This window comes from Mytilus galloprovincialis, chromosome 13, assembly GCF_965363235.1.
Source record: "Mytilus galloprovincialis chromosome 13, xbMytGall1.hap1.1, whole genome shotgun sequence".
Lineage (NCBI taxonomy): Eukaryota > Metazoa > Mollusca > Bivalvia > Mytilida > Mytilidae > Mytilus > Mytilus galloprovincialis.
In genome coordinates, this window is record NC_134850.1 from 3,109,147 (window position 1) to 3,181,235 (window position 72,089).

Sequence of the window (72,089 nt, forward strand, 5' to 3'; positions counted from 1 at the left end):
CTGCATGAAAATCTGGCAAGAATTTCACACATGACAGCGCTAACAAGACCGTACGGATGGACGCCCGGTATTTCCATATCCCCTCGCGGCAATGAGTTAAGAGATGTAATCAAAAACTCCAATTGGGAAGCTCAAATTCCAGGAAAGGAGAGGGGGCACTTCGGTTCCTATATTCCGAAGTTCTATATACAGAAGAGCAGCTTTTTTTGAGATGTCAAATATAAGATTTGATGTGAAACATTTACATCAAATATTTTTGCATTTAATGATGATAGTCAAGTTCGAGAAAACAATAAAATTTTGTTGGAAATATAATGTATACTGGTGGGTATTTTGAAATTAAACAAAAATCTAACCAGTGTCGGATTTTAGGGGAGTTCACATGCATACAGGGACAACGTTCGAAAAATATAATTTTCTGCATAAAAAAGTCCCATAAATTTTTCGCCTCGCTACGCTCGGCGACAGTTCTGCATCCACATCATTTCAACCCTGGCTACGCCACCACTGGCTACGCTCGGCGACAGTTCTGCATCCACATCATTTCAACCCTGGCTACGCCACTGAATACCTAAGTGTCAAAAGAGAGTTTTTCCCGACCTATTCACATATTTTTAAGGTTCCTATTTACAAGGTGATAGGACGTTCGGTTCCGTTGGAATAGGTTACCTTTTCACGCTATGCCTTAAAACTTTTCCTGATGCACAGGTAACCTATTCCAACGGAACGTCCTATCACCTTGTACATAGGAACTTGAGAGGATTCCCGAGATTATCATTTATGCAATGATTGCTCACAAAATGCTAGGGGAGGCCAACCCCGGATTCCATCTCCTTCGACCCGCCACAGAATACAGATATAATTGATAATTGTTATTTAAAAGTCATATACTATAGCCACTATAGTACTAGAACCGAACACCTGTTTTCGGATATATATATATACATACACCACATCTTCCTATGTCTATATATATAGCTGATTTACCGTAAATAACTGCGTGAAAATGAATAATACACAAGTTGATAATTGTCTCTTCTCTGCTTATTTTAATGTGCATGCAATATTCACTCTGATTTACTTGTGAGACCACCGACACTAATAATAATTACCTACAAAATAATAGGTGCTCCTTTACTGGGAAGAACATTTCGGATCCGATCAATTTATTGGTTCCATTCCCCCATTCTACACTTCTCCTTAGAAAAAATGCCTTGCAATGCGTCATAATTATCTGGACTACTAACTTACTTCCATATAACTTCGAAAACAGACTATAATCTATTTCACTGGATGAGATTGGGCTCACGGATTTTTTAATGGATTGGTAATTTTTATTTAGAGCAAAAGTTTACAAAGCAAGATTAATCACATTTTTCACCCGGCCTACAAATCAAATGCCGAAATGGTTGCCTCCTTACTGACTTACACCTACACAAGCTAAAAAACATATTCATGGGGGGGGGGGTTCAGATGGGGGATGCTTGCCTCAGTCATGTTTCTGTGATTCCCTATATAATCAACAAAATTTTTCACACAAAAAGGGGGGCAGGGATTTTTCCTTAATAAGAAATCTCTATTTTCAGCATAAGCTCATATAAATTTGCCTTTTGAAGAACTGAAATAAATATGAGACGGCTAATGATTTTTCAGATGCTTTACATTAAAATACATCCATGTGACATTCACAATTATATATAGATCCAAATTTGAAAAGCTATTTTTTTCAATATTTAAATAATGTAGGATCAAATCTTGATACATGTATGTAGTTGAAATTGTTAGCTTTAAACATGTTAAACATTAAAAAATGAACACCCAAAGTTTAAACCACGTTTAAACATAAGAATGACCATGTAGTCTTTATTAATGTATGCTATTGCTATGAAACTAGGTCATTGTAGGTAAACTGTCATCTATTCCCTTAAATCTTTATTCCCAGTCACCCCAAGTTTGATTTAAATTAGTCAAGTATATCTACTCTATTAGGTCTCTAGTTTGGATAGTTAATAACTTGCAAATTACAAATGAATTAAAATCATACTCCTCCCAAATTTATTTCTTTAAATATTATGGATGAAATACATGTAGCAAGTAAGGGATGAAATTAAATTGGATGAAATGTGGCATTTTTTTTTTGATAAAGTAGTATGTCGTCTGATGTTGTCAAACTTAATTATAGACCCTTAAGGGGCGGATCCAGTCATTTTAAAAAGGGGTGGGGGTGGGATTCTAACCCAGGACAAAAGGGGAAGGGGGGGGGTCCAATTACATGTCCCTATTCAAATGCATTGATTATCCAAAAAAAGGGGGGTTCCAATCCCTTGAACCCCCCTCTGGATCTGTGCCTGCCCTTTAAAAATAAAATTATCCTTATTTTGAGTTAAAGCTTATAGATTTTTCTATAATGCTTCTCAGGGGCGGATCCAGCCATTTTAAAAGGGGGGTCCCAACCAAGAGCAAAGAGGGGTTCCAACTATATCTCCCATTCAAATGCATTGCTCGGTAAAAGAAAAGGATTCCAACCCTCAAATCTATGGTCAGGTTGTTGTCTCTTTGACACATTCCCTTTTTCCATTGTCAATTTTATCATGTAGTCGTCGTTGTCCCAGGACATTTAGTTTTCGCTTAATAACTTTAGTACAAGTAATAGAAATCTATGAAATTCAAACACAAGGTTTGTGACCAGAGTTTTGTTCAGAGTTTAGGAATTACATGAATTAGGGGCCAATAGGGGCCAATATTAAGGTAAGGTTTGCGTACACAGGGAGATAACTCGAAGTCAAATAATTGAAAAAAGGAGGGATCCGCCATTTTGAATTGCTTTGATTAACCAATGTTCGATAACTACAATATTATCGAAAATAAAACAACACCTACCTCAAAATCGCCGTTTTGATGTAATTTTATCAAAATTTAAATCGTACAAGTAACGTTATGACCTTCAGTTTGTTAGTTTTCATTTATATGACGTCACGTTAAGCCGTAACGTCTTTGCAAAAACCATTCATAAAGTTTCGCGGAATTTTATTTTATTTCATTTTATAAATGTACATTTTCATGCCCCCGCCGTAGCAAGGGGGTATTGAGTTTTATCCTTGTCTGTTTGTACGTCCATCCGAATGTACGTCCGTTTTTACAAAATTGGTTTCCGTTCTCTAACTTTAGTTTGCCTCAACCAACTGATATATAAAACTTATGCATAATGCTTTTTACCACAAAAACACAGAATAAATTTGAATTTTGATGTCGTCACTTTTACAGTTCTAGATTTATGAGGGGTCGGACAGGGTACACATTTCCCCTTTCTCCCGTCCTTTTTCTCTTGTCACCCGTCGTAAAACCTTTAAAAAAAACTAATGTATGGGAAGCTCATTTCAACAGAAATCGATCTAATATCTTGTGTTTTGATGGCTTGTCCCCGTCCTGTCCTTTCACAAGATAGAAGTGTTGTTTATTCTGCTTCAGGAACCCCGATAATTTTTTCACTGACTGTTAAGCTGTCTCTTTCATTGAATTTGTAAGTCTGATGCACGCCGTTTCCGATTTTTTATAAAGTATAAATACAAATTATAGAAACACAGGATTGAGTGAAAAACGGCACATTTTTTGTGACACTTTTAGTCAATTTCGTTTAAAATGGTTGGAATTTACATAATGCGCCACTGATGTGTTTTACTTATAGAGGATGCATATATATATTCTCAGATATTTTTATTGCATAATTTTTACGAATGACAGAATGTTGACTTGGTCTTTCAAATGTACAGTTTGCAAGGTTTATCCGCAAATACGCACACAACCCACACGTTTACATCATTCTAAATATATGTTATTTTATCAATCACTTTTACAACTGACGGAATGTTTCTAATCGTAATTTTTTTTATGGATGCATTAAAAATGTGTCTTTCAGACACAACTATTGTATTGTGTCGTCCTGAACATACCTGAAGTATTTGCCACCGGACATTTTACAAACCCTAATCAACAAACTTCTATGCATATCAGTCAACTTTGAATTAATTTATCTAAAAACAAGGATGGTAACATGTGTCTCTACACATGCACAGACTCACTATAAAATCCGGGAAATTGTTAGTTTTTAGTCTTTCTCCGTATATATATAAGAGATCATAATGAAGTAGTGACGACGCTCGGAGTATTTTTATGAGGTCGTTTTCTGAATTTTTCGTTTGTGTTCTCTACCTTTAGTTTGCTTCAACCAAATGTTATAAAATGTATACGTAATGCTTTATAATGGTTTATATTTATGCAAGAGGGGTCATCATCAATGACCATGGACACATTTCTTCAAACTCAGAGTCTTGTACATGTATAATAAATAGTACACAAGTATGACCAAATTTAAACACCTAACCTTCCAACTGATAGTTGTGGGCATACAAGTTAAGGGATGACATCAAAAGTTCAATGTAGGATAAAAAAAACAATTTAATTCACATAGTTTTTTCACTGACCCCCTCCCCCCTCTTAACTTAATTTGGGAAAAATTTGATTGACCAATATGGATATATGTAAAATCAATGTCAAATTAATAAAAACTTGCAGCAACTTTTATCCCCCCCCCCCCCCAAAAAAAAAAAAAATATTTGAATTCAGTTTTTTTTTTATCCTACATTGATCTTTTGATGTCATCCCTAAGTTAATCACTGTTTTCTCTCATTGACTATGGTCAGTCCCAAAGTGTTACAAGACAAAATGATTTTTTTGTAAAAAGATGCTATTAAAGATGACTCTCTTCTTTGGAGATCAACAAACAAAATATTTTTGTGTTTTACAGAAATGACAAGATAAACACATAACGCCCATTTCCGTAAAAACGAGTTCGGGGACATACCAATTTTATTAGCTCATTATAATGCAAATAGTTAAATCCTAAAGTTCACAGTTTTTTACAAAAACGGTGGACCCGGAAAAAGGATATTTTTGGCTTTTTGTTGCCATGGCAACGGGTTTTTTTAAACCCAACAATTAAAAAATCTTGTTTTTAGGAACTTTTTATGATTTTTTTTATTAAAATTTATTTTAATGAATGGGCCACAATTATTTATACATGTTTTGTTCAATTTTATTTTTTTATAGTCACTCGCATACATTATTATTTCAGAAGAATTCAAATACAATTTTCCCTAAAAATCGTCAAAAATCGGAATTTTGAGCTTTTCACATGAAAAAACTGGACGGGCGATGTCTGATTTTTTTTCATTAAATGATTGGGTACTCCTCCCTGAACAAAATGATGTATCATATTGGTGTAATATCACTAAGAAAAAATTCCAGGTTTCATGCAAACCTTACCTTAAACTTTGTTTGATTTTATAGAAAATTGAATTATTGGAGTTCTTTGATATGCCAAATCTAACTGTGTATTTAGATTCCTAGTTTTTTGGTCTGTTTAAATTGGTCTACCTTAAGGTCCAAAGGGTCCAAAATTAAACTTATTTTGATTTTAACAATATTTAAATCCTTGGTGTTCAGATTAATATGCTGAATCTGAATATTTACTTAGATTTTTTAATTATGGGCCCAAATTCAAGTTGATCCAAATCGGGGTCCAAAATTTTACTTTGTTTGATTTCAACAAAAATTGATTATATGGGCTCTTTGATATGCTGAATCTAACCATTCATTAAGATTTTTGATATTTTGACCCATTATCAAATTGGTCCACATTGAGTTCTAAAAGGTCCAAAATTTAACTTTATTTGATTTCACCAAAAAATGAATTATTGGGGTTCTTTGATCATGTTGATATGCTGCATCTAACCATGTATTGAGATTTTGAATATTGGACCATTTTAGAGGTTAATTGTCAATTTAAAATTTTTAAGTACTTGGACCGCATTCATTCTGTGTCAGAAACCTATGCTGCATCAACTATTGAATCACAATCCAAATTTAAAATTCAGAGTTGTATTGAGCTTGAATGTTGTGTCCATACTTGCCCCAACTGTTCTGGGTTCAACCTGTACGTTTGTATCAAGCTGAGCCATGCATAGCATTTTTATCTGATTTATATATTAATTTGAAATTTTGACAAGTGAGACACATACAGATTATACTGTTAACAATATTTCAGAGTTTAACGTAGTCAAGCGAAACAAATTTTAGAAGAATAGTTGAATCATGTCTTTGTTGTCAAATGAAAAATTAGTACGAACACAAAGAAAAAGTATGGGAATGTTTGTTTTTTAAACTATTGACCAGGGTGAAAGTCTTTGAAAGTCATGACTGGCAAAAAGTTTGTGAAATGAAATAGCACAAATATTCCATTCTTTTTAAATATAACTGAATATAAAGAAAAACACAAACTGATGTTTTATAATAGTTTTTACCCTTTTTATGTTTTATAGGACAAGAAATATAGAAAAATGATGAAAAATATAAACAGTTACAATAGAAATGAGCGCAAAACAAGATAAACAGAATACAACAAGGCCTAAATGGTAAGACCACTTCTATATACTGTAAATTCAGATTTTTCAGGGAAGGGACAACTTATTGTGATTACAAAAAAAATCTGCATAAAGATCTATATAGTTACATGATATATATATATATATATATATATATATGTTTCTGTTATCAAAATATGATTTCTTATTTTTGCGATACTCACCCAGTCACATTATTCGCATTACTAAAAAGTTTCGATAATTTCTGAATTACAGTAATAAAAGAAATTGCCTTTGAATGATGACTCATATAAAAATAAGAAAATGTGGTATGGTAAATGAGTGACTTATCCACCAGAGTTCAATGAAGCGGATGCAAGAAATTAAAGGCCAATCATGGGCCTGCCTTCAATAATGAGAAAACACTTCCTTTATAGGTCATCCATTAAAGATCTCAACATATAAAGATTTAAACAATCCAATTTAGTTCAACATGTTCAAAGTCAATAACAATTAATAAAAAAAAATCATGCCTAACATAAAATATTGTTTGTTTCTTCAATCCTGACCGACCCTGCAAAAATGGCCCTACTCATAAAATTTTATTGTCAAAACTAAGCCAAATATTATTTTATTCATTTCTGATTTTCGGGCTTGCCGGATCATCTGATAATATTCAGGCTTTTGGGAAAAATAAAATTCTTTACCTACCTACCTACCCACACCTGGCTTGTCAGAATAGGGATTAGGAAAACAAACAATATATTAATTTAGGCCTCATGTCTGTGAGCACTCAACCTGACCATAATATAGGACAGTGGTTCAAATATTAACACAACATATGAACATTCTAATACAACTATTGCAAGTGGCTCAACTTTAAATATCACTGCAAGGCACTAAACAACGAATATTAAATCTTGGACACAAAGCACTGAAATAAGAGAACTCATAAGCATGACAAGTAAGAATATCAAATGAAAGTTTCTCAAAATGTTCATTAAAACATGATAAAATAAGCTTATTTATATTGCTGTTTTTTTCTCCATTTATAACATTTTTTTTTTATTTTGTGTATTTATAGGTCAGATATCTTGGTTTTTATGATCATCAACAGGTCCTGCAGGTCTATACTGAAGAGGAAACTTAATTGTTAATACTTTTCTACATAATGTGCTAATTGGATTATTAATGTGAAATGAACTCAACTGTGTGTTTTTCTGGAAAAAGAAATAGAAAAAATCCTACAAAATTGCTATAAACAAAATGGAGTACTATCAAAGAACACAATTGTGTAAAATGTAACAACCTACATTCATATTAACTGATGGATTATGGAGAAATTAAGAAAAAAAATAGTATCTTTGTCATGTTTGTTGTCGAAATAAACACCTGCTTTATCAATTCATGTACATGGCTCCATCATATCAAATATACAAAGAAGATGTTTGAAGAACATACGTTGCCAAAATTTATTCAACCAATTGAAGGAAGATGTCTTGTGGATTGAATTATTTATGCACTGAACTGTTATGTAGGGGGTCGAATACACAGCAGCTGAAACAGAAGACAAGTTAATTTGACATGAAAAGTGTTTATTTTATTTAATATGCAAATATGAGCACAATATTGATAACATCACAAATGGTATGATATTCATAGCATTTTGCTTATTATTGTATTGTCTTAAACATGCTAAACAGTCAGCCTTTTGTTTTTGTATGTTTAATACTCACCATGAAAATTTGTATTACAGTATTAAAGTTTTAATTATCTTTTGTATCAATAATTCAGTCTAGGAGAAAATATATTAATACTGTTTGTACTGTTATGAAATTTCCATAGAGAAAAAACATTTCCTTAAGGGAAATTTGATGTTCAGAAATTTCCCTAGAGGAAATTTGAAGATCAATGATTTCCTTAGAGGAAATTTGTTGTCTTGAATTTTCCTCCAAGGAAAAGTTTTTGTCAAAAATTTCCTCACAGGAAAAAGTATTTCCTCCAAGGAAAATTTGAAGCTACAAATTTCCTCACAGGAAAAAGTATTTCCTCCAAGGAAAATTTGAAGCTGCAAATTTCCTCAAAGGAAAAAGAATTTCCTCTAAGGAAATAGAATTTCCTCAAAGGAAATAGAATTTCCTCAAAGGAAATAATTATGCAGCAAATTCCCTAAGGGAAATCTTTTTCCCTTGAGGAAAAAACAATTTCCCTTGAGGAAAAATCTTTTTCCTTCAGGGAAATTTGATTTCCCTTGAGGAAAAGTACTTTTCCTCTGAGGAAATTGTTGAAAAAAGGGGCATAACTTTTTCAACAGTGGTGCTATATCCAAAAAATTTTAGGACAAATATCAGGGAACCAATACCAACCAAGTTATCAACTTTGTTTTGACTTAACTCCAAAAATTAAGGTGACAACTTTTGCACTCAGCGGAATTGCAAACTTGTCCCGGAGACTGTTAAATACCTGCTTTATGACACTTTTGTCATCTTTTTTCATCCATAATTCCAAAAATTAACCCCAGAAGTTGATTGAGGATATAAAAAAAACGACAGCAGGTAGACTCATACAGGATCACTATAAACTATTTCCGTTAATCATTATCTTATTGCAAGGGATACGGAATAATACTTTAATTAGTAATGTGCGTTGAACAGCCCGTATACTACCGGTAAATAACGGATCATAAACATTTGAGCCTATTGCTTATCTCCGGTTATCTCCAATACTGACGCATATAAGATACAAAATATGTATGGATACTAGAAAAAAAAACATGTTTTAACCGCGTTTTCTGTATCGGACATTTATAAACAACATATCATACGCATGAAGTTGTATTTAGTGGACTATGTATTATGTGTTTTAAGTCATTTGTTAATGATAATACATAAAAGTCAAATATTAAGTACTTAACCAAGCAGAAACTAAAGCTTAAATTTATTATCTGAAATAATGAAGCGTTCATTGAGGTTGTAACATTCTGTTGTATTTTATAAAGATAACTCTTATCAATATACAAGGTCCCCATTTTCCTTCGTTTATTTCTTAAGATGATTTAATCTTTTTTCATCAAATTAAAGCTGTCAGTAATCATCAGAGGTCATGCATGACTTACCATTTCTAACAGATGTAGTAAAATATTTTGCTAGCTAGAGACTTAAATGATATAAAATCAATGATCAGAGGAAATTTGCCAAGTCAAATCGTCTTGTATATAAATAATAACGATGCAAGCTAGTCATGTTAAAAAAAAGTGACAGAAAAACATTGTATTCTGACATGGCAATAACTTCTTCTCAACAATCCAAATCACATGTTTTATCCGCCAAAATATTTTTTTCAGGCTTGTCACAAAATTCCTACAGAGTTCATACTACTTAGTTAACTCGACCACCGTTTTTAATCGCAAAATTGTCTGCACCCGTGCTATATAGTGCAGAAAACTTTCTTTTACATTTAGTTTAACAATTATGAGGGTATTTATAAGGGTCCTTTTTATTTTTATCCTTTGTTTGTTTTACCATTTTACTCTATTCTTTATTTATTTTGTCCATTATTCTCTATTCTACATATGTTACCACCCTATTTATTCTCTATTCTACATATGTTACTACCCTATTTATTCTCTATTCTACATATGTTACTACCCTATTTATTCTCTATTCTACATATGTTACTACCCTATTTATTCTCTATTCTACATATGTTACTACCCTATTTATTCTCTATTCTACATATGTTACTACCCTATTTATTCTCTATTCTACATATGTTACTACCCTATTTATTCTCTATTCTACATATGTTACCACCCTATTTATTCTTTATTCTCTATTCTACATATGTTACTACCCTATTTATTCTCTATTCTACATATGTTACTACCCTATTTATACTCTATTCTACATATGTTACTACCCTATTTATTCTCTATTCTACATATGTTACTACCCTATTTATTCTCTATTCTACATATGTTACTACCCTATTTATTCTCTATTCTACATATGTTACTACCCTATTTATTCTCTATTCTACATATGTTACTACCCTATTTATTCTCTATTCTACATATGTTACTACCCTATTTATTCTCTATTCTACATATGTTACTACCCTATTTATTCTCTATTCTACATATGTTACTACCCTATTTATTCTCTATTCTACATATGTTACTACCCTATTTATTCTCTATTCTACATATGTTACTACCCTATTTATTCTCTATTCTACATATGTTACTACCCTATTTATTCTCTATTCTATATCTTGAAGCACCCATTATTTTCTATTTTTTTTTATTAATTTTGCCTATTTTGTTTTATTCTTTTATACCCCCCCCTCCATTTACCCCACACATTTTGTCCATTGTTCTGTACTCGAAAAACCCTACCCAGATCCTCAATTACCTCGTTGTACACAAAATCCATCTGCAACAAATAGTTAAATCTCGATATTGTGTTAAAAGTGTCATGTATCTATGTATACATGACTGGCTATAATGTGTAAATACCCAACGTGATATTTTTAATGATGTAAGTTTTACATTTATTAGTCAGTGATATGTGAATTTTGACCAAAAAATCCTGCAAAATGTTGTCCTTTTTATTGTTTCTTTGTGTTAATTGTTGTTGTTCCTTTGTTTATTCCAGACATTGTGAAATCAGAATCAGTAAGAGGAATATTAAATGTGATTGTAGTTCAAGGAATTTAACATTCATACCAACAGATTGTCCATCAAACACAACGGATTTATATGTATTTAACAATAATCTAAACATACTAGGTAAGGCCTCATTTACTGGATATGCACAGCTACAGTATTTGGATATAAGTCACTGTAATGTTTATTCAATCGAAAAATTAGCTTTCGAAAATTTGACAAATTTAAAAGTATTGAATTTATCCAATAACCCAATGAACATTTTTCTTTCAAACGTATTTCTACCACTTGACAAGCTTCGAAATCTCTATCTTTCGCAATATTTGTTGTCAACATAACCAAGAAAGTCATGGTCAGATTTGTTCAATTTGACAAATGTTGTGAGTTATGGTGGACCATCAAATGAAACATTTGCGAATATTTTTTCTGCCATACAAAATTTAAAGTACTTCCATTGTGAAATTGAAATTACTGTTTTACGTAACTATACGTTTCGAGCCTTTAAGAGTGCACCATTAACATATTTAAGAATTACAGGCAGATTACGTGTCATAGAAATACATTCTTTTTTACCTTTAAGATTTCTTTCTAGTCTTGTTATTGCAGATCAATTTTTTCTGAAACTCTCAAATACATTGCCAGCTTTACACGTATTTGACCAACAATTTCCGAAGATATGGCGAATACATTATAACAGCTGATTTATTTAAATATATTGATAATGTTTGCGTCAAAAAAATATCATTGAAGCATAATGGTATACAGATGATAGATGCATCCGCTTTTCAGAAAATGAGATACAAGAATTGTCTGGAGGATTTAAGTTTACATAAAAATGACTTTTCATATCACCAGGAATTCATTATATGGTATTTCAATTACTTTATAAATATAAAGAAAATTGATATATCTTCTATGAAAACACATTTTATTCAAAATACTCGTGCACAAATAAGTCATAGTATAGAAAACTATGGCGATTCAACTAATTACCAAAACATTTTCACCAATCTCACAAGGGATCAAAACGATGCATTAATTAGACTTCCATCTTCTCTTGAATTCTTAAACGCATCCTGTATTTCAAACCCTACCAAATCACCGAAGAAAATTACTGTGAAAGGCATAAACCGACTGCAAATACTGGACCTAACATACTCTTCGTTTCTCGACTGAAACTACACTCTAAACGGATTTCAGAACGTTAACATACTAAATATATCACACTTCAAATGCAGTATTTTAAATCATAATATTATCCATTCTTTTGTCCATTTGGAACAGCTGACAATGCAAAGTTCTTCATTACACATTGGTCTTAAAAATGACCATCGCAGTGCTTTCCTTCAAGGTCTAACACATTTAGAATATATAGATTTAGCAAGAAATGCATTCAAATATCCATTCACAATTTCATCTTTTAAAAGTCAACACGATAGTTTGCAATCTTTGATACTTGAAGGAAATTTGTTCACACGTCTTCCTGTGAATATCGATGATTTTAGCAGGCTCAGTTTGCTTGACATCCGAAACAACAAGAGAGCATACTTGACAAAGATAGAAATTTACACCATTGAACAGTTATTTAAGAAATCCAATAGAAGTCTAAAAATCTTCTTAGACGGAAACCGGTTTGTTTGCAATTGCAATTCGTTAGATTTTGTGGAATGGTTATTCACTACAAATGTAGATCTTGACAGAAGCGGTAATTATTCGTGTGCCAACAAAGATGGAAATTTAACAACAAATGCCGTGTACAAAGACTTGAGAGATATACGTATAAATTGTATTTCAACAATATGGTTATGTTTTTCCGCTTCATTATTTTGCCTTCTGGTTGTATTCTCACTAGTTGGATATTGCTATAAACGGCATATTCAATACTTTTGTTTGTTTATCAAAATCACCAATCCACCATACAGGAAATTTAAAGGAAATACTCTAGAATATGATGCTTATGTTTCTTACTGTGACAGCGACTATGATTGGATAAAAAACCATCTGTGCGAATTTCTTGAAAAGAGTTCCGTGATATTTGTGTTACCCGGAAAAGATTTCAGAGCAACAAACAATGTATCATACTGTGGATTCATTATTATTATTCATTATTATTCGTTGGATAACAATTTTCGTGGGTTTCGTGGGTATATGATGAACAACGAAATTAAATGTTCAACGAATGACAAATTGTCTAAAGGATTGTATTTAGACTTGGGCAGAACCACGAAATCATCCACGAAAATTTGAGCCCAAGAAAGTAAATGAATCCACAGAATTATATATATTTCTTGGTACAAATTACTTATTTTATTTACTCTGATATAAGATGTTGATCAATTAAAACAATACTAATGTTATACTTTGTATTTCCTATTGTCACTATACCTCTATATTATGCTTGATATGTTTTTATTATTTTGTTCAGAGAAAGAGAGAGAGAGAGAGAGAGAGAGAGAGAGAGAGAGAGAGAGAGGCAGACAGACAGAGACAGAGACAGAGACAGAGAGAGAGAGAGAGTCACTAAGCGTGTTAGTGAAAAAGATGACGAAGAGGGCATTGCTAGTCAGATGAATGGATTGCAGCAGCTGAAGAAGCCATGAGAGATACCAAGAAGACCAAAACTCATAAGTCAAAGGGAAACTGGCAAAAATTAATTGTCCTTCAATTTTTATTTTCAAATTTTTCGCAATTGCATTGACATTTGTTTTTCAACTTATGAGTTTAATTGTCCCTTTGTTGATTTCTGCCCTTTTACTCTACACAAGAGACTATTGGTAACCATACGGCCTTCAACAGTGTGCGAAACCCTTAGTTGATTCATTTCGTATAATCTATTCTATGATAATATCCTAATTATCACATTGTGAAATGTTTTCATAATCTATAAGAATAGATGAGTTTATATTGACCAAAATAAACAAGATATACATCATATTGTAACAGAAAAGTAGCTACTGATTGGTCAACCATGATCCTTGAGAATATTAAGTTTCTGTCAAACAATTCTTTTATTTCTATCTAAATATCGTTTTTTAATGTTCACCCAATACCTAAGTTTATATTTCTCCAGACTAAAATGATAAACATCAATTTGAATTTAATTACTCCTATTAAAGTTATGTAATAGTATGAATAGACACTTTTGTTGTTGATAACCCGAACTTAAATGTATATCATTGTACAAACGTTATATATCTTATATGTTTAAATAGGTTTAACTTTTCAAGTATACAATGTAAAAAGGCTTGCTTTTATTCAACAAGATGTTAAAAGATTTATTTAAGAAATAGTTGATGCGAATTTTATAGTTTGTTTGTTATGTATTTATTGTTATTTTAAAGATCGCATTTTCGTCTACAAAATGGAAATTGATGTTAGAATTTAAACTTTAAACTGCTTTAAATTTTTGCAATTACATGGTATTTTCTCACTTTCCAATTTGGTAACATTATTTCAATCGTGTGCATTTGCTTTTGCAATTAAATGTTTTTCATTTACATCATTTACTTATCAATTTATTTATCTTTATTATCTTTTTTTTATTTTAATTATTGGTATGAATGTAATCTATTTCGTTACTAGGGGGTTTAAGTTTTTGTTGATGTAATGTATATATCGTTTTATTTACTTCTTTATATAGAAATGATTGATATCTGACCACTTAATTGTCATTTTTTGCACTTGAGAATATTTTTTTATTAAAAAAAAAAAAAATTTGTGTTTGTTCATTTTGGTTGCTAAGCACATTTTTTGGTTGCTATCAAATACTTTCCGGGCAAAATAATGTAACAATTGATAACATTTGAATGTGACTAGAATAAATAAATCATATGTATTCCTTGTTTATGCATTTAGACTAAAATGTTAAATACATCTGTTACAATTAGTTTTTTAGCCTCTGTTGATATAGTTACTTAATATTTGGAAAAACGCAACCGAGCTTTTATAAAATAATGATAGTATGAATAATACTTGTTCCATATTCAGTGACACCATGTTTGTGCTGTTCTGGTAATAGAAAATATTTGAACTGGATTTCTGGTCTTTTTTCTCTTTTTTAGACATGGAAACTCTTCTGTACCTCAAAATTTCTAGAATAAAATAGAATTTTATCAAAACAGCTGTTTTCAAGAATATTTGATAGTTGAAAAAGTTACAGTACAATGGATAAATACTACGCTTTATAGGAACATAAGTTTTTATGAGACTGAAATAGTGAAAAGCTGTGAGTTTTATGCTAATCTCAACAGCTCATTGCTTTGTAAAAATCAGATGGCTCTGTTTCCATAGCAACCATATGTCATTGGTCAGAACTTTTTTTTTGTCTTTATAACTTGTTATTAAAATGAGTTGTCCAAGTTTCCGTCAAAATCTGAGACTATCATGTTTTGATCCTGAAGCCGTCTGGCACTTAATAGTTTAACAGTTTTTCATATTTATTATAATATATGGACAATTAAAGACCAAATTTGTGTATTGTTTTTTTTTGTTAACTAGTGTATCCCACTGTTGAGTTGTTCATCAGTAGTCGTTTATTTTGTGTTCTTTTCTTTGGTGCTTTGTCTACGTGCCATTTTTTGTTTTTTTGTTTTTTTGTTTGTTTGTTTTTATGTTGATTAAAATTGTACACATAGGACCTATAAAACATACATGCAAGAGGTCAAAATGTGCCTTAGCTATTTTCAGTGTAACAATGAGTTATAACCTTCATCACTATTTTAACATATATACTCTATAAACAAAGTATAAAAGCAAAAAAGAAAGACATAAAACGTGCCTTAGTTATTTTCAGTGTAACCAATATATTTTCGATTTGAACAAGATCATGACATTTTTTTATTCCAGGAAAAGAGTTACTGTAAACTAACTTATTTTCGCGGATACTTTATTTCGCGTTTATACCCAGCTAGTAAAATTCGCGGCAATTTAATTATGCACTGTACTGATACAGCGGCAGACATAATTAAGAAGGACATTAACATTGGTTTTCCCGTTTGAATGGTTTTACACTAGTAATTTTTTTGGTCCTTTATAGATTGTTGTCCGGTCTGAGCCAAGACTCCGAGATTAAGCACGTACTTTAACCTATCTTGGTTTACGTGTAAAAATGTTACTTGGATGGAGAGTTGTCTCATTGGCACTCATATCACATCTTCTTATATCTATTTGATTATTTTTATCGATCGCAAGTGGGCTATCTGCTGTATAAGCTATTTTGATATGGTCCTAGAACCGAAAGTATCAGTTTTTAATATAAAAATAAAAAGACATAATATGACTTTAAATGTGATAACTCTCCACCAGAGATCAAATGAAATAGAAAGTAACAACTAAAGGTCAACGTAAGGCCTTAAATAATGAGCAAAACCAATACTGCATGGTCAACTGTAAAAGGTCCTGAAATAATAAATGTGAAACAATTCAAACGAGACAATTAACGGCCTGCTTTATTTTCAAAACATTGAACGAAAAGCAAAAATGTTACACAACAAATGACTAGCACTGCATTACAAACTAATATAGAATGTGGTAGAGGTGAACATCTTTGTAGGCTTCAAACCATCGCCTGAACCCGGGACAGTTGTGCAACAGAACAACATGTGAACAAACTATAAAAAAGATGAAAAGGTAATAACCCTTCAATACATAATAAACAGAAAACGAGTAACAAATTCACAGCCTAAACGTGGTAGGGAACTAGTATTCATACATCCCCACAACTAAGAGATTCTAAGTACACATTTGAGAGCACTCACAGCTACTGACAGCTAGTGCTAAGCAAATAACTTCTAATAGAAAAAAAATGACATGTCTACGGGAATCTTTAATAGTCAAAATATCGTGTTATGAAGCATACGTGTAATCTTTCTGTGTGTGCTATTGCTGTAAGTTGTGAATTAAAAGGTGGCGAAAGTATCCAAGGAGACATTCAAACTTATAAGTCGAATAGATAAAGACAACAGGAGAAAACCGATGTTAAACAGTCATAAATCGATTAAGCAAAAACAAATCGGGGTGACAAATTTATATCGAGGGAAACACATCAACTATAAGAGTAAAATATCGGAACAAAAGAAACACCGAACTGCAACAAAATCAAAAAGCTTACATATGTTGAAACGATCTATTTGATAACGTATGCCATAAAAACTGACAATGCCATGAATTAACACAAAAACTGTCAAAAGTGTTTACAAAACTTAAAAGGAAAACTAAAAATAAAAAAACATGAACCCTACCAATATAAAAACAGGGTTGATCTGAGGTGCATCGAAGTAATAAGTAGAACTTGCCGTCACGTTGATCACTATGAGTGTAAGTACCGTGATAAATATCTTTTGGTGATGTAACAATCATTGAAAGAGGACAGGATTGTGGAAAAGATATATCAGCTATCCGGAAGTAGATTCTACTTCACCTATGGTAGTTGACTAATGTTGTTCTTTGTAAATAAAAGTTCGGTAATGTGTCTTCTTCGGTGATAACACATTCGAAAAAAGACTGTATTAACGACAATCAAAACATATCCGTAATTATTCTTGTATTTATTAACTTTGTTTGATTGTCCATGTGCAAAACCCCCCAAATGTGACTAAGGGATGCGACATATGGTCAGCTGGTCTTATTCCGACCCACAGTAAAACGCTTGCCAAAGTCGGGCGTCTGTTTGGTTGTGCGGAAAGAATGAAGTGTGCAGCAATGTCCGGTCAGAATGGGGACGTAAATCCGATGCCTCGTGTAAAGAAATTGCCAAGCTCTTTGCACGTGAAGGACCATTGCAACAACTCTTTGAGGGTTCCGTAGGTGGCCTGTTGCAAGGCAAAATGTCTGTCCCTATCTAATATACCCTCATTTTTTACTGGCGGTCCAAAATTTCCCGACCCCCACCCCGGATGGCCTCTATGACAAGACCTACCTATTGTATTAATTGTTAACTTGTTCTCGCTCTGAACATGTATGAAATATTTACCACTGGACGTTCATCAACCAACAATCAATCAACAATCCATCCATGTGCAAATATATAATATTTTTTATCACACCACAATCTAAATAAATTGAAAGTGAAGTTGTTTACCTGACAACCTTTAAGTATGTTATAGTGTTGGGTCAGAAACGGGGTTTCCCGTAATGTCTTTCGTTTCCATTAAAATTACACGTACATACCACACCTACGCAATATCTTGTAATTTGTACCTAAAACCACGTTGAAGGTACCTAAAGTTAAAAGTTTGGAAATGTAAACTGAGATACTATTTAATTGTGTATAGTTACCAAAAATGTACGTAAACCATTCACATGGACGTATTATTCGATTTATTTCACTTGACTGGGCGGAGTTGAAAATGTTCGCTCATAATAAACCAGTCCATCTAATGATAGGTGTTTAAGGATAAACACATCAATGAAGTGTCCAGTAATTCTTTTGTAAACTCCTTTGATGACACTGATAGGTGATGAGAAATAAGTAATTAAAACGGCAATCATCCTTATCATACACATCTTCAAATAGACTGTCCTAATGCAAATTGAAACGTAAGCTCATGTATCTCCCTCATGCAAAGCTCTGATTCCTTTTACGAGTTTGGCTATACTTTTTGGACCTTTTGGATTATAGCTCTTCATCTTTTATATAAGCTTTGGATTTCAAATATTTTGGCCACGAGCATCACTGAAGAGACATGTATTGTCGAAATGCGCATCTGGTGCAACAAAATTGGTACCGTTGATTTTATTACTACCACTGGGTCGATGCCTCTGCTGGTGGACTATTAGTCCCCGAGGGTATCACCAGCCCAGTAGCCAGTACTTCGGTACTGGCATGAAAATACGGATTTTTTTTGTGTTATTAAAATTTGCTGTTACTAAATATTAAAAATTATTATAAATTAAGGAATGTATCTCCCTCATGCAAAGCTCTGATTCCTTTTACGAGTTTGGCTATACTTTTTGGACCTTTTGGATTATAGCTCTTCATCTTTTATATAAGCTTTGGATTTCAAATATTTTGGCCACGAGCATCACTGAAGAGACATGTATTGTCGAAATGCGCATCTGGTGCAACAAAATTGGTACCGTTGATTTTATTACTACCACTGGGTCGATGCCTCTGCTGGTGGACTATTAGTCCCCGAGGGTATCACCAGCCCAGTAGCCAGTACTTCGGTACTGGCATGAAAATACGGATTTTTTTTGTGTTATTAAAATTTGCTGTTACTAAATATTAAAAATTATTATAAATTAAGGAATGTATCTCCCTCATGCAAAGCTCTGATTCCTTTTACGAGTTTGGCTATACTTTTTGGACCTTTTGGATTATAGCTCTTCATCTTTGATATAAGCTTTGGATTTCAAATATTTTGGCCACGAGCATCACTGAAGAGACATGTATTGTCGAAATGCGCATCTGGTGCAACAAAATTGGTACCGTTGATTTTATTACTACCACTGGGTCGATGCCTCTGCTGGTGGACTATTAGTCCCCGAGGGTATCACCAGCCCAGTAGCCAGTACTTCGGTACTGGCATGAAAATACGGATTTTTTTTGTGTTATTAAAATTTGCTGTTACTAAATATTAAAAATTATTATAAATTAAGGAATGTATCTCCCTCATTCAAAGCTCTGATTCCTTTTACGAGTTTGGCTATACTTTTTGGACCTTTTGGATTATAGCTCTTCATCTTTTATATAAGCTTTGGATTTCAAATATTTTGGCCACGAGCATCACTGAAGAGACATGTATTGTCGAAATGCGCATCTGGTGCAACAAAATTGGTACCGTTGATTTTATTACTCCGCCCGATCAGTTAAAATAACATTGGTAATAAATTTGAATAAAATGTTCAGCACCCTCTAATAAAAGTAATAACTGAACAGCACAAACCCATTCATAACCAGTTTGATATCACGGGCTTCGGAAGTAGATTTTGCAACACCCTTGACACTGGTTAAGTTGCTTTGAGCAAAAACATGTTCGGGAATAAAACATATGAAAAACGAAGACATGATATTATTAACGACAATCAAACCATATATTCCGTGATCATTTATAAACTTTGTTTAATTGTCCATCTGATTAAAAAAAAACGTTGTAATAAAATGACGTTATGTTTTTTTTATCCCTTTACATATATAAGTTATTTAATATAAATTAAAGTTATATTGTTTACCCGCCATTTTCGTAGCTTGGTTTAGGGTGCAGTCTGAAACGGGGTTGGTATTGACTTTTGTTTTCATTCAAATTATACGTACCTGTAACACCTACGCAATATTTTGTAATGCGTATTTAAAAGTCAAAGTAATTTACAGAGGATGAAAATAAAAATGTAGATACAATAGAAAATTTTGTAAACACAGTGCGAATAAGTTATTTTGTTTTCTTACTTAAATTTAATACTATAAAAAAGTTTCAAATTGAGAAACAGTGCATAACTGGTTTTAGTTTAATCTAGATCGAAATGAATTAAAATTACCGGTGATTTAAATAAATATTGGTTTCACATTCGCCATAGTTTGCTACTAACAACATCGTACTTTGTAAATATTTTACTCAATTTCAACTTGACAAGCCAAAATATTCTTTGACATAATATTAATTACAAAGAATAAATAATTAGTTTAAACCAGACAGGGCAAAAACATATAACCAAAGCTAAATGTTGTACATGCCACTAAACAAAAATTACCTATCTTGACATTGTCATTTTTTAAGGTCAATAGAGCATCAAAAGTTCAAAATACACATGTGAATACATGTAATATATGACCGGTGTGACTGCGTGTTTATAAAATGTGTCGAAAAAACATTAATGATAAGGATATTGGACTTTGCATACGGTTCTTAGTGATTTGATTCACACTGCATGTAACTATTTAACCGTACAACATATATATATATATCAATTATAAATACACACTATATAGACAACAAACAACAGCATCCAACATAACGTAAATAAATCAAATTTATTCCGATCATCATTGCTAAATCCTGTTTTGATTATTATGTGTTATAAAGTAAAACAATAAAATATAATCCTTACGGATCTTAATGTCAGTGTTCCGAAATATTCCTACAAATGCAAAACAATGCAGTTTCTAGTAAAATTTTACATAAACACACTAAAAATGTACAAAATTCATGACAATCACTAACTACACAATATAACGCATTCCTTATCATAAGTCATTCAAATAACAAGGTAGCAATATAATGTCTACTGGGATTCTGTGTAAAATAGACATTAGATACATAAGTCCACTGATTTGGATATTACTCTTACAAAAATCAAAACACGATATGTTCAATAAAATTACTATCGGTTTCAGATCTTTGTACTAATGTACTTTTCAATATATGGTGAATGATATTTTGCATATACTGTTTTATATGAATTATACTATCTGACGATTACCAACTATGTATCACTAATAAGGTTTATATTACAATATACTTGTTATTAAATTTAATCACTTCCTCTGCATACTCTCATTCAACTCATTATTTCCTATTTTTTTAATATGTTAAAACATCAGCAGATTAAATCGTATACTTTCATTGTCAAATATTGTCAAAATGTCACCAAAACTAAATGATACGACAGTGAATTCCTCTCAGGACTCAAACGTTTGCAGTAACATAGACTTTTCAAGAAATGCATATACAGACCGATTCAGAATTTCTACATTTAAAAGTCAATTAGACAGTTATCAAACTTTGATAAATGAAGGAAATTTATTCACAAGTATCCCATTACGTCTGGATAAACTTTGAATATCTAAGTGTCCTTAACATCAGAAACAACAAGATAGCGTACTTGACAACTAAAGAAATTGACACCATTGAAGTGCTATTTAGAAAATCAAATAGGACAATTACAATCTTATTATAGTAAGCCCTCTAGTTTGTACTTGTGCTTCATTAGATTTTGAAGAATGGTTATTTACTGCAAAAGTGTGTCGGAAACGATGGAAATATTACAACAACAAATGTTGTCTACAATCAATTGCGAATTATGAGAATAAGATGTATGACGACAGTATGGGTTATCTTTTCTACAACTTTATTCGGTGTGCTTCTTTTATTTATTCTAGTTGGATACCGTTACAAATTGCACCTACAATACTTTTGTTTATTTATCGGAATGGCCAATCCACTTTTTCGGAAGTCAAAAGAAGAAGCACTTGAATATGATGCATATGTAGCTTATTGCGATGGAGACTAGATGGGTATATTGACCTTTGCGCATATTTCTCGAAGAAAGACAGAATTATAAACTCCTTTTACCAGATATAGGAGATGTCATTGCTGGAGAACATAGACATTTTGCTATAAACATTTCTATTCCAAAATGCAAAAAGATAACTTTAGTGATTTCAAAAGAGTTTGTGAACAATGATTGTGCATACTACATGTGTATTAAGCAACTGTTGGAATTGAACATTTCAATGGATTACAAGCAAGAATAATTGTTATAAAAATGGAAAATATAACCAAAAACAGAAATACCGCAATGTGTTCTTCAAATGATGTTTCTGGATGCCAACGATCACATTCGCAAAACAGACACATTGAATGAGAATAACATTTTCTGGAATTGTCTAGATCAAGCAATGAAAGTTAATGAAGGACAGTGTCAATATGGTTTTTTCAATTGATGCTATTCAACAATTTCATTTTTCAAATGCATTGCCAGGCTAAACCATATGCAGTTATAGTAAAATTTAAAAACCTGCACGGTCGAACTGTAAATATGATGACCACTATATTTATCAGAGGAATACACGAAACTGATACTATTCGAATCAGACTACATATGCTCGCAGGAATAGCAAAATATGTATTTTCACAAAGATGTATAAAATGTGTAAAATGTCCTTGTCGGTAAATCGCTTATATACAATTTAACCAGAAAATATTCATGAAATGGCATTGACGGTCAAATACGTGAATTTCAATATTAATAAGATGACATCACCCTGATCACACATTACTTTCTGTTCAAAGATGTCGAGATTATATTAACCAGTTCAATAAAATTATCATTATTTTGAAAACCTTGAGTAAACTTAATATTGATGCAATATCCATTTGTTTGCTCAGAGAAATACTTCGGACGCAACCTATTTAAAAATTTACTTTCATTAATAAATCTTTTAATTAACAAAATGTTACTGTTTATATTTTGGAAAAATGTATCAGATAATTTTGTCAAACAGAAATGTTTGATTCAGTTTCATCATGTGTGTCTATTATATAGTCATTTTATAAAAAAAAATAATGTTTGCCAAAGTAAGAATTATTCTAAATAGTAAGGATGTTCTTATCCCAGGCAGAAAACCCTAGCCGTAAAAGGAACAACTTTTTGGAACTTTTGGTCCTCAATGCATTTCAACTTTATACTTGTTTTGGCTTTCGAACTTTTTATATCTTAGCGTCACTGGTTAGTCTTGTGTTGACGAAACGCGCGTCTGGCGTATCAAATTTTAAACCTGAGTTATTTTGTTAGCTATTATTAGCATGTTTCTCTGTCTTATATGTTCTCCAATGTATTTGTATTGTAGTCCTTTAATGTAATGTTATATCTAACATTGCCATAAAAGCGGGGGGATTGGCACAAAACAAGGTTCAACCCAACATTTTAAACGTCCTGTTCCAAGTCAGGAACATGAGCATCGTTATATTATAGTTCGTGTCTGTGTGTCTTAAATTTCAATGTTGTATTTTTGTTGTGTCGTAGATGTCCTCTTATATTTGATGTGTTTCCCTCAGTTTTAGTTTCAAAAGTTTGTAATTTGTCTCAATCGATTTATGAATTTTGAATAGCGGTATATTACTGTTGCCTTTAAGTGTGCTCGTTTTTTTGTTTGACAAAATACAAAACATATGCGTCTGTTTATATATCATATATAGATTAACACATTTAGACAGGACGTAACTACATTGCATACAATATAAGTTCAAGAGAATATGTGAAGCTTAACGCGTTTCTTTGTATTTAACCAATTTAATTACTACTTCCCTATATACATATCTAACTTGTAAATCATTACTTTATAAATGAGGTAAGAAAAAGTACAAAAAACTCTAAATATAGGTTAAAATTAATGCCACCATTTTTATACACGCATCAATGGAATTTCTTCCATTTTAAGGGCTTAACTTTTCTGTATTAGCAAAGTGTATCTTCATTATCTTTCAATATATTCCAATTGTTTCTGTCCAGTTTAATTTAATAAAAGATATAATTTACCACCCGAATAGCATTTTATTGTTTTAAATCAATATTTCCATAGCCCTCGTTGTTGTTTTTGCCCAGACGCACATAAACAGTGGAGCCATTTCTGAGGAGCCAAACATTTCTAAAATTAAACTTTTTTTCTAAACCTGATTTTTGGGTTTATGAGACTGTAAACAAATAATTGGTGAAGAAAAAACCATGTGGTGGTGCACTTCTTTTTCTGCTACGACCCTTTAATAGTATACAATTTTGATGATTTTCCTATTTTTCATCAATTTAACTCATTTTTGGGCTATTATCGTGAAAAAAAATCACAGTTTCACAATTAAACTTTTTTCATACTCTCAATAAAGATGAAGTGGACCAATCTGAATAAATTCAACTAAAACAAAGTAAAAGTAGGTGTTAATATAAAAAAGTTTTATCATATTTTGATGCTTTTTCGTGTCAAATTAACCATGTTGCCAATTTTGTAAAGGAGTAGGTCCAGTAAGACCCCTTTTTGGCCCCAAAATATAGCAGTTTTACACAATTGTTAAAATGTAAACCTTTATTATTTATTGGACAGTAGAATGCTTCTGCTACATAAATATGGGCTGTTTTTGACAATACAATGCACATATATCCGGTACTAGCACCATTAAGTCATGCTAAATTACTGAAATCCTCATAATTCTAGCATTTTAGTTAAATTTTAGACGGTTTTCGTGTAAAACGAAAGTGGCCGCATTCGTGTTCATCCTTAATATTGAAATTTAAGTTGTATTTTATGATAATACATAACATATATAAAGGTTGAGGATGAACACGGATGCGGCCACTTTCATTTTTACCAAAAACCATCTGAAAAGTGACATTTTTCGGCATATTAGGTAGATTTTTCATATTTGAGCTTGAATCGGGTCGTTTTTAATGACTAAATCTGTCAAAATCTTTCACATAAACTAATTGATTCAAATAAAATAGACACTTAAGTGTTTAAAAAATGGTCAAAATCTTTCGTCAGATGAACCTGAAATTTGAGGCCAAAATCGGTCCTTACCGGACCTACTCCTTTGTGATTTTTCTCAGTTTAAAGAACAAAATGCATATTCTTTTAACTTCTTTGTTATAAATGATTGAAAAAAATACATATCTAAGAAATTTGAAAAGAAAATGTTACATGGGATGTACATGTTTCTTGCAAATCATTTTTCTTAAAATTTTGACAAAAAGCACTGACTAGATTAGGGATAAAATTTGAAATTTTTATTTCTCAAAAACTACTATTGGAAATACCCAATTTTATCACAGAGTTAAGTAATATTATGATATTTGTCAAATTCATTGCTATTTTTCCACTTTTGACCCATGTTTTGGAAATAATTTCCGAACGAGATTTCAACGAGACTGAATGAGACTGAAACGTCAAAATAATACATCCTTAACTATATTGCCTTAAATATGCTCTAACAATAACTTTAAACAGATATGGTTAACAGACGTTTATAAACAAATCTAAGCTCGATTTACCAACAGCTACCAGAAGAAACTAAGCAGAATGACTAAGATCATATAAATTGACATGGGACGACTAGCAATTACTAAACTGTCCTGTCAATTAAACTGATCGAAAGAAAAAGATCATACATGGAGTAGCTCGCTAGAAATAAGTCCGATATTACAGACATGATCAAATGTTTAACAATTTCAAACCATAAAGTATATTGCCTTAACTATGAATAAACAGCAAGCAAAAATTAGAAATGCGCCTTTAATTGAGGAACTCAAAATTGTGCGTAAAACAAAATATCTGTGTAGTGGTATTGGACATGTTTTAATTCTTAACAAGTGCTTGAACTTAACCATTTGTGTTAATTTGGAAAGAAAATGACCGCATAATAAATGTGTAAAAATTATGGAGATATTCAAAGTATTCAATGCATTAAATTTTCAACAAAATTTTCAAAGAACTTATTGTGTGATGAAAGGATTTTTTTCAACTAGGAGCTGCGTCACAAGAGGATTTCGGGGTATGCTAATTTACGGAAAAAGTCATCAACTTCGTACCCCGGAAATTTAAACACATATGTGTGAATTTCACAGCTTCGAAACGAGTCATCATACATACAAGTTTATGATATGGACAGAGCTACATAAAAAAACGTAACCCTTAGAAAGAATGTCGAATATTGACCCTAATGTACACGCATTATCAAAAAGAATTAATTGAAAACATCGCATTTAATAATTTCATTCGTCCGAAGCGCTTTTCTGGATTTAAATTCATCAGGAACGCTCAAAGCCAAACATTTGGAATCCGAGGATGAATAAGTACCGAAAATGTTGAAGAGCTATATGTTAAAAACACCTAACATAAATATCCAAATTCATCTAAAGTAAACTTTGCCAGAGAGAGTTGAAACCTTAGTTTCTTAATAATTTCAAAGTGTATAAACGGACAATTTTAGAAAGGTTTGCTAAATCATATCAGTACCGAATTACTACTACTGAGCTGATGCTACCCTCGGGGACTTATAGTCCACCAGCAGAGGTATCAACCCAGTGATGTGAAAATTGAAAAACAACAAGTTTAATAATTTTATGAGTCAGAAGCGCTTTTCTGGATTTACATGCATCAGGAACGCTCGAAGCAAAACATTTAAAATCCGAGGATGTATAAGTATCGAAACCGTTGAAGAGCTATTTGTCAAAAATGGTAAAATTTTGTGAAATACTTAAGTGTAGTTTTGCCCTCAGATTGTTTGAAAGTACTTCGCAATTGATTATTTGTGAAGGTTTTTTTTATTTCTTTATTTGATGTCACGTATGAAGCAGGATCTACATACTCTCCCAGAACATCTGAGAGCATCCCCGGGTTTTGGTGGGGCTCGTTCTGTTGTATATTTTATTTGGCCATTGGTTGCTTTACTCTGTCCTCGCATTATTAAAATTGAGAATGGAAATAAAGAATGTGACAAAGCGACAACAACCCGATCATAATGCAGATAACAGCCGAAGGCAAGCAGTGGGTCTTCAATGTAACGAAAAACTCCCGGAGGCGTCCTTCAACTGGCCCCTAAACAAATATGTATACTAGCTCAGTGGGAATGGTTGTTTTACACTTATACGTCTAACTATCCTCTTGGTTTTTCGCCTGTCTTGTAAGTTGAATTTATTGCATTATGTTTTCTTTCCTTTTTCATTTTTACCTCTAAAAAGGAAATTAAACCTGATGTTGATCAATTAATACATAGGAATAGCTTACATCTTGAAAGAGTTATATATAACCCTTCCGGAGCACCTGATTTAACCCCTTGTTTTTGGTGGGGATCGTGTTGTTTATTCTTTAGTTTTCTATGTTGTGTCATTTGTACTATTGCTTGTCTGTTTGTCTTTTTCATTTTTAGCCATGGCGTTGTCATTTTATTTTCGATTTATGAGTTTGACTGTCCCTTCGGTATCTTTCGTTTCTCTTTTATTAACAAAATAATAATCCTTTAATTTTAAATCGGATTGCAACAGTACGAGTGAAATACATATGGTAAAGACTATGGCTTTCGACAAACAAAACATTGAGACAACATCTGTATCGTTTCTTTCCTTTTTCATCTTTACTTCTAGAGTAAAATCTGATGTTGATATTTTAATAACTTGAAATAACCTACATCTTGAAAGAGTTATCATCGATGAAGCCCTTTAATATCGAATACCATTACTTGGAGGATTACATATAAATATGTGTTTTTATCAAAGTAACTGCCATACTGACAAATTGGAGATTTAAAGTGCAAGAACATTTAAATCCTTGCGAAATGGGATAAAACATTTAAATGAATGAAACAGAAAAAAAATATCTGCCATGTAGTTTAGACAAAAATTAAGAAACTGAAGAAGTCAAAGGCCGAAACATCTTGCAAATTGGTTTAATACTACGATCATGAAATGGAATATGTTAATTGATTCAAGTATGTTGCATATACATTAGCTTTGTGTCTGTTCACCGGATAATGTACATCTAAATTTGTTTTATACATGCATTTTCTCAGAATCAAAATCACTCATTAACAGGGCAGCATCGTTGATTGTATGTTTTAATTCCAAAACTTCAGCATTGAGTAGACTCGTAAACATCCCTCAATTTACTGAAGAAGTCCCATTTAATTTTCAGTTCTTTTTTTGTTACTTTAAAATTATTGTAATATTTAGGTACCTGTATTTTACAGTACTTGATTTGTACTTGAAATTTAAGTACTTCAAATGTTAGGTTACAGAGTTTCATTTTTAGCATTTTTAGACAAAAGTTTGTCTATTTCAAATCTCTCTCAGTTATGATGTTCAAACATGAAATATTGTAATCACTATTGGTCTTATCTCTGTACCAAAAATATGTTGTACAAATCAAGTACTGTAAATTACAGGTCCCTAAATATTACAATTATGTAAAGTAATGAAATAGAACTAAAAATCGAAAGTCAATTACCAGTACTACATATTTTTAGTACAGACATAGTACCTATGCAAAAGTAGCAGTGTAGAAATGTTCCTATATTTTGATAAATTTTGTATCAAGATCTATTTACAAAACAGATTCATTTCTTGAATACAATTGAACGGACTATTGAATTCCGTCGATGAATACGATTTGCTTTAATTTTGTTTTATCTAGAAAAAGATTACTATACAATTGAAACATGAAATATGAAATAAGAGAGAATGATAGATAGAGATATCGATTTTTTTCTTTTCATATTACATGTATTAAAATGACTGAGACAGGAATAATTGTACAATTAAACCTTTGTGTTAATGTATTTTAATTTTAGAACAGCTATTTCATGTTCCATTAGATAAAGGAGCTAGGCATTTGAATAGATTTATCAGCAAGATGAATATCTTTTGCATATTCTTACTCATGTGGTTTTGTCTAGTATATTGTAGGTATAAAACTACACAAACATCAGCTTGACAGATCAACAAATGCAAAAATGATTTATTCAATTCAAAGACAGAAGTCTCCATGTGGCAAAACTATGAGATTCATCCTCGGATAATTCTACAGATTGTAAAAATGCTTGCCGTGCAGATTCATTGTCGCCATATAATTCTAAAGCAATCCCTAATAAAATGTAGGCATCTTCTGTATTCCAATTTGGTATCAAATAACTTTCTGCTATAACAAGTTCTAGACCTTCTAAGGAATCCTGACACTGTCTAACATTATTGAGGTAATGATGACAAAGATAACTAAGGAAGTATGCATACGCTGTGGATGGAAATACATAAGTTATATTCCTTCCCCCATTGAAAGTTCATCTGGTGTTACAGATGAATTTACCGGTAATCGTATAGAATCGACGAACATTAATTTCAGCAGATAAGCAACACTCTTCTTGTCAATTGTTTGCAGTTTTAGTGATTGGTAATGGATATCTAACATGGTCATTCCTTGGTACAGTTTATTGGGAGTACATTTCGATATAGAATACCTAATGATGTGTAAAGCTTTCCTGTATTGCTTTGTTTTGTAAAACAATGAAGCTATCATAAGCCATCCAGATACAGCGTCATGATAGACATTTGTTAGCAAAGTACTTAAACATGATTTGTACTGTTTGTATTGGTATTTATTTTTGATAATTGCACCATCAAGTGGTAAACGTTGAGCTTGATATTTGCACCTATGTGATTTGTAGTATGCATATAATTGCTTTAGTGAAAAATTGTGAAACCATGTGTTGTGGAATAATTCTTTGTTGAATATATCTAACTCAGAATAAGTTTCTAAGAAAGCATTTGAAGAATACAAAATTCTGGATTGCACTTTTTTCTTAACGTCATTCATATATAATGTAAATGGTTCAATTGGAAAACTCCACATCGATACATCAAAGTTAGATATTTGATCAGAAAATAAAATGCATCGCAAACCATAGCTGTGTAACGTGTTTAATTTTTTTTAAAAGTACATCACGAGCACGGCCCTCTATTTTGTTCTCGAACATGTTGCTTTCTGGAATGAAGTAATGTGAACAAACTGAAAGCTCGACACAATAGACTAACCGACTGAAACATCGCATAAAACAAGTTATAAGATTATCAGGCTTCCATACAGATGATGGTAGTTCTTCAGATATCCAGAAAATAATTGTTTTCAGGAAATAAGAACAGAGTAAATCTTTACATTCAGAATCATTTTCTATAACATCTTTCAAAATTATTTTTAAGAGAGCATAGCACATTAATTGGGTGTGAGTAAAGGTATTAATTAGAAGCTTTTCAGCCACTGAAAAAGATACTCGCCATTCTAGATTTTCTTTTGGTGATCCGTGAACTCCGATCGGTACAAAAAGTACTCCGTGTTTTATAATACTTTGTATGACGTTATGACTAGGCCATGAGCTACCTGATCTTGTTATCCAATTTACAGCAGAAGATACCCACGTTTTACAATGTAAAGATACGGCAAAATCTAAATCTCCTGTTTTGCCAGATATACACGGTCCATGAATTGTTTTGTCTTTATCCGTAAACAACAAAATATTTCCCTTACATAATGCACTCGAAAAATAATGTTTACCATTATGTTCTTCACAACATTCCAAATCACACTGACGTCTGCTATATTCCAGCCTTAATTGAGTAAAACCAGGTTTTACATCGTCTGTATCCGTGGACAGATAAGTTATACTTGGATTAAAGTCGGGTTGCTTATCCGCATTCACCTTAATATATTTTTTTACTTGCATTATATCTAAATCACTTCCTCGCATTTCAAGTCCTTCTCCATAGCTTCCACTTGTTATACATGTAAATGACTTGTCACTGACAAATTATCCCTCATCGCGTTCATTAATCTGATTGTGTTAACATGATCTTCTGTTCCTACGATGTTATGACACAGATAGTTATACAGAGCTAGTGATATGTTTGGTGTTATAATGTCTGTAATTAGGAAAATAAAACAAACATAGTAAAAACATTGTTCAAGGTATATATTCAAAACTGTACATTTATGATGCCTTCACTAATTTTGTTGACAGTTAAGTTCTCCACAGTACATTTGTTTTGAACATTAAACTTAAATCAAACGAGATTTGAATATTTAGATGATGTGTTATATAACACTTATTAGTAAAGTAAAGTTCAAAATAAGTGAAATTGATCAGAGAAAAACTCTTAAATACATAAGAGGGCTAATAAATTGACATGAATTAATTGGAGACATAAATAAAACGGAATGTTTAAAAATTTATTTATTCTTTCGTACAGTAAAAAACGTTTTTGATTCATCCTTTTCTCTTATATTGATTAACCATACTTTTTTTCAAAACTGCTATAATAGTAGTTATGACCCTTTTATTTTTCATACTTAAATATAAAAAAGAAGATGTGGTATAATTGCCAATGAGACAACTGTCCACAACAGACCAACATGACACAGACATTAACATGTATAGGTCACCGTACGGCCTTCAACAATGAGCAAAAACCAAACCGCATAGTCAGCTATAAAAGGCCCCGATAAGACAATGTAAAACAATTCAAATGAGAAATCTAACGGACTTATTTATATAAATAAAGGCAACAGTAGTATACCGCTGTTCAAACTCATAAATCCATGGACAAAAAACAAAATCGGGGTAACAAACTAGAATTGAGGGAAACGCACTAAACATAAGAGGAGAACAACGACACAACACTACAATGTAACACACACAGAAACGGACCAAGCATCAGACAAAATCCCACGAGAATAACAAATATAACATCAAAACCAAATACATGAATTTGGGATAGACAAGTACCGTGACACGTCTTATCGCAATGTGAATTTACACTCAAAAATAAGAGAAAACAAACGACGCAACGTTAAAATGTAACACACACAGATACGAACTATAATATAACAATGGCCATATTCCTGACTTTGTACAGGACATTTTTAAAGGAAAAACTAGTGGGTTGAACCTGGTTTTGTGGCATGCCAAACCTCGCATTTAATGGCAATGTTAAATATAACATTGAAATGACAACATTGAAATGACAACATAATATTACAGGACTACAATACAAATAAATAGGAAAACGTGTTAGACAAAGAAACACATGATTAATGGATAACAAAAAGCATCAGGTTTAAAATTCAATACGCCAAAAACGCGCCTCGTCCACACAAGACTCACCAGTGACGCCCAGATATAAACAATTAACGAAAAACAACTATGTAACACATAAACAAACAACAACCACTGAATTACAGACCCCTGACTTTGGACAGGCACATACATATATAATATGGCGGGATTAAACATGTAAGCGGGATCCCAACCCTCCCTTAACCTGGGTACTTTGTATATAGATGTCTCATGTTACGAAGTTTCTGTCAGTAACATGTGCAATGTCCTTGACCTTATTTCAATAATTCAGTGACTACTTGAAAAAAAATTAACCTGGGACAGTGGTATAACAGTACACTATAAGAACGAACTATACAAATCAGTTGAAAAAGGCTTAACTCATCAGATGGACAAAAATGCAAATGGACGTGGCTGGGTACTTATACATCCCGACACAAAGAGACACAATGAACAGATCTGAGATTACTCACTCTTATCTGACAGCTAGTTCACAGCCGCTAATAACTCATAAAAAATCATGCATCTAAGACTAACCTATCAATCCGTACACATCCAACATCCAATGGAATTAATGTAAAGACGTCATAAACAGCCAGAGAAAAACATGACTTTGTGCAATGCTTAAAAGTTATAGGTATCGACATATTGTAGATCCATGAATATGTATATGTATATAACATACTAGTAATATTTAGTTAGCTTTTAATTTACTGATCAATATCAATATCAATTATCAATATATGTATACCAATAAAAACAATATGCAATGATCTTATTACAGTGTTGAACATGTTAAATAGGTAACCTTTTAGAATAAGTTTATTTAAAGGAGCGACAAGTTTACATGGATCTTTTCTAAATTACCGGTCACGGTTAACAACTTTTCCGTAAAAATGAGGATGTGCTATCCCGTTTGAAACAAGTACAGATACAACCAAACTCCAAAACCAAACCTTTTTATCTAAGGAAAAATTTAGGAAAGGTTTTAAGTAATTTATGGTAACGATATCCCTGGTTTAATAGTTTACCAGTAAAACATAGATTGTGTTCGTTAAAATCAAAAACGTCACAACAGACACGGGCATAGCGAACGAGCTGTGAAATATAAACATCGTAAGATGGTGCCAATGGAACATCGCCAATCAAAAATGGAAAATTAACAATAGTCGTAAATTCTAGTGTGGAGTTTGCCGTTTAAAACCGAAATATCTAAATCCAGGAAAGGAAGTTATTACCGAATAAATTGAATTGTTTAAAATAAGTTCCTTGGGGTAAATTTCAGCAGTATATTGAGATGTTTTATTTATTATTTAACGAAAAAATATCATCAAGATAACGGTGTTGTTGAATTTATCAACTGAATGCAATTTCGACGGGTCTTATACACTGTGATTCGTAACAGTACAAAAACAAGTCTGCTATTAAAGGGACACAATTAGTGCACATTGGGATACCTACAACCTGTCGATAAACTTTGTTGCCGAAACGTACATAAATATTATCAAGAAGAAAATTAACAGCTTCAATCCTCTCATCACACCACCAGTAAGTATATCTAGCATATTTACCTTTCTCACTAGAAAAGAAGGCTTTAAATGAGTTGTAGCAAATAAATTTTCATTCAGCTTTACCAAACAACCATTTAATTAAATAGGAAAACTTTTCTTTAATAAGGTAGTGTGGAAGTGTAATGTAAAGAGTAGAAATATCAAAACTGTCAACAGAATCAAAAGGACCATCGAATGCACGTAACTTATCTAAAAAATCCAAAGAATTTCTTACGCTCCAAAAATGGTTTATACCACTATGTTCATATATTTTACTACAATAGTTTATGATAAGCTCTTTAATAGAAGTTAATGAACTAGTTAAGAGCACTAAACGATTAGTTGTAGAACACTTACTAGAGGCCTAGATGAAACGATATTTAAATGTTTTTTTTGTTTAGTTCAGGTAGCCAATACATGGTAGGAACCTTCACATGTTCAGAAGAAGCCTTAAGCTTTGATGTGGTTGTGATATGTTTGTTTACTATATGACTCTCTGTTGAGCGGATGGACTTGAATGTAGATGAATTTAAAATTTCATTCTTAAGAACGTCCGTGTAACATTTACGGCATACCAGATTTTTTATCAGATTTTTCCAGTTTACACCATTTTTTACAAAACGAAGAAAAAGAGCATCTTTGGTGACTTGACGACACTCTTTTCGACCTATTTTATATGGAGAACGATATTTAAGTCCTTTTTTTTTTTAAAGTTTTTAATCTCTATCCTGGACGATATTAAGATCCCCTTTCATAACATTTCCATTGGGAACATTTCTAAACTTCGACGATTCACAGTTTCAAGTTACGGGAGTATTAATATCTATATTCACGTCTGATGTAACCGACGTATAATTAAAAACATAATAAATTATGCCTACCATTGTTTTTAAATATAGATAGGAGGTTACCAAGTGTATGATTTATACGATGTTTAACTCGTTGATTTCGATTGATATTTTTCCCATGAGACCTATTATTTCGTTGTTTTTCATCAATAATATTAATGATATCAATAAAAAAAGTGGTAGATATGTTCCCTTGTCCAAGTATATTGTCATTTAGACCCAGGGTATAAGCTGTTTGAAGTCGTTTAATCCAAGACAGTTTGATAATTTTACGGGAATCTTCAAATTGTTTATGCGACTGCCCTTGTGGTTTCTGGACCATTTCGAGCGGTTGAAATCTAATTAATTTAATATTGTGGTTGTTTTTACCTTAATGTTGATAAATTATACTTTTGAATTTCTTAGGTTTTCGGAAGCGGTGTAGATGTTCCTGTGTTCGTTTAAAAAAACTCACGTCCTGTTTGTCCTACATATTGTATACCACACTTTGGCATTGTTCATGTAACCAGATAGATGATGTTTTTGGTTTTTCATGTTATGTCACAGGAAAAGGAAAACAAAAAAGCTCTCCCGTTCACTGTTGACCTTATAGTATTATCAGAACAGGGTAATCTAGAACAGGTTTGTCATTTTCTGGTATTGCACGGAAATATTTGTGGATATCCACGTGCATTTTTATTAAATAATCTGGCTGCAGCAGCATTGCCACAATGATAAAAACTGCTAAATATAGATGGGGAATTTCGATTGACGGCGGTTGAATTAATATTTGGAATAAGGTTTTCTGTAAAGTCGTGCAAAGTTGACCTACCTTGATTGAATTTTTCCTTTTATAGGACCAATATTGAAGGTAGAAATATTTAATGACCATGGCAATACAAATCTGTTTAAAACATTTTTTTTTTTGCTTTCATGACGTCACTTGACAATTTTAAATTTTTTGATAAAATTTTCATAAAACGACAATTTTAAAAACAGAAGTTCCAAGTAATGATGTCATTCTCTCGTTGAAAGGTAAAGCCAATGTTTGCCATCTATTCTTTTTTAAATATTATACAGTTTCTTCGTTTCTTTGTAAGGCAAAGTTCGGCCCAATGAGAAATCGTTAAAATGCATACATTATCAAATGGTTTGCCATAAACAGCATGTGTAAAGTGAAATTAAAAAAACGGTAACAATCTTAAAAATGATCCGATTTGTTCCAAATTTACAGTGTTTTGTTTTCATATTAAATAATATACTACGAATAGTAATAAAAAGTGCTGCCTATGATATAAAACAAATAAGAATGTGAAAAAAAGAAACAAAAACAAAATCAATTTACAACCAAATTCATTACGTGTGTACACTTTTTGTATGGTACTTTTTGACTTTCACTACGTACTTGTGTTTTCAAAGGCAAATTATAAAATAGTGTGTAGATGATATAAGAATGTGTAATTTAATTGAAAAAGAAAGTTATTATTCCGGAATACAAGTTTCATATCAAAGGCAAAGAGGATGACCTTTAATTGATTTATAAAATCTTCAATATAGAGTGATGTAATAATAGTAGTTAAACAAATTAATGGGAGGAAACACACCCTAGATCGATTCACTATTTACATGATCTAATATCAAATCCTATCACAGGATGATGGTAGGTAAACAATTTAACTTTAATAAACATAGAAACAGTCCCGTTATTAATTATAAATTCGTCAATGATACCCACGTCAGAGTCCCGACAATTACAGAATACAATACGACTGAGACCAGACAAAGCCGTTTGCAATGCGATAGAGCGGACCGTGATAGGATTACGTTCCGACAGTATATGATCATCCCGAGTATGACGATAGTTTTCGAACGGATAATTTCCGTCAGCGTCGGTTCACTGTCTTGTCACTATCTGATCTCTGTCGGATTACATTCGGTAGAATCGGGACGCAGTCGTGACAGACTCTGTCGAATTTTACCTGGCGAAAGATACAAATCGGATTAGAAGCGGTTTAGAACGGGATTATCGAGATACATTCGCTTGGACACGGTTGAATATCGACGCTTCCTGAACAATGTCTGATTGTTGTCGTGATTAAAAAAAATGTTTTACAAATTTCTATTAAAGTTTGAATTTCCATCCACGATTCATAGGATCTTGATCAGACTTTTAATAAATTTTAATCGGGAATGGTCCTGTCAGGGACGGCAGTAAAAATCGTGAATGTGTGACCCCAGCTTTACATAATGAACATGACTTGAATAGCATATTGAATATTTTTAAACAAATTTGAAAATTCATTTAGTACTTAGAAAATTGTGTGTATAATTTGCACCCTATGATAATTTAAACGGATTTTAGTTACTTTCCGACAGGTTTTAATGTTCATTATCTTATGTGCATACATTGCAAATTAAAGCTTTTATAAAGGTGTATCTCAATTTGTTTCATATTTTATACTTTTTGATAAATGTTATTCCAAAGTCGTGTGTCTTTTCTTATGTTGATTAGTATAGTTTAAATATTGCATAAAACACTTGTGTTTCCTTGTTTATAAAACTGTGTCAATCATTGTTTGCCAATCTGTCAAAATATTTACAGATTTAGGCAAAGAACTAAACCTTATTATGTAATGCTACTAAACAACCAAACATCGTGAATTATAGTTAATATATCTCAAAACCTGTTATTTTTTTGTTTACAGTACAAATAAGTCATTTGGTGATGTAATTTCCTTTAAATTATATTTTCTATGTAAACACAGAATAGTATAAATAAAATGTTGCTCATACTCATTTGAAAGTTTGAAAGAAAATACAAATGTAAGTTGTTGCTTAACTACAATCTCAATATATTGTCAACGAAGTGTGTACAAAACAAAGAGATATATAAGCTGAAAATGTCAGAAATAGGGGTACATCAGTCAACATTATGTTATAATCTGTATTACTGTAAGAACAAACAAACATGTCATCAAAGAAACACAAAAAAACATATAGATAAAGCACATCAGCAACAATGAAAAACAAGAATACAAAAATTTACCGTAGCACAACGACATCGAATAACACAATGACGGGATATATCAGTACCAAACCACCTTACATGGATATTTCTCAACATAAATAAACAGTTGAAGTGATATGCACAAAGACAAATAAGAGGTGATAACAATGTCAGTATCTAGAATGTATAATTCGAAACCAGCGTGTATTATTACATAAATTCAACATGTTCAAAACTCATGAATTTGAAAGAAACAACAATGCAATGACAAAACTGGAAAATCGACACGAACCCTTCCAAAACTTAGTTTTTCTCAGAATAAGGGTGTGTTCACATTGACCTACACTCGGTGTTGTGTTAGTGTAACTCACACGTAAACAAAACATAATTACGCCCCCATTGATAACACTCAATGTTTACATGTAGTGTAAATCATGTTTTGTCTACACAAAACTAGGCATTAAAAATACTTATTTCACCATGTATATTTGCATGACATAAATGCATGACTAAAAAAGTGAGGTAAATTGTTTTGTTTGTCTTGTATCTCAGATCCGTTAAAATACACTTAATGAATGGCTGTTATTTATTTTGAATTTATTGAACCATAAAATTCATTTTTGACTCTTCACATTGAATAATCCGCGAACCTTCTTCAATCTGCCGTCCATTTGCAACAGTTGATAATGCAAAGTTCTTTACTAAGTATCGGCATAAACGATGATCACCACAGTAAATTCCTCCATGGGTTCAAACATTTGCTGTATATAGACTTTTCAGGAAATGCATTTGAAGACCGATTCAGAATTTCTACATTAAAAGTCAATTAGACAGTTTACAAACTTTAATATTTGAAGGAAATTTATTCACAAGTATTCCACTACGTCTAGACGATTTTAATCGACTTAGTTTCCTTAACATCAGAAAAAACAAGATAGCCTACTTGACAACTAAAGAAATTGACGCCATTGAAGTGCTATTTGAAAAATCAAATAGAACAATGACAGTCTTATTAGAGGGCAACCCTCTTGTTTGTACGTTTGCCTCATTAGATTTTGTAGAATGGTTATTTACTACTAAAATGAAACTTGCCAGCAATGGTAGTTATTCGTGTGTCGAAAAACGATGGCAATATTACAAAAACAAATATCGTCTACAATCACTTTCGAATTTAAAGAATAAGATGTATAACGACAATATGGGTTATTTTTTCAGTCACATTGTTCAATGTGCTTCTTTTATTCATTCTAGTTGATATCGTTACAAATTGCACCAACAATACTTTTGTTTATTTATCGGAATGGCCAATCCACTTTTCCTGAAGTCAAAAGAAGAAACACTTGAATATGATGCATATGTAGCTTATTGCGATGGGGACTATGAATGGGTATATGGACCTTTGCGCATATTTCTCGAAAGAGACGAAATTATAAACTTCTGTTGTTAGATAGAGGGAATGTCCTTGCTGGAGAACATAGACTTTTTGCTTTAAACAATTCAATTTTAAAATGCAAAAAGATAATCTTAGTGATTTCAAAAGAGCTTGTTAACAATGATTGGGCTTACTATGAAGCTACTGTTGGAATTGAACATTTCCTTGGATTACATAATTGTTATAAATCTGGAAAAGATAACCAAAACAGAAATACCGCAATGTGTTTTTCAAATGATGTCATTGGACGCCAACGATCACATTCGTAAAACAGACATATTAAATGAAAATAACATTTTTGGAAATGTCTAGATCAAGCAATGAAGCGTTAATGAGAGACAGTGTCGTCATGTGTTTTTTTTTTCAATTGGAACAATTCAAACATTTAAAACTAAAATTTTACATCACGCAATTGCTTTGTCAGTCAGAAGCATATGCAGTTATAGTAAAATATTAAACACCTACACGGTCGTAATTGTATCATATATTCATCAAAGGAATATTCGAAACTATATTCTTTTGTAAGGCTTTCGACTGTGTTCTATTGGACAACTATTGTTATAGATCAGACTCATATATATGCTAGTTATACTTGTAACTCACGGGTCTCTAAAGATTGATTTAAGCTCTACTACTCTAGTCTGTGATTGTGATGGTTTTTTTCAGTCCGTTTGTCGCATGTCAAAAATAATTCATTCATTTCATCAGAATTATTGTAACATATATCTCTGTCTGTAAAAGAGATAAAAAATTAAACTTTCGAAGGCAAAAGTGTAAATAACAGCATGAAAAAAAGAAGTAATTAGACCCCCCCCCCCTTAAAAAAAAAGAAGTAAAAAGACCCCCCCCCCTCTAAAAAAAACAAAAAAAAACCAACCAAATACACACAACAACATCCTTATAAAAAACGGGGTTGATCTTATGTTCTCCTGTCGTGTTGCTGATGTAAGTAAAAACCCAGTGATGATTAAACAAATTCATTTGAATCTATTTTATCTATTTCATCATATAATTAGATATTACTTAAGCAACTGACGACATCATATGGATGTATTGTTATATGTAGTGGGGATTTACATTCAATTTGGACGCAGTAGTGCGAAACTTCCTGTTTTGATTGTGAACCTTTTGTTAAACAATTAAACAATTAAAATATTGGTAACAATAGCTCTTTAGCACAATGAACTTAAGGTATAAGTTTTACAGATCTATATTTAAATGTTTACGTATTGCCTGACTGGCTTCATTTGAAATGATAAAAAACCGATCAAAAGATATTTTATGATACTGTGTTTTATTCATCTCGTGGTGATATATTCAGGAATCAGATTAAATTTTAAAGATCTGCACAATAATTTTACCAAAATGTTAACAATTCTATGTTTATTCTTTCTTTGTGTAAATTGTACTTTTTCATTTTATTCTGGACATTGTAATATTTCATTAAGTATGAACGGAATGAGATGTGATTGTAGTTCGAGGGATATAACATTTATACCAACAGAATGTCCACGAAATACATCAGAGTTATATCTGGCTAACAATGACCTTGACCTTTTAGGTAAGGAAACATTTACTAGATATACACAACTCAGCTTTCTAGATATAAGTGACTGTAATATAACGTCAATCGACCAATCAGCTTTCAATAATTTGACACAATTAAAAAACCTGAATTTTTTAAATAATCCATTGAAAAAATTTCAAAGTAACGTTCTTGCACCATTAACTGAGCTAAGAGTTCTTTCCATTTCACATATTTTGCTGTCAACGTATCCAAGAGAGTCCTGGTCTGATGTTTGCATAATTACAGCATTGGTTTGTGATGATGGCCCATCAAATGGAACATTTTCTGAGATATTTTCTGCCATGAAAAATCTAAACTACTTCGAAGTTGATTATCAGAGTGTTGTTATACATAACTTTACATTTCAATCATTCAAAGGGACGCCTTTAAAGCAATTAAATATCAATGGTCATTTACGAGTGATAGAAATCGATGCTTTTGCACCGTTAGAATTACTTTCTAGTCTTATCATTCCAAATCAAAATTTTCTAAAACTATCAAAAACATTACCAGCTTTGCACGTGTTTGAAAATCGACAAATGAATGAATTGGATTTAAGAAATAATTTTAAAAATTATGGTGAATATGTGATTTCGGCTGATCTATTTGCATATATTGGTAACATTTGCATAAAAAAACTATCTTTGGGTTGGAACGGTATAAGAAGGATAGATGCTGTAGCCTTTCAGAAAATGAAATACAAACATTGTCTTGAGACTTTAAACTTAAATAACAATGACTTTGATTATCACCAGGATCTTATTGTCTTATATGTTAATTTCTTTATTAATATTAAAAGAATAGACATTTCTGCGATAACAAGTCGATCTATTGAAAACATTCGAGAACAAAACAGCAATGGAACAAGAACGCTGGATCACAGAGCTATATTCGATACTCGATCAAATTGGTCTATCAGACTACCTTCTTCACTCGAATTTCTAAATGCATCATTTATATACGGACGAAATAATCTGATAAACAGTGTAACATTTAAGGGTATTACAGGATTGAAAATTGTTGATTTTACATACTCATCACTTGACGACTGCAATTACACAATAAATGGATTTCAGAACGTGTTAATACTTAATATTTCACATTTCAAATGTAGTGTTTTAAACCCATACCTTCTACAATCTGCCGTCAATTTGGAACAGTTGATAATGCAAAGTTCTTCACTAAGTATTGGCCTAAAAGATGATCACCACAGTAAATTCCTCCATGGACTCAAACGTTTGCAGTATGTAGACTTTTCGAGAAATGCATTTGAAGACCAATTCAGAACTTCAACATTTAAAAGTCAATTAGACAGTGTGCAATCTTTGATACTTGAAGGAAATTTATTCACAAGTGTTCCCTTAAATTTAGACGACTTCAACTGTCTAAGTTTCCTTAACATCAGAAATAACAAGATAGCCTACTTGATAACTAAAGAAATTAACGCCATTGAAGTGCTATTCAGAAAATCAAATAGAACAATGACAGTCTTATTAGATGGCAACCCTCTTGTTTGTACTTGTGCTTCATTAAATTTTGTAGAATGGTTATTTACTACTAAAGTGAAACTTGACAGCAATGGTAGTTATTCGTGTGTCGGAAACGATGGAAATATTACAACAACAAATGCTGTCTACAATCACTTGCGAATTTTTAGAATAAGATGTATAACGAAAGTATGGGTTATTTTTTCAGTAACATTGTTCGGTGTGCTTCTTTTATTCATTCTAGTTGGATATCGTTACAAATTGCACCTACAATACTTTTGTTTATTTATCGGAATGGCCAATCCACTTTTCATGAAGTCAAAAGAAGAAAAACTTGAATATGATGCATATGTAGCTTATTGCGATGGGGACTATGAATGGGTATATGGACCTTTGCGCATATTTCTCGAAGAGAGACGGAACTATAAACTTCTTTTGTTAGATAGAGGCGATGTCCTCGCTGGAGAACATAGACTTTTTGCTTTAAACAATTCGATTCCAAAATGCAAAAAGATAATCTTAGTGATTTCAAAAGAGTTTGTAAACAACGATTGGGCTTACTATGAAGCTACTGTTGGAATTGAACATTTCCTGGGATTACAAGCAAGAATAATTGTTATAAACCTAGAAAATATAACCAAAACAGATATTCCGCAATGTGTACTTCAAATGATGGCACTGGATGCCAATGACCACATTCGTAAAACAGACACATTAAATGAAAATAACATTTTCTGGAAATGTTTAGATCAAGCAATGAAACGTTAATGAAGGACAGTGTCGTTATGGCTTTTTTCAATTGATACTATTCGACAATTTTCATTTTATGTTCATTGCACTCATGATTTGTCAGTGTAAAGCATATGCAAATAAATTAAACATTAAAAACCTGCACGGTGGTACTTAAAATATGATGACAATTGTATTCATCAAAGGAACAAAAGAAACCTTTGATATTAAAATCAGACCTGATGTGCTTGCAGGAATAAACAACAACTTTACAATAACAAAAAATAAAAACTAGAACACACCCGCGAAATCGCTGGCATATACAGCTTGTAAACTGTTGTAGAATGATTTTTTGTAAAAGAAATTATGTATGGAGAATTTCATAAAAGGTCTAAAAAATCCTCTCCCTTTTTCGATATTTGTTTCCTTTCTGTTAAACTCAATTATTTCCGTGTTTCTGGCCTCAGACCACAATTATTCTTCTCCTTTGCTACAATGCATCTTTTGGTAAAAGTCTAATTAAATAAAAATTTGCACCGCTTCAAACATGAAATAAATGTAACTGCTTATATATACCACTATTAGTCTAATAAAATATGATTCTAAGACAACCCATCATTATTATTGTTCTTTTGAGAGCCTTATTAAAATGCCAATGGTAGGATATGAATCTTGTATAAATGACTACGACCGACTTAGACTAATTTGAGGGATAGTCCTCTGGTTCTTTCCCTGGAATCCCGGGCTTAAAAACATAAAATTCCGAGATGCAGAATTCACCCGATTCCGACGTCCCGAAAAAGGTTTTGCCTCCCTCTAATATAGCTACCCTACTTTCATTTTTGCCAAATCACAACTTTCACTTTCAACGATTAATTTGTATGCCCCATTTATGGGCATGATATTTTCTAGTCTGTGCATCCATTCGTTAGTTCGTCCGTCCATCTGTCCCGCTTCAGGTTAAACATTTTGGTAGTGGTAGTTTTTGATGAAGTTAAAGTCCAAACAACTCGAAACTTAGTAAATACAGTGCCGATGTGGAATCCGTGTACTTGTTCCACATGTTTTACTTTTTTAATATATATGCAACTGGTATGACCCCTTAAATAGTAAACATTTCAAAGAAAACAGTAGACAGAATACAGAGAGTCTCTATATATTAAAGTAGTATAATCGTAGTTTACATGTAGATAAACGCAAAAAAAATAATTGTCCTCTCTAAGGAGGTATAATAGTTGTGGTTCTTGCTATCTAAACACCATGATATGGAGAACGCTCGGATTGGCTTATTTATTTTTCATTTTTGTTATTTATCATACGATTGGTTGTACTTGTGTATGTTTCAAACCGGAAGTCTTATCTATGACTAAAAGTCAGTCTGGTGACGGAATCAATATTCGGACTCCTTTTTTGTCGTTTTTCTCCAAAAATAACTCAATCTGAATAATCATAAAAATGGATGACAAATACGACTATGTATATTACCTATAGTACACAGAGGCATGATGATTAATTTATCGTGGAAGGAAGAGAAGCGACACACAAAATGAGGTCTTCTCGTTTAATAGTATAGAAATGGATTTTACGAACTGATTACATGTCAAATGTATAATATCATTGTCGGGTAATCGCTTATATATAATTAAACTAAAAAATATGCTTGACATGACGTCTTTTGGTCAATATACGTGCATTTCAATATTTTATTAGGTGACATCACACATGATTTCTGATGATTAACACAAAAGTAATAATTTTGGAATCTTGAATAAACCGACTATTTATGCAAAGACATATTCATTGCTCCTATCTAATGTTTTTCTTATTGGAATTTGGCGTCCATGATGCAGGTAACTTCAAGAAAATGCTTCGGACACAACTCATTTTTAAAGTTTTACTTTCATTTATACAATTTCTAAATTACTAGTTACAATAGTTATCACAGGTACCAGGATTATAATTTAATACGCCAGACGCGCGATTCGTCTTCATAAGACTTATCAGTGACGTTCAGATCAAAATAGTTATAAAGTCAAACAAGTACAAAGCTGAAGAGCATTAAAATTCAAAAAAAAGTGTGCCAAATACGGCCAAGGTAATAATTCCTGGGATAAGAAATTCTTAGTTTTTCGAAAAATTTTAAGTTTTGTAACAGGAAATTTATAAAAATATACAAATAATTGTAATTATGAAAAAAAACCCATGTCACATCATTTTGTCAAACAGACATGCTTGATTGTATGCTTATTATGTGTATGGTACAAAACATATATATTTTTTTAAAGATTCAATAGTTTTACATTTTAAAAAGACATAGCGACATTGCATACAATACAAGGTCAGGAAATTATGTTAAGTAAAGCAATGTTCTTTGTTTTCTTCCCATTTAAATACCACTTCCTTATATCAATATTCAGATCGATATCTTTCTCGTTGAACATTACCTTAATATATATCAGGTAAAAAGTACGAACAATTTGAAGTATAGGTTGAAATGAATGACACCATTTTAATACACATAACGGAAATCCTTCCGTTATAAGAGCTCCTCTTTTCCTCTTTCATGTATAACACACATGAATCTGAATTGTCTTATTTTAACAGTTTAACCCATTGGTTGCCTTCGGCTGTTGTTTGCTCTATGGTCGGGTGGTTGTCGCTTTGACATATTCACCATTTCCTTTCTCAATTTTAATTGTTTTAGTACATTGTGATAGATGCAAAATATCGTATGTACAAACCAAATATCATTTTGTATATTTAAATATATATTCTTTTATAACCAAAGGTTGTTATCTTACACTAATTGATGCAGTCTAACATTATATCATTTCTTTAGAAGAAGAAAAAACCTAACAATCTTTTGTAGAACATCAGAAAAATGTTGGAAACCTTAACATAATGTATCGTCATTGAAAACTTACTCAAGTATTGCTGCATTTCAAAAGGGTCAACCACTTAATATTTCCTCGGTCGCACCCCACCTCACAGACTTAAACAAAAAATCAAGATTTGAAGAGGAAAACATCATAATTTAATTTCATCTCACCTTTCAGTTATTGCTTTGTTAAATAAATTTAGACTTTGCTTGTTCTCGTCAATAAATGTACAAAATAGTCCAAAGAACAAGTTTATTACCACGAAATGGCCTTAGTACCATATACATGCCGAACATGATAAAAGTGGAAGTTACATTCTTATTTTAACAAAAAAAAAATAGTATGATTGCCAGTAAAACTTCTTAATACCTTCATATACTAAGTTCCGTAATTTAAGTAAGTAGAATTTCACGCATAATCCTTAGCAAAGACCAAGTCAATAAAAAATGAGAATGGAATGAACTAATACTCGGTACAGATCTCACAAAACTCACAATCTCACAGAATCCAACATTTTCTACATTTGATAATGCCTGTACCAAGTCAGGAATATGACATTGGTTGTCCATTTTATCATTTGATTTTGCCATTTGATTAATGATTTTCCGTTTTGAATTTTCCTCGGAGTTCAGTATTTTTGTGATTTTATTTTTTACTGACAGCTAGTTCATAGACAATAATATGAAGAAAAATAAAAACATTCGTCTTAGATTAAATGTAACTTCTTTTTATAAGACAAAACAATACAATAAAGGTTAAGGTAATCTTTTCCTGGTTAAGAAAATCCTTAGTTTTTCGAAAATTTCAAAGTTCTGTAAACAGGAAATTTATTAAAACGACCACACAATTGATATTCATGTCAACACCGAAGTGCCGACTACTGGACTGGTGAAAAGTGTTGTTGATCTGCTAAAATAATGTTTATAGATCTTATACGAATAATACAAGACAAACTTTGGAGGGATAGACTCAATTAGGTTTTCCCCTTCCATCGAGCATGTTTATTCTCTTAGTTAGTATTTTTCATTATCAAGTCAATATATTATGTTTTACAATATCAGGATTCTCATGAAGGTCTACAGCTGGTAACAGAAGAACGTTTTTTGATACACAACACAGGCCTACACTTTATTTGTGAATAACGTTGCTGTGTGTGTTACATTTTATTGTTGTGTCGTTGTTCTCCTCCTATATTTAATGCGTTTCCCTGATTTTTAGTTTGTAACCCGGATTTGTTTTTTTTCTATCGATTTATGAGATTAAAACAGCGATATACTACTGTTGCCTATATTTAGAATGATTGGGCGACAAGGACTCCTCACCAGAAGTATTTTAACAGTCTGTATAATGTATCCCCGATGAAGCGTACAATTCTGCTACAAGGAGTCTGTTGCTACTGAATTGCATATGAGGTCTGTCAATTCAATTGAACTACCGAAATAATGATGTACTTACCAGATAAAATCAAATTGATTAAACATATATTTTTTTAGTAATAAAAGAGGTGATAAAAGAGCAAACAAAATTCATTCTGAGTTGCATAGCTATCTGTTTGCATGGTATAATTTTCCTTTATAATTTACCTGTTGTAGAACGAAAATAGAAGAGCAGATTCTTTAATATATATTGATTGTCAATGTATTCATTTGTCATTAGTTTCGATTTGATATTAATAATTTCAAGCTCTCTATCTGTGTAGAACGTTGTTAAAAAAGTAAACGTTCAGTAAAATACTGATTTCCACAGAAAATTCAAAACGGAAAGTCCCTGATCAATTTATTTGTCGAAACAAATGTTATTAAGTAAATGACCATCATGTCTTATTTTGGCGAAAGGAGGTTAAAAAGAAACGTATCCTTCGAGACAGTGTCATTGACCATTCATTTGTATTGACCCGGATACATGAAACCAAAAAACTGTTTTCCCCACGTAAATAGGTATAAGAAGACGTGGTATGAGTACAAGTGTCAATGAGACAACTCTCCATCAAGGTAATTTATAAGTATAAACTTATCATAGATACCAGGATTAAATTTTGTCTTCACGCCAGACGCGCTTTTCGGCTATAAAAAAAAACCCTCATCTGTGACGCTCTAATCTAAAACAAATAAAATACATCTTAGGTACAATGTAATATATATTGCTGAGGTCAAAAAGTCTTAGTATTTCAAAAACACAAACGTTTTGTAAACAGTAAATTTTAAAGTTAACCGTTCGAGGTCAAAATAAGGTCTTCAACATGGAGGTTTGGCTCACACCAAACCGCATGCTAAAAAAATTAAAAAAAATACTAGATAAAGTAAAACCATTTAGACGAAAAAAACAACTGTATAATCTCTAAAAAATACAAGAAACGAGAAACACTTATGAACCACATCAACAAACGACAACTACTAAATATCAGATTCATGACAGGAACATTTAAACCAATTTAGCAAAAAAGGTCGATATACGACAATGAATGTAAAAAATAGAGATCTTCTATCGTGTGTTATAAATAAGGGAAATAGAAATATATTATAAACGATGTGGAGATCTCAACTCCAAGTTATGATTTGATTTTGAGTTACTATATATGTCAAGTGATATCCAAATCAATTATGCCTTAACCAAGGAACAAACAACATTGCTTGTGTATTCAACGAATCTTTTGATAATTTTGAAACTCCCATTTTTCAGTACGATAGTTACTTTAAAAATGGAGCTCGAGATAGTTTGAACTTAAACTAACAAGAGAGGCGAAAGACACCAAGAAAAAAATATATAGCCTAATAAGTCGAAAACATACTGATAATCCAATGGCATAGAAACCCGATTAATTACCAAAAACAAAGAACTGTGCAGCAGTACTAACCCAACGACCCTGCTACACACGTGACATCAATTAAAGTGAGAAAATTGTCTTCACTAATAACCAATAACGTTAAAACAGTAGGACAACAAAACTACATCAAGTATTTCACAAATGTATTCATATTTATGTAGGACTCTTTAAAAGTGCAATGGGGACGCTAAAGTACATAGGTCACGCTAAAGTGCGATTGTATACGCTATAGTGCGATTTTTCCATACGCTAAAGTCCAATGATCTGCAAACGTATAGGTGTATGAAACTTAGTTGGATTATGACGTTATCAGTGTTCATACAAACTAAAAATGAACACACCGGAAAACAAATCACAAATTACTCATTAAGAACTTTTAAACCAGATGTCAATAACTAAATTACATTAAACATAACCGTGCTTCGATGGCTGAAACAAAGGGGATTTATTTTGGTAGTTGGAAGAAGAGCTTGGATCCTGCAGTCGACCGTTTTACTTTAGGCTCCAAAGATACAAGTAGTCTTCACATTAATATCTTGTATCTTGGTTTTATTGGAAACAAACGGATACATTTGAATTATTGTTAATTCTGCAGTTTTCTTTGAGGCCCCCGTTAGAATATTGTCAATTTTATTGAAAAGTAACGTCGTCAAAACAAATAAAGCTACATGTATTCATGCGTAAATTATCAATTGTCGGCTTAAACTAATGTAAATATAACATGGATGTGAAGTTGCTACAATAAAAAGAGAGAATGAGGCTCAGCGAAAATCGCCTTTCTCTAATAATTTATTTAAAATATGCATCAAATAAATGTTATATTTTCCGACAATAAACGAATTTTGTATTTGTGATTTAAAAGGACGGTAGTAAGGGAATGTGTCTGTACCATGAGTGATAGACTACAACGTGTGAACGGCAAGCTACCCCAGTTATCACAATATTTAACACGCCTGAATTGTTTTTCATTTACAAGAACTATCGTAATTTGTAACACCTAAACTACCTTTTTAGCAATAATAACTTTGTTGGTCTTTAACTCTTTATGTATCATTCACTTAAGACTACTGTTACATTATTATGCCTATCACATATGGTATACCTTATAATACCAGATTTTAAAAAAGGAATTGAATGTTCATTAACTTTTTTCAAAGCCCTCGAACCTTACCCTATTGGTCCATCGCACTTTAGCGTGATTTACCATCGTACTTAAGCGTGAGACAACATCGTACTTTAGCGTAGACCATTGCACTTTAGCGTGGCCATCGCACTTTATAGTACCATCGCACTTTAGAGTCCTACATATACAATATGTGTTAATGTAATGTCATCTGTTGATGTAAAGGGAAGCTTAATTTCGGAACATTAAAAAAATCTTAAAATGCCACTAAACAGATAGTCATTATATCAGAAAAAACAAAGAAAATATGTGTTTCATTTCTTATTGAAAATTGTCGCATTGATGTATACTCCTTAAACTACAATTACTCAATCTTGTATAAATATAAAGCAAACTGATTTAAAAAAAAATTCTACATAAACATATTATACATTACAGTAAAAATATAGAAAATCGGGTCGGCCTTTTATGGTTTACTTTTTACAAAAACAAAAAATGAAAACAACACGTTTAATGCTTCCGAAGCACTTTTCTTGATTTACCTTTATTCAGGAACGATCAGAGCCAAATATTTACATTGCCATCCCTTTAAACAGAACAATACAATATCTTTTTAAATATAAGTATAAAAACAGTAATGGCTATTTAAAAATATTGTTTTTTTTTAAATAATCCAAATGATATTTGGGTGGTAATGTAAAGTATGTTTTCTTGAATCTAATTAGAACCCACAGCAGTTACATTTTTAAATAAAAGAAATTTTATTTATTTATGCATTTAATTTGTGTCACTCATCCTAACCTTTATTTCGATTTGTTCGAATTATTTTACCTGTTAAAATAGGTAATTTTATACGAAATAGATTTAGGTATAAGGAAGTAGTATTTAAAATGAAAGAAAACCGTTATCGTTTAAATTCACATAAACTTTACTATTGCATGCAACGTTGTCACATCCTGTTAGAATATTTAATCTTCATTGAACAAAATACACATGTTTTGTATGCGTCACGTTTACAAGGAACTTATATCAAACACATATTGTACAAAATAGTTTCACATTTTTCAATCAAAGTCACGTGATGTTTGTTTGTTTGTTTTCGTTGGGTACTTCAATATTGGTAATTGATGCGCTGAGTTTTGGTACTTCCTATTTTCCTTTTTCATTGGATACTTGGATGTTAATGATTGATGCGTTGAATTTTTGTTCTTCCCCTTTCCTTCGTGTGAAGGCTTTGATAAATAACAATTTCACTTCCAAATAAATGTAAAATTTAAACTCTACACGATTTAAAAAAAATATTCAAAATTTATTTTTCTTAGGGGCTAGTATTCCCCATTGAACAAAGTATGATAAATGTAATATATTGATGTCTTTCTCTTCTTTTTTTCTAAAACAAAGCCCACTAACTTAGATATCCAAGCATCAATAAAGGAAAAAAGTATGAATTCGAAAATTGTTTGATATCATAATCTAATCATTTATCATTTTATAATTTGACAAAATGACAAAGTTGTCTTCATTAACGCTTCATGGCTAGATCCAAACATTTCCAGAAAATGTTATTTTCATTTAATGTGTCTGTTTTTCGAATGTGATCATTGGCGTCTAGTGACACCATTTGCATTACACATTGCGGTATATCTGATTTGGTAATACTCTCCAAGCTTATAACAATTATTTTTGCTTGCAACCCGATAAAATGCTCAATCACAACAGTAGCTTCATAGCTCGCCCATTCATTGTTCACAAACTCATTTGAAATAATTAAGATCATCCTTTTACATTTTGAAATAGAATTACTTATGGCAAGTCTATTTTGACCAGGCCGTACATCCGCATCTCCTCTGTCTGACAAAAGAAGTTTATAATTTCGTCTCTCTTCAAGAAATGAACGTAAAGGTCCATCCACCCATTAATAATCGCCATCACAATAAGCTACATATGCATCATATTCAAGTGCTTCTTCTTTTGACTTTCGAAAAAGTGGATTGGCCATTCCGATAAATAAACAAAAGTATTGTAAATGCAATTTGTAACGATATCCAAGTAGGATAAATAATAGAAGCACACCGAATAAAGTTGCAGAAAAAATAAACCATATTGTCGTTATACGTCTTATTCTCATAATTCGCAAGTCATTGTAGACAACATTTGTTTTTGTGATTTTTCCATCGTTTCCGACACACGAATAACTACCATTGCTGTCAAGTTTCACTTTAGTAGTTAATAATAACCATTCTACAAAATATAATGAGGCACACGTACAAATAAGAGGGTTGCTTTCTAATAAGACTGTTATTGTCTTATTTGATTTTCTAAATAGCACTTCAATTGCGTCAATTTCCTGTGTAGTCAAATAAGCCATCTTGTTGTTTCTCAGATTAAGGAGCCTAAGCCGGTTAAAGTCATTGAGTTCTAATGGAATAGTTGTGAAAAAATTCCCTTCAAGTATCAAAGATTGCAAACTGTCAGTTTGACTTTTGAATGTTGAACTTCTGAATTGGTCTTCGAATGCATTCCTTGAAAAGTCTATATACTGCAAACGTTTGAGTCCATAGATGTAAGTCCAGGTAAGAATGCTTAACATTTAATCATTTGTTTTATATCGGCTTCTTTTATAGCAAACTACATGTATACTATATTGATTCAAAATTAAGAATGGAAATAAGGTATATGACAAAGCGACAAAAACTAAACCAAAGAACAGAAAACAACCGAAGACCACCAATGTGTCTACAATACAGCGAAAAAAAACCGCCAACAAGGCGTCCTATAGATTGCCCCTAAACAAAAGTATGTACTAGTCCATTGATAATGGACGTCATACTAAACTTCTAAATACATGAACTTTTCATGTGCGTTAATACCCTCATCATATATACATGTACCAGGATATAACTTTTGCATTTGTGCAAGATGCGCGTTTTGTCTACAAAGACTCAGTAGCGACACTCGAATCAAACAAAGTTAAAAATTGGAATAATGTAAAAGGCATTTCATATGGTCTGTAGTAGTCTTAAGTATTTGCAATACTACTACATTTTATTTGATTTTCATGCATAGAGTTTAAAACAAATATTACGGGGTTTTTTAAACGTCCAACAGTAAAGGTCTACTTTTTTATGCGCATTGAATTAATGCCATGTTAAACGCTAGTCATTTGTACTTTCTATACATAGGTTGAACAAGTGAATCTTATATCAATACATTTTTCGGAATGAACAAACTAGTATGCATTCAAACTTTCAACGTTCTTCTTTGTAACTTCAATTTTTAAGAGTAAGAAATTATTTTAAACAACGAAAACATGTTTTGTCCGTGAGTTTTTAGTGCAAGTGAATACATTTTTAATAGTAAATAGCGGACTTATTTCATATGGAGCGACCTTGATAAAGTTTTAGTGAAAAAATATTTTAGTGTCTTTTTAACATTTTTAAGCAAGCAAATCAACAGTAATTGGTGCGGGCGTTTTGACAGAAACATTGTCAGGGTTTAAGGTTTCTTTCTTTAGCATATGGTTTTATTATTGTTTTGCATGATTGTAAATTGTATAATACAGTCTTATACTATAAACTAGGGATATCAAAAGATCTGAAATTTAATACTCGGATACTCGGTCAAGATACTCGGATAAATCTTAAACGTCTATTCAAAAGTTTACATTTAAGGTTTGATGCAGCGTTTTTGTTACTACCTTTCATAAACATATACACGAAAGTCAAACGTTCTACAAACATAGCTTGGTCCTCTGTTTTTTTTTTTTGTGTCAATTAAACAATGAATTACCGACTGCCGTTTCTACAAATAACCTATTAAACATATATTTTTGTTGTTAATTGATTTTATTTAGTATTGCGAGGGTGATATTTCAACGGAACTAAAGAGAGTGGAAATTTGAAGAGAAATATCTCAAGATGTATAACAGGCCAACGAGTATCCGAGTACCAAAACTGTACTCGAGTACTCGTTGACATCCCTACTATAAACGAATATAAAAAGTAGTAATTACTTTTTACTAATACTGCATTAAATATTCAAAATGATATTTGGTTTGTAGATTTAAAGTATGTTAACATATCAAACATGACAAATAAAAAAGAATGTGATAGGAAGACGATGAAGATACTTTTGATCATTAATAAGAAATTTCATTTCTTTTTGTATTATAATGGTGTCATTCATTCAAACCTATCGACACATTCGAATAATTTTACATGCTATACAAGGTAACTTTATACGAATTAAATTTGGGTATAAAGACGTGGTATTTAAATTGTAGGAAAACTGTTACCGTTTAAATCACATTTTCCAATTACATGCAACGTAGTTACATCCTGTTTGAATATTTAATTTTGATTGAACAAAATGCATATGGTTTGCCTGCATCACAGTACAATGAACTTATATAAAACGCAATTTTACAAAAAATAATGTTATATATTTCAATAACTGTCATCATGATCATGTGATATTTAGCTTGTTATTTTCGCCGGATATTAGGATCTTGGTGATTGATGCGTTGAATTTTAGTACTTCCTGTTATCCTTGTCCTGATAAATGAAATCTTTTAACTTTACATGATTTTAAAAATATTTTGCACTGCTTCAGCCTTCATTTTCTGAGACATTCTGCATGAAAAAAGTATAATAAATGCAGAGGGAAATCTAGTGAAAAAATATTACCTCCTCTGTCGATATGAAAAACTAGATCTTGTCAATGTTTGTCCCATTTTAGCAAGGACGGTATCAGTTATGTTTTTACGGAAAAACGTTCTTGTAAATAGTTAAAAAAGAAATAAGTAAAAATAAAAACAAAACTTCCATTTAAAATTCTCACCCCCCCCCCTTAAGTAGCAAACGATGACAACAGCTGATTTTGCGTATATACATATATAGATCGATCAGAGCAAATCCGGGAAAAAATTTAAAGGAATCGATAGATATGCTAAAAAGACTGGCACTTTTTAAATTAATATAAAAAGAGTATGTGGTATGATAGCCAATGAGATAACTCTCCACAAGAGACCAAACTGACACAGAAATTAACAACTATAAGGTTACTAAGCCAAATAAATCATTCTCTATATCGATGTAAACGTTAAATGTGAATAGATCGAGAAAAAACTTTTCATATTATAATGTTAAATCTATCATTTATTAATGACAAAGTTGTTATCATTAACGTTCCATGGATTTATTCAAACATTTCCAGAAAATGTTATTTTCATTCAATGTGTGTTTTACGAATGTGGTCATTGGCATACAATGACATCGTTTGAAGAACACATTGCGGTATCCCAGGAAATGTTCAATCCCAACAGTAGCCTCATAGTATGCCCAATAATTGTTCACAAACTCTTCTGAAATTACTAAGATTATCTTTTTGCATTTTGGAATTGAATTGTTTAAAGCGAAAAGTAAATGCTTTCCAGCAAGGAAATCTCCTCTATCTAACAAAATAAGTTTATAATTTAGTCTCTCTTCGAGAAATAAGCGCAAATGTCCATATACCCATTTATAGTCGCCATCGCAATAAGCTACATATCCATCATATCCATCATATACAAGTGCTTCTTCTTTTGACTTCCGGAAAAGTGGATTGGCCATTCCGATAAATAAACAAAACTATTGTAGGAGCAATTTGTAGCAATATCCAATTAGAATAAATAAAAGAAGCACACCATATAAAGTTGCAGAAAAGATAACCCATACTGTCGTAATACATCATATTCTTATAATTCGCAATTGATTGTAGACAACATTTGTTGTTGTAATGTTTCCATCGTTTCCGACACACGAATAACTACAATTGCTGGCAAGTATTTCACAATTATCATACAATGATTCAACCTCTGGATTAGTCTTCGTGGAATTCTTAAATTCGTGGTTTACTGTGACCCACGAAAACCACGAAAATTGGTATACCACGAATACAAAAAAATCTACAGTTACCGTATTGCATTTTAGGATTTTTTGTGGTAAACCGGGGGTTTTACTTTGGCAAATATCCGTTTACCTGTCTCTGCGTCGCCAGGTAAACTCAATTTGTGACAGTAAAACCCCCAGTTTACACCCGCAAATCCTCAAATACAACACGGTTGCCCCCTAATTTAGACTTCTGTGTTGACATTTACTATCATTGATATGGTTATATTTATAAATTTACTGTTTACAACCCTTTTAAAATTGTCAAAATACTAACGATTTTCTACCTCAGGAATAGATTACATTAGCTGTATCTGGCAAAAACGTTTAGGAATTTTGGTCTTCAATGCTCATCTTTGTACTGTATTTGAACTTTTTAATTTGTTTGGATTTGAGCGTCACTGAAGAGCATTTTGTAGACGAAACGTGCGTTCGACGTAAATACTCAATTTAATCCTGGTATCTATGAAGAGTTTTTATCAAGACTTTGCAAAGAAGTCCATTTACCGACATTTATTACCGTTTTCTTTAAACATTGCGGAGATACAGCAGTCCCGGTTACTAATATAGGAGTACAAAAGAGGCAGATATTCCAGTACCTGTCTAATATTTTACAGAATGGACTGCTATCGGTGTATATCCTTTACATAATTAAAATTTAATTGTTGAGAGTTGAAAATATCGTAATACACATTTGCTGAGAACAGATATTTTAGTATTGATACGAAATTTGTTTCTTACACCGATCAAGACATGTGAAAAAATCACCCAGTAATAACTCAAAAATCAACCCATTTCTAAGAATGAGCTTATTTATTTTCATCCTACAACAGCTAGTACATGTAGGTTGCGAGGTATAGTGTATACCATAAGTGATCTACGCATCTCAATATGAATTTCGTTTGCTCCATCTCTCATCTCTTTTTGTACCAACATAGTTCTAATAACTTTTATTTTAACTTATAGGAACAAAAATGCACAAACATAAGTTCAACAGAATGCACACATATTCAATTCAATAATAAAAGTCTCTTTGCAGCAAATCTGCGCAATGCATTTGAAAAATTTCAACAGACCGATGCAATTCTTCCGCATGGATTTTCTTGTCGCTAAATAATTTTACAGCAATTTCCAATAAAGTGAAGGCCTCCCATGCATTCCAATTTGGTATCAAATACTTTTCTTCTGTAACAAGTTGTAGACCATCAATAGTATTCTGACACTGCCTTACATTGTTCAGGTGAACATGACATAGAAAACTAAGGAAATAAGCATATGCTGTGGGAGGAAATGGACATGTAAAAATTCCATCCCTCTATTAAAAGTTCATCTGGTGTAATGTTGAATATCCAGTAAATCGTATACAATAATGACAAGCATTATTTTTAACAGATTAACAACAGTCTTCTTGTGGAATGATAGCAGTTTAAGTGATTGGTGGTGGAGATCCGACAAGGTCATCTCTCTGTACATTTCAATAAAGAGTACCGTATGATGTGTAAAGCTTTTCTGTATTGTTTTCTCTTGTCAAAAAACGAGGCTATCAATAGCCATTCAGATACAGCGTCATGATAGATATTTGTTAGCAGATTACTTAGACACGATTTGTACTGTTTGTATTGGTATTGACAATTGGACCATCAAGTGGTAAACGTTGAGCTTGATTTTTGCACCACTGTGATATGCAATATGCATTTAAGTGTTTTAATGAAGATTGTTGACACAATATTGTGTTTAATAATCCTGTATTGAATATATCAGATTCAAAATAAAGTTCTAAATTATATGCATCAAACAACATTTCGGATTGTACTATTTTCTGAACATCATTTACATATGAGGTAAATGGTTCGATAGGTAAATTCCACATCAACACATCAAAGTTGGATATTTGAATTGAAAATAAGATGCATCGCCAACCATAGCTATGTAACATATATAATTTATCTAAAAGTATGTCACGAGCACATCCCTCTAGTTTGTTCTCGAACATGTTCTTCTCTGGAATGAAGAAATGGAAGCAAATTGAATGCTCGACACAATAGAGTAAAAGAGGGACGAAAGATACCAAAGCGACAGTCAAACTCATAAATCTTAAATAATCTGACAACGCCAAGGCTAAAAAAGAAAAAGACAAACAAACAAACAAACAATAGTACACATGACTTATCATAGAAAACTAAAGAATAAACAACACGAACTTCATAAAAAACTAGGGTGATCTCAGGTGCTTCGGAAGGGTAAGCAGATCCTGCTCCACATGTGGCACCCGTCGTGTTGTTTATGTGATAACAAATCCAGTAAATAGTCTTAATCGGTAGGTCACATTCATGAAAGGGAAGGGGATTGTAGTTACGACGTAAGGAACATATCCGATATCATTTGTGAAACGGTTATTCCATAACGGTCAACAAACTCGTGATGGCGTCTGTAAAATTTACGAAGGAATGATTTCAACTTCACCATTTGGAGCTCTTGGTTTAATAGCTTCATTATGAGCAGCCCTTTATAAGAAAATCATGATAGGAATTGCAAGCAAGGGAATATCGTATCAATTGGGAGATATATACCCCGTGGGCAGGTGCTGCTGGAATGTTGCTACTTAGAAATGAAAAGTTCACAATTGGAAAGCTGAAATCATCTCTTTTGTCGTAAAGTTTTGTTTTCAACCGACCCTCATTGTCAATTTATAGATGTAAGTCAAGATATGAGACCGACTTATCTGTATCTGTATTATCCTTTATCTCTAGTTCGATGGGATAGATGCGTTCCACATAGTCAACAAATTTTGAATTATTTAGTGAAAGAACATCATCTATATGGCGGAAAGTAGAGTTAAAGGATATTGCTAACTTCTTGTCTTTCTTCCTAAGAATTTACTGCATGAAGTCTGCCTCATAATAATAAAGAAACAAGTCGGCAAGTAGAGAGGCACAGTTTGTTTCCTTTGGAATGCCGACACGTCCTCCGAACGTAACAAATATATTGTCAATCAAGAAATCAAGCATCTTGATAATGTCAGAGAATTTTTTGTTTGAATCACAGTGATCCTTTACAAAGTAGGATTTATCCCTCCCTAAAACAGATACTTGTATCAACGTTGGCCATTCTTATTTATGAAGCAAAACAATACCAACTCTTTCAATTTTTATTGTAGTTGGAATGTGGTGTAAAAAGTAGAAAAGTCAAATATTTTAATACTGTTACAAGATGAAAGAGAGTTAGATTGTATGTACTCTAAAAGATCTTTGGATTTTTTAAGTATCCACATCTGATTCACGCCACCTCTAGAATAGGCAGTTTCATAATAACATTGAAGCCCGTCTTTGATTGCTAATAAAATATATGTTAATAATTTAGAAAGAGGTTTAATGGAGCACTTGCAAGACCCAGCAATATACCGTTGTTGGTAATGACACATGTAGTTTAGGTATCCAATACAGTGATGGAAGATCCAGTTCTTCATCTTTGGTTGAAATTCCAAAAGGAACATAAAACAGACCTATGATTATCAAGGATTTCCTCTTTGGTAAGTGTCGTGAGGGTATATGTTGAGTTTCCAAGTGAATTGTCAATACCTAATTCGTTTATCAAGCAGTTAATGTAATGAGTTTTACACACAAAAACGATGTTGTTTGAGGCAATATCAGCGGGGACAACAACATACTTGTCATGGAGGTAGGATAGGTGTTTTGCAACATTTGGGTCTTTAAAGATTGACGTAGCATGGGCAATGATAGACCCATTCAGTTTCTTAATTCTGATTTGTATCAACGACCTCACTGCCTTAATCCATTTGGAAAAAGTATATACGTCTTCCTTCTCGCGCTCAGCACATTGCCTGGCATAATCCTCGATTGAATCCATCACAATTTTAAAGTTGTATTTCCAATTGATGGATTTAGGCCCACGATATTTCGAACCTTTCGATAACACATTTCGTAGAGAAGTGTTATTAGCAATGTTGAGGTCACCGGTAATAACGTGGCCAGCAGGATTATATGTGAATTGGGAACTAGCACAAGTGCAATCAGGAGGTTTAGACTTGAAGTCGTCAATATCTAGATCCTGCAAAACGTGTTTGTAATTGAAAATTTTAGTTGCAATAGGTTTGGTATAGGTATAAAAAAAAGATTGGTACTCACTGGTCTTTGAATAAGGAACTATTTTCGATTGAACTAATTGATGATGAAGGATATTGCCTAAGTTGACGCCATCGAAACCTTTGTTGGCAAAGGAAAGATTAAGGAAAAATCTTTTCTCTTTTTCATCTTTTCCAATGCGGACTGGCTTGAAAAGTCTGTGACTTGCAATATCCGAAATTATAGCTTTAAGTTTGTATTGGTTTGAATGAGGGTTTTTAACAGTGGAATCAAAACATAAATTGAACAGAGAATGAATTTTTGAAAGGAGTAATGAATTAAGTTTGGTGCGAATGTGATGAATACCTAACGGCTTTTGTATAAATGGAAACAAGTCATTAATAGAGACATCATGCAGAGAAGGTGATGTATACTGACGATGACCATGACTGCGTCTTCGTTGAGGAGTCGAGTTGAAAATATTCATCACATGCACCGAGTTACACGAAGGACTTGATAGAATACCTGTACCATCAATTTTGTCATTGCAACCATAAGGTGTCGCAGTTCCCAATTGTCTAATTCAGTAGTCCTCTATTTGTCTACGGAGAGTCGTCGAGAGACTAGGATTGTTAGAGCTATGGTATATCTTTTCGAGAATGCGAACTGTCATAGAAACGATGGAATGATTGGGCTGATTGAAATGCTGGTATAGAATGTCGTTAGCATTGAGGTTAATGTCTGATCTATGACCGCACATACGTTTGTTCAGCCTTCCTTTCGTTTCACCAACGTATACCAATCCGCAAAGGTTGAACTCTAATCTGTAGACGACATTTATCGATTTACAATTCAGATCACCGTAACTTCTGATAAAATACGAGTTCTTGGTCAAATTGCTAGTGAATTCAGCATCTGTAATGAAAATTGCACAAGTTTTGCAGCCTTTTGTCTCACATTTCGAGATGCGACAGTGTTGTACTGTGTAATCAAAAACCAAAATGTCGTTAAGGAGACCTGAACATGGCTGTATATGTGTAATATTGCTATTGTCACTAGGACGATGATCCGAATGAGTCATGTTTGCAATATTTGTCATGTCTGGTGATGAGGGGACACCTGCCGTATCAGACGACACCTTGTCCATGGTGACGTCTGTTTCGGACCTTTTTATACTAGGCGATGTCCGAGCCAGTTTCCTGTTTGATCTTCGTAAAATCATGCAATTGTAGTGTTGCTACTGGGCGGATGATCTCCTCGGGACAAAAGGTCCACCAGTAGAGACATCGACCAAGTGGTTATAAAAGAGGGACGAAAGATACCAAAGGGACAGTTAAACTCATAAATCTAAAACAAACTAACAACGCCAAGGCTAAAAATTAAAAAGACAAACAGACAAACAATAGTACACATGACACAACATAGAAAACTAAAGAATAAACAACACGAACCCCACCAAAAACTAAGGGTGATCTCAAGTGCTTAAGAAGGGTAAGCAGATCCTGCTCCACATATGGCACCTTTGTGTTGTTTATGTGATAAAAAAGGCGGTAAATAGTCTAATTCGGATTTGTAACCTGCTGAAACATCGCATAAAACAAGGTATAAGATTATCAGGCATCCATAGAGCTAGTGGTAGTTCTTCAGATATCCAGAAAATAATTATTTTCAGGAAAAAAAAACATAGTAAATCATAACATTCAGAGAAATTTTCTATAACATCTTTTAAAATAATTTTTAAGAGAGAATAAAAGAGTAATTGAGTGTGAGTAAATGTATTAATTAGAAATTTCTCAGCCACTAAAACAGATATTCGCCATTCTTAACCTTGTTTAGGCGATCCGTTAACTCCATCGAAGCTAGGATTTTGAGCGCTTTAGTCACTTTTGCGCGCTTTGTTTTTGTGTAACAGCAAGGAACCAAGGATATATATTACTAGCCTCATCTTTGACTTTGTCAGATTTTAAAGGACTTAGGCATGTTTTTCAGTCAGTATTGTATGATTTGACTGTATTGGCCCAGTGGCGGATCCAGAAATTTTCATAAGTGGGGGACCACTAACTGCCGAAGAGGGGGCCGGCTCCAGTCACGTTTCAGTGATTCCCTATTTAAGAGGGTCTGGATTTGGGGGTGTGGGGGGGGGCTGTTTTCTGTAAACATTTAATTTTCACTCCTTTTTTTCTCTAATTTTCAAAAACTTAAGCCCTTTTTTCACTAATCTTCAAAAAATTAGACCACTCCTTTCTCTAATCTTCATTTTTTAAGGGCATTATTTTTCAATTATTTAACCCAATCAAAACCCTCATATAAGCAACCAATTTTTTTTCCCAAAAAGGGGAGAGGTTCCCCCTTAATCCGCCTCTGTGGCCCTTATTATGAAAGATTCTGACATGCGATGTGGAAACTTAGTTCACAATTTCTCTTCAGTTTGTTCCAGAGGACATTCCTGATCAACAAAAGTTGGATTCAAGGAATAACAACAGAAATTAACTTGCAATGATTATATCACTGCATAAACCTTATAAAACGTATTCTTATAAAACTTTTAAATCGATATTTAGAAATCATTTCTAATAAGTTGGAACTGTATACAATCCTTTTTGGAACGAGTTTAAGACTGAAAGGAGAGTGTAAACAAATCAAGAATAGTTCACATTTACTATTTTCGGTTTTAAAAAGAGACTAAAACGGGAAGTGACACGTGGTTGTTAAAATCGAAAAGAGTCTGGATTTATCAGGAAATTATCATTGTTCGGTTTAAGTTCTTTTAGTAAGAGATATATATTTGTATCTCTCGTTTAATTGATTTTAAATTATTTTGTATTTTACAATTTTAATCAGGGTCTATAAATTGTCATACATACTTCACGCATGCATAGCACTCAGTACAGGACTGTTTAACTCGTGAAGACTTCTCTAAAAACGTTTGAATAAATTTCGAAAGTTTTTGATGGCAATTTATATCAATTATGAAGCAAATGCATTCGAATGAAGTATTTACGACAAACGAATTTTGAAATTTGATCGTTTGATAAAAATAAAAATTCAAATGCGAACTGTCCCGAGTAACAATTTCGATCAAATGACGAAAACTATAGTATACTCCTGGTTGTTGAAATTCCAACTGACTGATTTTCCTGGAATAATAATTATGATGGTCAATTATGAGGTTTATTAATAATTAACGGATTAGTGACCCATCTGATGGCGATAATCGGATTAGTTGCAATCACAACTTTTAACACCTGTTGAAAATGATAATAACCTGGGGTCATAAACTTGTCAAAAAAATGAAGACAGGTAAATTCATTGTTTTTTAATGCGAAATTATTTTTACACTTTTAAAATTTTAGTGATGAAAGGAGTATGTCCAGTAAGACCCCTTTTTGGCCCCAAAATATAGCAGTTTTACAGAATTGTTTAAATGTAAACTGTTAGTTATTTATTGGACAGTAGAATATTTCTGGTACATAAATATGAGCTGGTTTTGACAATAGAATGCACATATATCGGGTACTAGCATCATTAAGTCATGCTTAATTACTGAAATCTTCACAATTCCATCATTTTAGTTAAATTTTAGACGGTTTCCGTGTAAAACGAAAGTGGCCGCATTCGTGTTCATTCTTAATATTGAAAGTTGTAATTGATGATAATACATAGCATAAAATTGACATTTTTCGGCACATTTGTAAGATTTTTCATATTTGAGCTTGAATCGGATCGTTTTTAAGGACTAAGTTAGTTACAATCTTTCACATAAATTAATTGAATCGAATGAAATAGACACTTAAGTGTTTAAAAAGGGGTCAACATCTTTCGTCAGATGAACCTGAAATTTGAAACCAAAATCGGTCCTTACCGGACCTTCTCCTTTATTTGACACACTTTCGTCAATCCGAAAACCCTTTCGTAAATTACGAAAGTGACGAGCGCTAGCATTCGGTACAAAAAGTACCCCGTGTTTTATTATACTTTGTTTGACATTATGATTTGGCCATGAGTTATTTGATCGTGTTATCCAATATACTGAAGGAAATATCTACGTTGTACAATGTAGAGAGCAGGCAAATCAAAATTTCTTTTGTCGTCAGTTATACACGGTCTATGAATTGTCATGCGCATATCATTTACAAACAAGAATATATTTTTTGAATATAATGCATTCGAACAATAGTATTTATCATTATCGTCTTCACATCATTACAAAGGTCTCTTTGCGGCAGAATTGTCAATTCATCCGAGGATATTTCCAAACAAGGTCTTTGAATTGTCATGCGCATATCATTTCCAAACAAGAATATATTTTTTTTATATAATGCACTCGAAAATTATGTGTTCATCTTCACAATATTACAAAAGTCTCATTGCGGCAGAATTGTTCGATTCATCCGGGTAGATTTCCAAAGACTGTAAGAAAGCTTGTCGTGCGGATTCCTTGTCGCCAAATAATTGTAAAGCAATTCCCAATAAAGTGTAGGCCTCCGCTGTACTCCTGACACCTGACATCAAATATCTTTCTCCTATAACAATTTTTAAATCTTGAATAGAATCCTGACAATGTCTAACATTATTGAGGTGATAATGACAAAGAACACTCAGGAAATAAGCATACGCTATGGATGGAATATAATATTGATTTTTCCATCCCTCCATTAAAAGTTCGTCTGGTGTTAACGTTGAATTATGGTTTACATGTAAAAGATCTACGAATAGTATTTTCAGAAGATACGCCACACTCGTCTCGTTGAATGACAGCAGTTTAAGTGACTGGTAATGGATTTCTGATAGAGTCATTCTAAAGAACAGTTTGTCGAAGGTACATTTCGATATAGAATACCTAATAATGTGTAAAGCTTTCCTGTATTGCTTTGTTTTGTAAAAAAGAGAAGCTATCATAAGCCATCCAGAAACAGCGTCATGATAGACATTCATTAGCAGAGTACTTAAACATGATTTGTACTGTTTGTATTGGTATTTATTGTTGATAATTGCACCATCAAGTGGTAAACACTGAGCTAGTCTACTGCACCTCTGTGATATGTAGTATGCATATAATTGCTTAAGTGAAAAATGGTGACACCATGTGTTGTGTAATAATCCTGTGTTGAATACATCTAACTCAGAATAAGTTTCTAAGAAATTATTTGCCCAATACAAATTACTGGATTGCACTATTTTCTTAACGTCATTTACATAGAATGCAAATGGTTCAATTGGGAAATTCCACATCGCTACATCAAAGTTAGATATTTGATGTGAAAATAAAATGCATCGCCAACCATAGCTGTGTAACGTGTTTAATTTGTTTAAAAGTACATCACGAGCACGGCCCTCTAATTTGTTCTCGAACATGTTGTTTTCTGGAATGAAGTAATGTGAACAAACTGAATGCTCGACACAATAGACTAACCTACTGAAACATCGCATAAAACAAGTTGTAATATTATCAGGTTTCCATACAGATGATGGGAGTTCTTCAGATATCCAGAAAATAATTGTTTTCAGGAAATAAGAACATAGTAAATCTTTACATTCAGAATCATTTGCTATCACATCTTTCAAAATTATTTTCAAGAGAGCATAGCACATTAATTGGGTGTGAGTAAATGTATTAATTAAAACTTTTTCAGCCACTGAAAAAGATACTCGCCATTCTAGATCTTCTTTTGGTGATCCGTGAACTCCGATCGGTACAAAAAGTACCCCATGTTTTATAATACTTTGTGTGACGTTATGACTTGGCCATGAGCTACTTGATCTTGTCATCCAATTTACAGCAGAAGATATCCAAGTTTTACAATGTAAAGATAAGGCGTAATCTAAAACTCCTGTTTTGTCAGTTATACACGGTCCATGAATTCGTGTGCCTTTATCCCCAAACAATAAAAATTTTCCCTTCCATAATGCACTCGAAAAATAATGTTTACCATTATGTTCTTCACAACGTTTCAAAATATATTGACTTCTGCTATATTCTAGTCTTAATTGAGTAAAACCAGGCTTAACATCGTCTGTATCCATGGACAGATAAGTTATACTTGGATCGAAGTCGGGTTGTTTATCCGCATTCACCTTAATAAATTTTCCTACTTGCATTATATCTAAATCACTTCCTCGCATTTCAAGTCCTTCTCCGTAGCTTCCACTTGTTATACATGTAAATGACTTGCTACTTGACAAATTATCTCTCACCGTGTTCATTAATCTGACTGTTTTAACATGTTCTTCTGTACCTACGATGTTATGACACAGATAGTTATACAGAGCTAGTGATATGTTTGGTGTTATAGTGTCTGTAATTAGAAAAATAAAACAAACATGGTAAAACATTGTTCATGGTATATATCCAAAACTGTATATGTATAATGCCTTCACTAATTATGTTGACAGTTAAGTTCTCCACAGTACATTTGTTTTGAACATTAAACTTAAATCAAACGAGAGTTGACTATGCAGATGATGTGATATAATAAAAATATTAGTAGAGTAAAGTTCAAAATAAATGAATTTGCGTCAGGAAAAAGCTCTTAAATACATAAGTGGACTTACAAATCAAAACAAGGAAATAAGAGACACAAATAAAATGTAACGTTGGGGAAAACGTATTTCCTTCAAACTATTCCATAATATAGATTTTCATTTTTTTTTCTTCTTCTTCAAAACGCCTATTAAAGTATGGGTGACCGTACTATTTTTCATACTCAAACTGTAAAAAATTTTCCTATTTTGTTTGAATTAATTTAAATATATTTTCTATTAAAGTAATCTCTCCCTGAATATATTGGTTGGATAGTTTTATATTGTTAAATAAAATCCCAAGGATCTGGTATTTTTTTTTAAACAGTCTTAACAAGGCATCGATTACTTTTAGTGCCTCCCGTGCTTCAGGTTTATGCTCTTATAATATACTAGATTATGGAGTGTGTGTCAGAGCGAGAACTGCTCTAGTTCGTTACTTTAGTGATATTTTTTCTAAAAGTAGTACTTCAATATTCCGCCCCATTCTACAATTTAGTCAGACGTCAGTCGCTACCCTGATATACCCTATCTCTTTCGGGTAATTAATACGGATAGCGTTTGACATTTTTAGCCGAACCATCTTTAGCCGAACAGATTTATCATTTTAACATAATTTAATTCATTGTATGCTGGTTCATATTCTGGACGCCAGTCTTTGCTCCTTTCTAATATAATTCACAAACAAAAAACAAATATGAGGCTTAGAAACGGAAAACTATGAAATACTAAGCTCGTTTAACATTATTCAAAAGGTATCTACACGTCTCAATCTTTCAAATCGCTTATCTAAAAGAAACATCGCTAACATTTTTAACAATACAAATCGTGGTTCCCTTCTATCGATTAGTGTCATGCCAAAAAATGACTTACATGTCCCCGTCTTTCCATCAACAATACGCTAAAGTCTGCGTTTAATGATCGCACATTTTCTTTAAAATTTGAAACTGATATAACTTGAAAAACAAACAGTATGATGTATTTACCGGGATGCGGTATTCGGTACATAGGTGAAACATGTGAAACTAGACGATATTTATCTAAACGCACTCAAGAACATCTGTAACGTTCAAAAAGACCCACAACATTCAAAAGTATAATTTATCAACACCTTAAGAAGCACAATCATCCTATTAAATATTTAGTAGTTCAACCTTTGGAAGTAGTAAATAAGCAGCCTGGTGAATCTTATCAAAGTTTGTACGATCACGGAAAATAATTGAAATAAATTGGATTAAAAAATTACCGACAGTCTACCCTCTCGGTCTTAATGATAATATCATGGGAATTGGCAATATATCAGGAACCGATTCTGTTAACATTTTGGATATAGTTCCTAAAACTGTTCGAAAAACTGTTCTCATGGTCGTACAAAGCTACTTTTGCATAGGTACTATTTCTGTACTAAAAATATGTAGTACTGGAAATTTACTTTTAATATTTAGTACTATTTCTTTACTTTAAAATTATTGTAACATTTAGGTACTTGCATTTTACAGTACTTAATTTGTACTAAATATTTTGGTACAGAAATGATACAATATTCCATGTTTGAAAATCATAATTTTAAGAGATTTGAAATAGAAAAACTTTCAAAATACTGAGAATGTAACGGTGTTAACCAAAAATCTATAATACACAAATTTCAAGTACAAATTAAGTACTGTAAACAATCGTTCCTCAGTAAAGGACCTAAATACCGTCCCCCGTCAATTATTAATTGGAATAAGTGTCGTAATATCATCCACGACTCACTCAGAACTTACTGTTTGAAATGGATAAAACGGGAAAAATCTGACAAAAAATCTTTGGACTCTTTTTTTTTTTATTTAGTAATGAACATAGTTGATATACGTATTCAACATTTTAAAGAACATTTTACTCTTAACAATAAGCACAATAAACTTATTTCGCGTGTCAAACATACACTTAAAGAACTAGCCAAGGAATTTGTTTTTGTACCGGCCGATAAAGTTGCTGATAATATTATAATCGTTTGAAATAAATTTTACATTGAGGTTCTTCAAAAAGAAATCACCAAATCACCAACATTCCAACTGACTTCATTTTCAGAAGCAACATCTTTAACAAACATTTCTCGTTTTTTTCATATAGATTAGACCGTTGGTTTTCCCACTAGTAATTTTGGGGCCCTTTATAGCTTGTTGTTCGATGTAAGCCAAGGCTCCTTGTTGAAGGCCGTACATTGACCTATAATGGTTTACCTTTTTTTAAATTGTTATTTGGATGGAGAGTTGTCTCATTGGCACTCACACCACATCTTCCTATATCTATAAACTTTCAGCTACCGCTGTACAAGCAGAACCAAAAACAATGAAAGTCCCAACTATGTAATGGCTTCCGAAGCTACATAAAACACCTTACAAATATAGATTTATTTCGTCTTCAAGCCATTGTTCCACTACTAAATTATCAATTCTTCTTACCAGTACACTGTACAATCAAAAACCTGATAATGAATTGTGCAAATAAGGCCTTCGAAAAAAGTGGAATTAATTACTTTTGGTGTGTCTGAAACTCATTGGAAGTACTTGATAAATTGCATGCTTATTTCGGTGATTTTGAATCTATTCAAAGTTTTGATTTTTCTACCCTATATACCACATTGCCTCACATTCTCATTTAGAAAAAAATCACACACCTAATTAAATGGGCATTTAAAAAGTCAGAATGTGAATATATATATTCAAACTCTATTAGGTCATTTTTTGGTAGACTTTACATAGATAAATTCAGCCGTATTTGACGTGAAACTGTACTTATGTGTCCCGTCATACTTTGAACCACACCATTATTTTATTTATTATTTTTACTGTAAGTCTGTTTTTTGTTATATCTACTTTACGTGAGTCTGCATTTATGTATGCCGTCATACGACAAAATTATTTTTATGTCTACCTGTGCGAATTTCAAACGCGCAATTTTACACCAGTAATAAAAATCTTCTTTCATTTATGGGTAGACTTTACATAGATAAATTCAGCCGTATAAGAAAAGCAAAATGAGAATGTTAAATTTGATGTATGCCTTTTTGTGCTACTTTGTTACATTTGTTGTTTATGTAGTGATATTAAGATGATAACACAATAATGACTGTTGTACCCCTATTTTTGACATTTTTACTCTTTGAGTATGTTTGTTTTGTTCATGCATCGTTGACAATGTAATGGAATTTGATGCGACTGTCATACAAGTGAGAGGTTTAGCTAGCTATAAAACCAGGTTCAATCCACCATTTTCTACATTAGAAAATGCCTGTACCAAGTCAGGAATATGACAGTTGTTATCCATTCATTTGATGTGTTTGGACTTTTGATTTTGCCTTTTGATTTTTGATTTTCCTTTTTGAATTTTCCTGGGAGTTCAGTATTTTTGTGTTTTTACTTTTTAGTAGCAATGTCAATTGGACATGCTTTGATACTATATCTGCACTTGAATTTTTACTAGATAACATGTTTGTTCGCTTTAGAGATTCTGTATATCGCCAGGTTATCGGAGTTCCAAGGGGGACTAACTGTGCACCACTGATTGCGGATCTGTTTTTGTATTGCTATGAGTTACAATTTTATGACAAAAATCAGCAAAGACCCATCGAACAGCATCTGATACACAAATTTAATAGTACTTTTAGATATTTGGATGATATTTTTGCTCTCAATAATGACGACTTCAGTATGTATACTAAAGAAATTTATTCTGTTGAACTGACTTCAAATAAACCTAATACTAACAATGGCCACTGCCCTTTCCTCGATCTTGATATCTATATCATTAACGGAAAGCTTAATACTAAAATTTATGATAAAAGAGATGATTTCTCGTTTCCTATCGTTAATTATCCATTTTTAGATGGTGACGTTCCCTTGTCACCATTTTACGGTGTTTATATATCTTCACTTGTACGATTCGTTCGTGTACAGTACGGGTAGGGACTTATTTTTATGGATGTCTTAATCCGTCTAGATGTCAGACTGGTCGGACAGTTGTCCCAGTGTAATAAACACCTGCTGTGCAATATCCAAGTGGAAGGTCGTAAATCAATCTGTACCAGCTTGATTAGAATTAAATTTTACCTGTACAGATATATTAGTATTTATGCAGGATAGATAAATGTAAAATATTGTTTTGTATTCAAAGAGAAAGAATTAAAATTAAAATTAAATATAAGAAATAAAATTAAAATTAAATATAAGAATAAAAATTAAAATTAAAGATAATTTTATTTTTTTTATAATTTGAAAATGAAATAAAGACGATATATACGAGTTTTCGTTGATGGTTATATTATTTCCCGCTTTTAACGTCCTGTTCCTTTATATGTTATTATAAGAAACTCAATTTTAAGTATAAGGCCAACATATCGTATTTATGAAATATGTATAGGCATTGTGAATTAAGTTATTTTCCTTTTGATACAACTTTCCCCGTCGGAGCCTTTACATGTATTCACACCTGTCAATCATTTCTCGCAAGTGAAACATTTTGGTCAGACAGATCACTCGTGCTTTCTATTTTGACATATTTCCCGTTAATCTCTTTGAAAGTCAAACAATTGGTTTCCTTTAATACAATATTGATAACGCCGAGATCATATTTCGATTCCTACTTTTTTTTATTTTATTTAAAATTGTTGACACCCGAGATAATATGCCTTTCTATTTTCATGTCTGAAATTTTTTATGAAAATCGCCGGTGTTATAAATATGTTTTACAAATTGTATCAAATCGATACACGAAAATCAAAGTTTAATCTTATATAGTTTATTGACTAAATGCACATTTAAACCCCATTGGGGTTGAAGGCTAGTCGTACTAGTCATGATCAGCTGTCTTTACTTTTTCGTCGTACTTCTAGTAGTCATTCTAAACCTCGCGCAGTCAGTATGATTTTTTAAATCGATGTTGTATTATTTCCGAAGTTTAAAGGAGGTCTCCAAATAGATTATTTAAATGAGAATCCGGGAAATGACTGATAAAAATAAAACAAAAAATAGTTAAAGAAGACTAAATCGTGTTTTGATTATACATGTATGTAAATCAATTAAATTTCTATTCTGGTAAATCGATCAAGAGCCTCAAATATAAAGCACAATACTGTCAATCATTCCACATCAAATGTAATCATGAATGAATTTTCCCAGTAAGGTCACCTGTGTTTACTGTTACGACATTTCCCGCCATATAAAAATATCATGCAGTGGACAAAATCGATCTTTAATATCTTTTATTAGCATTCAATATTATTGTGAGTGGAGTCAAGTTAAAGTTCAACCACGTGCACACGCTGTTGATCACTGATATGTGTATCATGGAATTGTCTTTTCACGGCAATGTTTTTTTTTAGATTGCTATAAAAAATATAACATACAAGTTTCCTTTTTACATGTATTGTGCGTAAATTAATATTATGCAATTAAGTTCAGGATTTCGGACGGGAAGGATTGTGCCTGATATTCATATGATGAAATCATAATCTTTCAATCAGTTTAATTGAAGTCTGGTATGTTACTTAACTGCTAGTAATCTGATGTTATTTATGTATTATTGTCATTTTGTTTATTTTCTTTGCTTACATCTTCTGACATCAGACTCGGACTTCTCTTGAACTGAATTTTATTGTGCGTATTGTTATGCGTTTATTTTTCTGAAATGGCTAAAGGTATAGGGGAGA

General features: G+C 32.2%; 1 long non-coding RNA gene across 1 annotated transcript; it reads left to right on the plus strand.

The window, feature by feature from the left end:
• Positions 1 to 1,052: 1,052 nt before the first annotated feature.
• Positions 1,053 to 8,194, plus strand: LOC143056104 (uncharacterized). Its single transcript, XR_012972242.1, has 3 exons — positions 1,053 to 1,327; positions 6,378 to 6,470; positions 7,504 to 8,194. It is a non-coding gene; the product is annotated as an uncharacterized LOC143056104 (long non-coding RNA).
• The last annotated feature ends 63,895 nt before the right edge of the window (positions 8,195 to 72,089 follow it).